A 72,089-nucleotide genomic window follows, 5' to 3' on the forward strand; every position below is an offset into this window, starting at 1 on the left:
ATGTCGAATTTGATATTCTAACCACAAGTATAGGTCCAAGATGTAGAAGCAGTAGGAATTAGTCATTGTGCCACTCTCTAGGAGAGTTAGTATGTGTGATCCACTGGAGTTGTAAGTTGGACTGTGTTATAGAGTTGTAAGTCTCTATTATTGTTCTCCTCGAAGCTGTGAAGCAAGAGTGAGTATTATTCTTGATCAAAGCTTTTAAGTAAGATTAAGTATTTGTTGATTAAGAGAGTCTTAATCGTGTTTTGCTTGTAATTGAAGATTGTGGTAAAGGGCCTTCAATATCAGTAACTAGGGTAGTTATTGTGAGACATTATTGCGGTGATTGGAAGTGAGAGGGGTTTCTCTTATCTAGGAAGTTCTTAGGTAAAATGTTGCACTTGGATTTCCTTCCTGGCTTGGTAAGTGAGAAGTTGTAAACCGGAGGTTGTTTAGCTTCGAATTGATACTGCTAATAGTGGATTTCCTTCCTGGCTTGGTAGCCCCTTGATCGGTCACCATTTCTACTTAATTTCGTCATAAATTTGGCATAAGATCGTCATACTTGGTAACACTTTGTGGTTGTTTTCATGAGTTTTTCGGTGATTCCTTTAATATTAGTTAATTGCTTGCATTATGTTTTTGTGCCCTTTATCATGTCTTTTTAGATGCTTTTGATCTCTCTACTTGGTGGTTGTAGGTTAATTCTGGATCAGATGGAAATTGCACAAGTGTTGGTGTAACAGAAGCTGAAAATCGTGACAGGCGTGTAGTATTTTGATCATAACTGGAGCTTCGTAACTCGGAATGACGCGGTTCCGGTGGCAAAATTTCGCTAACGAAAAGAGCTACAACTTTGATGTTGAAGTCAAAGCCAAAAGAGGCAGGGTCGGACACGGCCAGACCGTGTCAAGTGACACGGCCATGTCCGACCTGCCGAAGAATTTTCCCCAAAAGTGGCAGAAGCTGACACGGTCAGCCCGTGTCAAGTGACACGGCCGTGTCAGCCTGTGCGGACAGAATTGCTGATTTTCTATGTTTTTACAATTTTAAAGTTCTGGGGGCAATTTGGGTATTCCGGCTGAGATCTGAAAACCTAGAGGGATTAAAAGAGGATTGAGAGACAAGGAGAAAGGACTTTTTGATCGTACGAAAGAATTCCAGAAGAGAGCAAGATAGCGTATTCAAGGTTGTGGAAGACGAAGAGATTCAACGGTGGAAGCCATTGAAGATCAGAGTTCTCCTAATCTTTTGTAAATGTCTAAACTTTCTGATTTTGGTTTCTTGAATATTATGAGAGGCTAAACCCCCCAATGCCAGGGGGGTGTCCCTGATTTGAATTGTAATGACTTTTGAATTCCGTATTTCTTTAATCAAGTATTAGTTTTATGCAATTTGATTGTTTAATGTTTTTATGCCTTCTTTGTCGGAAAAACAAAGATTGATCTACGGTTAACAATTTGTAGGACTACGGTTGTTAAGGTTTTTAAACAATTTGATCTAGTAGTTATCACCTAGGACTAGGGATACCGAAAGGTTATTTGAACATTCTTGATTATTTACATCTTTGGTTTACAAACCTTTGTTTCTAAGGACTTAGGCAATAGGATTGCAAACCAAAAGGTTTTCCACTAAGGACTTAGGGAAACACCCTTAAGAACAAATAGTTGCATTCTATGAACTTGTTGAAGAGATCTTTTTACAGAGTCATTATAAGGAAGATCAAACACCTACCCTGGCATTACCTCAAATTACATCTAAAAAGTCAAACTTTAATTTCAGCTTATTTTTATTATTTCTTTTATTTAAATTTACTTATTGCTTTATAACAAAACACCTATTTGCTCTTTTGTTTAATTGACTTAAATAACTTGTGTTTCCTACGCAATCCTCGTGATCGATACTTGGGGTAAAACCCATTATAACTACACCGGTGAAAATAGTACACTTGCTATTTTTCCGATCAAGTTTTTGGCGCCGTTGCCGGGGATTGCCAAAATATAAGTTTTATTTTAGTCAATTAAAATTTTATTGCTCTGCAATTAAAATTCTTTTTGCTGAAATTTTTTTTGCCTATTTTAATTTTTTTTTTAACTTATCTACTAATCGATTGCTAATCTTGTATGCGAGGTAAGACCTCAGCTGAACTTCTTTTGACGCAGAACCAGAAAGGCTATTGCGAGCAAGACTCCGCGAAGTTAAACGGAAAAGACTGGCTTCAAAAGAAGAATCTCCTATAGTCTCAGAATCAGAAGACGAAGAAAGAATATCTCTTTCATCCGAGCAGTCAGAATCTGAGCCTGAAACTATGGCAGCTGATCCACCTCCCCCAGAGAGGCTTTTAGGAGACTATGGAAGGAATAATGCCCCGCTTGGAAGAATGACCATCGTAAACCAACCGGTCAATGTGGCACACTTCCAACTCCATCCTTCAACTATCCGACAGTTGGATAGCAAGCCGTTTGCGGGAAGAATCAATGAAGATGCAAATAAGCATCTACAAAGATTCCTCACCACAACAACATCATTGAAGATTGAAGGCCATTCTGAAGAAGCCAAGAGACTCGTGATGTTCCCATTCACTTTATCCGAAGACGCGGAAGAGTGGTTTTACTCACTTCCAGCTGGAAGCATCACAACATGGCAACAAATGGAAACCGCTTTTCTTAACGAATACTTCCCCGCATCAGTTTTCATCCAAAAAAGATATGATATTGTAAACTTCAAGCAGAAAGAAGGGGAATCGTTGGGGGATGCATACAAAAGGTTCAAGAGATGTTTGGTTGCATGTCCTACTCATAATATGGACCCAACCGAGCAAATGCAGACTTTTGTGAATGGTTTACAAGTCAAGACAAAACAACTCATAGACACTGCTGCCGGTGGCTCAACCAATTTCTCAACAGCCACTGGTATCAAAAGGATAATAGAAGCAATTGCCGCTAATGAGCATATTGAGTTGTATGATCGCACAATGAACCAACCAGAAGGAAAAATTGATTTAAAGCTTGCAGATCAGGTTGTTAAAATGGAAGATCAGATTGCGGCTGAGGTAGAAAGAAGACTAAAGAAGATGAATATTGGAGAACAGAAAGTAGCACAGGTTGAGCCAATCGCATCAGTTATGTGTGAAATATGTGGTGGACCGCATTTTTCTATGCATTGTGTGGCAACGCAGGAACAGGTTGAACAGATTCATATGTTGAGGCAGAATAATCCATACGCCAACACATATAATCCAGGATGGAAAAATCATCCTAATTTCGCATGGAAAGACCAACAAGGAAATATTCAAAAGCAGGGACCCAACCAATATCAATCTCAAGCTCAGCCTCATCAATACATACCTCCACAACAACCACCATACCAGCAACAATTCCAACACCATCCACAACAGTTCCAAACTCAAGGTCAACAACAATTTCAACAACAGGTACCGAAGAAAGAAGATTGGGAGATCGCTATTGAAAAAATGGCAGCTCAAAACTCTCAATTCCAGGAAGAAACTAGGAGCAATCTAAGGAACACCAGCGCTTCAATCAAGAATATGGAAATTCAAATGAGTCAGATAGCATATCATCTCACTCTACAGGCACAAGGTACCCTTCCAAGCTCAACTGTGAAAAATCCGAAAGACGAAGAGAAGATTAATGTTGTTACTACAAGGAGTAAGAAAGTGGCAGAATCAGAAAAAAAAAGAAGAGGAAATGGATGATCCCTTGATGATTGAGGTAGATTTGGAGATAAGAGAGAATGTGAAAGAGCCCGGAATTGTGATACCACCGGTTAAGCAACTTGAAGAGAAAAATAAGCAAAATGCTAAACCGACAATCAAGCTACCTTTTCCTTCTAGAGTGACAAAGAAGAATTCAACAGAAAAGGACTTTGAGAAGTTTGCAGCTTTGGTTAAAAAATTAGAAGTCAATCTCCCCTTCTTTGAAGCACTTGAGCACATGCCGTTGTATAAGAAATTTATGAAGGAGGTGATTGCTAAAAAGAGACCCGTGGGAGGAGAACCAGAAATTGCAACTGAAAAGTGTGGTATAGTCTCGCCAGCAAGGAAGATCCCCATCAAGAAGAAAGATCCTGGAGCAGTGGCGATACCATGCACAATCAAGAACAGAATGTTTAAAAAGGTACTCATTGATTCTGGTTCTAGTGTGAGTTTAATGCCACTATCTATCTTCAAAAAGCTTGAATTGGGAAAGATAAGCGAAAGTGAGACAAAATTAAAGTTCGCTGATCACACCATCAAGAAATCTCATGGGGTAGCTGAAGATGTACCGGTGGAGATTGATAAGTTTGTATTCCCTGTTGACTTCCACATCTTGGACATTCCTGAAGATGAAGAAACTCCTATCCTTCTTGGGAGACCCTTTTTGTTAACAAGTCGTTGCAACTTTGACATTGAGAAAGGGACACTAACGGTGAAATCATTTGATGAAGAAGTAACCTTGAAGATGTTAGAAGTCAAGAAACAAAGTGAAGGTGTACATGATCAAGCTTCTGTTGGTATGATCGAAAGTGAGGGAGAAGACAAAAGTCCTAAACATCTCCAAGAAAAAGTTTCAAGCATAGCTTCTCAGGTGGAACTAGCTCAAGCTTCTATCAAAAGTCCTAAGGTCGCTATAGAAGTTAAGAAGAAAAAGAAAGAAGAAAACCAAGGTGAGAAGATGAAGGTTGAAAGTGAGTTAAAGAAAAAAGTGGTCCATGCCTTTCATCTTCATGAGTTCTTGGTGGAGAAAGTAACAAGCAAAAAGGTTTGGAGAAGGAAATACCCTCCATAATAAAGGGTAATGGACCGTCGAGCCATGCGACGTTAAACGAAGCGCTTCGTGGGAGGCAACCCACGGTTTTAATAATTATTTTTTTTGGTTGTTTGTCTTATTTTCAGGAAATAAAAGAGAGCATCTCCAGTGGAATCTAGGAAGTGATCATTGGAATGCAATACCTTTGTAAGCAACCTCTCTGAGGCTGGTTCTAAAACATTGAGGACAATGTTTAGTTCAAGTGTGGGAGGGGTTCTTTGCATTTGTTTTTAGTTGTTTTCCATTTTTGTTTTTGTTTGTGTGTTGTTTTGACATTGTGTTAAAGATTGAGTGATGGATGCCAAATAAATGATGATTGGTAGTTAGTGGATGAAAGGTGCAACCTGAACTTAATCTCTCGAGGTACTTTGGAAGTGGACATAGCCGAAAGTGTCGGACGCAACTTGAAGAACTGGACTGAGAAGGTAAGTGGTGAAATCGAGCCGGAAAGGAAAGTCACATGACATAAAGGGTGTGTTGAAGCTGCAAACTTAGCCTACATGGTGAGGAACATAAAATGCCAAACATATGTAAAGATCATCATGAGAGTGAAATCAGGTATGACTTTATCTCTCTAATTTTGCGTTTATCCTACCGACACAGTACAATTATGAAATCACACACTGAGGCACTTGTTTGTTCTCCCCAAAGCCTTTCTGTCCTTCATTCATTTTTGTTTTATCCCTCGTTAAACCCGTTGAGCCATTCCCCCTTGTTTGTTAAACCCACACATGTCATCCTTATCCATAATTCTATCATTTTTGTTTGGCACTTGTGTAATTATTGTGTCTTTTGAACTTGTGTGAAATTGTAAGTTTGGGGTGGTGCTTAAGAAAATAAAGGGCAAGTGATATATAAAAAAAAAGAAAAAGAAAAGTGTGTAAAACACAAGAAAAAAAAAGAGAAGAAAATAGGTTGAAACACTTGCCTAAAAAGATTTGAAAGACTCGAACGATGTTGATTACCCGGTAATTAGGTAAAAAGGAGAGTCTAAGAAGAAACCCCCTCACACAAAACCGAACACAAAGACAAGAAAAATAACATAAGTGCTAGTTCATAAATCATTTGCATATCAATCTCTTGTTTACCCTTTCTTCCACCTCAGCCCCGTTACAACCTAAAAAGTCCTCAAAAGTGTGTGAACTCTTTTTGTGTAGTGAAAGTAGGATGTATGCAAAGTCAAGGGTTGATATTGCATATCGTGATGTTGAGCGAAAAACACTCTAACCCCGAGAGACAATGTGAGAAGTGTGAAAAGTTTGCAGGTGAAATACACTCTGTTGTGAAGTGTGATGGACAACAAGGTTCGATAAGTCCAAAAGCTTAATCAAGAAAGGGAAGTAAGTTGCGAAAGACATCGACTATGTTGTGGAAAAGAAAAGTTTAAGGTGACCTCGGTTTGATCTCTTGCATCACTTGAGGACAAGCAATGAGATAAGTTTGGGGTTGAGGGTTCTTTGCATTTGTTTTTAGTTGTTTTCCATTTTTGTTTTTGTTTGTGTGTTGTTTTGACATTGTGTTAAAGATTGAGTGATGGATGCCAAATAAATGATGATTGGTAGTTAGTGGATGAAAGGTGCAACCTGAACTTAATCTCTCGAGGTACTTTGGAAGTGGACATAGCCGAAAGTGTCGGACGCAACTTGAAGAACTGGACTGAGAAGGTAAGTGGTGAAATCGAGCCGGAAAGGAAAGTCACATGACATAAAGGGTGTGTTGAAGCTGCAAACTTAGCCTACATGGTGAGGAACATAAAATGCCAAACATATGTAAAGATCATCATGAGAGTGAAATCAGGTATGACTTTATCTCTCTAATTTTGCGTTTATCCTACCGACACAGTACAATTATGAAATCACACACTGAGGCACTTGTTTGTTCTCCCCAAAGCCTTTCTGTCCTTCATTCATTTTTGTTTTATCCCTCGTTAAACCCGTTGAGCCATTCCCCCTTGTTTGTTAAACCCACACATGTCATCCTTATCCATAATTCTATCATTTTTGTTTGGCACTTGTGTAATTATTGTGTCTTTTGAACTTGTGTGAAATTGTAAGTTTGGGGTGGTGCTTAAGAAAATAAAGGGCAAGTGATATATAAAAAAAAAGAAAAAGAAAAGTGTGTAAAACACAAGAAAAAAAAAGAGAAGAAAATAGGTTGAAACACTTGCCTAAAAAGATTTGAAAGACTCGAACGATGTTGATTACCCGGTAATTAGGTAAAAAGGAGAGTCTAAGAAGAAACCCCCTCACACAAAACCGAACACAAAGACAAGAAAAATAACATAAGTGCTAGTTCATAAATCATTTGCATATCAATCTCTTGTTTACCCTTTCTTCCACCTCAGCCCCGTTACAACCTAAAAAGTCCTCAAAAGTGTGTGAACTCTTTTTGTGTAGTGAAAGTAGGATGTATGCAAAGTCAAGGGTTGATATTGCATATCGTGATGTTGAGCGAAAAACACTCTAACCCCGAGAGACAATGTGAGAAGTGTGAAAAGTTTGCAGGTGAAATACACTCTGTTGTGAAGTGTGATGGACAACAAGGTTCGATAAGTCCAAAAGCTTAATCAAGAAAGGGAAGTAAGTTGCGAAAGACATCGACTATGTTGTGGAAAAGAAAAGTTTAAGGTGACCTCGGTTTGATCTCTTGCATCACTTGAGGACAAGCAATGAGATAAGTTTGGGGGTTGAGGGTTCTTTGCATTTGTTTTTAGTTGTTTTCCATTTTTGTTTTTGTTTGTGTGTTGTTTTGACATTGTGTTAAAGATTGAGTGATGGATGCCAAATAAATGATGATTGGTAGTTAGTGGATGAAAGGTGCAACCTGAACTTAATCTCTCGAGGTACTTTGGAAGTGGACATAGCCGAAAGTGTCGGACGCAACTTGAAGAACTGGACTGAGAAGGTAAGTGGTGAAATCGAGCCGGAAAGGAAAGTCACATGACATAAAGGGTGTGTTGAAGCTGCAAACTTAGCCTACATGGTGAGGAACATAAAATGCCAAACATATGTAAAGATCATCATGAGAGTGAAATCAGGTATGACTTTATCTCTCTAATTTTGCGTTTATCCTACCGACACAGTACAATTATGAAATCACACACTGAGGCACTTGTTTGTTCTCCCCAAAGCCTTTCTGTCCTTCATTCATTTTTGTTTTATCCCTCGTTAAACCCGTTGAGCCATTCCCCCTTGTTTGTTAAACCCACACATGTCATCCTTATCCATAATTCTATCATTTTTGTTTGGCACTTGTGTAATTATTGTGTCTTTTGAACTTGTGTGAAATTGTAAGTTTGGGGTGGTGCTTAAGAAAATAAAGGGCAAGTGATATATAAAAAAAAAGAAAAAGAAAAGTGTGTAAAACACAAGAAAAAAAAAGAGAAGAAAATAGGTTGAAACACTTGCCTAAAAAGATTTGAAAGACTCGAACGATGTTGATTACCCGGTAATTAGGTAAAAAGGAGAGTCTAAGAAGAAACCCCCTCACACAAAACCGAACACAAAGACAAGAAAAATAACATAAGTGCTAGTTCATAAATCATTTGCATATCAATCTCTTGTTTACCCTTTCTTCCACCTCATCCCCGTTACAACCTAAAAAGTCCTCAAAAGTGTGTGAACTCTTTTTGTGTAGTGAAAGTAGGATGTATGCAAAGTCAAGGGTTGATATTGCATATCGTGATGTTGAGCGAAAAACACTCTAACCCCGAGAGACAATGTGAGAAGTGTGAAAAGTTTGCAGGTGAAATACACTCTGTTGTGAAGTGTGATGGACAACAAGGTTCGATAAGTCCAAAAGCTTAATCAAGAAAGGGAAGTAAGTTGCGAAAGACATCGACTATGTTGTGGAAAAGAAAAGTTTAAGGTGACCTCGGTTTGATCTCTTGCATCACTTGAGGACAAGCAATGAGATAAGTTTGGGGTTGTGATCGGTCACCATTTCTACTTAATTTCGTCATAAATTTGGCATAAGATCGTCATACTTGGTAACACTTTGTGGTTGTTTTCATGAGTTTTTCGGTGATTCCTTTAATATTAGTTAATTGCTTGCATTATGTTTTTGTGCCCTTTATCATGTCTTTTTAGATGCTTTTGATCTCTCTACTTGGTGGTTGTAGGTTAATTCTGGATCAGATGGAAATTGCACAAGTGTTGGTGTAACAGAAGCTGAAAATCATGACAGACGTGTAGTATTTTGATCATAACTGGAGCTTCGTAACTCGGAATGACGCGGTTCCGGTGGCAAAATTTCGCTAACGAAAAGAGCTACAACTTTGATGTTGAAGTCAAAGCCAAAAGAGGCAGGGTCGGACACGGCCAGACCGTGTCAAGTGACACGGCCATGTCCGACCTGCCGAAGAATTTTCCCCAAAAGTGGCAGAAGCTGACACGGTCAGCCCGTGTCAAGTGACACGGCCGTGTCAGCCTGTGCGGACAGAATTGCTGATTTTCTATGTTTTTACAATTTTAAAGTTCTGGGGGCAATTTGGGTATTCCGGCTGAGATCTGAAAACCTAGAGGGATTAAAAGAGGATTGAGAGACAAGGAGAAAGGACTTTTTGATCGTACGAAAGAATTCCAGAAGAGAGCAAGATAGCGTATTCAAGGTTGTGGAAGACGAAGAGATTCAACGGTGGAAGCCATTGAAGATCAGAGTTCTCCTAATCTTTTGTAAATGTCTAAACTTTCTGATTTTGGTTTCTTGAATATTATGAGAGGCTAAACCCCCCAATGCCAGGGGGGTGTCCCTGATTTGAATTGTAATGACTTTTGAATTCCGTATTTCTTTAATCAAGTATTAGTTTTATGCAATTTGATTGTTTAATGTTTTTATGCCTTCTTTGTCGGAAAAACAAAGATTGATCTACGGTTAACAATTTGTAGGACTACGGTTGTTAAGGTTTTTAAACAATTTGATCTAGTAGTTATCACCTAGGACTAGGGATACCGAAAGGTTATTTGAACATTCTTGATTATTTACATCTTTGGTTTACAAACCTTTGTTTCTAAGGACTTAGGCAATAGGATTGCAAACCAAAAGGTTTTCCACTAAGGACTTAGGGAAACACCCTTAAGAACAAATAGTTGCATTCTATGAACTTGTTGAAGAGATCTTTTTACAGAGTCATTATAAGGAAGATCAAACACCTACCCTGGCATTACCTCAAATTACATCTAAAAAGTCAAACTTTAATTTCAGCTTATTTTTATTATTTCTTTTATTTAAATTTACTTATTGCTTTATAACAAAATACCTATTTGCTCTTTTGTTTAATTGACTTAAATAACTTGTGTTTCCTACGCAATCCTCGTGATCGATACTTGGGGTAAAACCCATTATAACTACACCGGTGAAAATAGTACACTTGCTATTTTTCCGATCACCCCTAGAGTAGGTGTTGTTGTACACTGAACTGGGTTAACAATTCTAGTATGTTATTTACTTTTCAGTACTGTTTGATTATGTTTATACCTTGCCATTATTGTGTGTTTAGAAAACATTGTCTCGACATCTTTTAGGAGATTTATAATCTGAATGCCAGAATTTCATGTAGGTGAGTGAGATGATTCCATCCTTAATCAATTTTCTCACAAATGAGTGTCAAAGCCCTATATTTTTAGACTTTCCATTATGCTTTGAAAGCATAATGAAAACTTCCAACAAAAGTGGCCTAGCTATCGCAATGAATCACCACCTTTGAAACGTTGTCTTTAGCCAATGGAACTTCCAACAAAAGTTTTCCCTCGACCATTCTGCTTCTTGACCAATGGAAGCAAGAGCCACAAACCCTAATTCCATGGTTGAAAGATTAATGCATCTTTGTTTCTTGCTCTTCCAAGAAATTGCTTCTCCAACTAGTGTAAATATTCACCCAGCTGTGGATTTGTGATCTCTAATATTAGATATCCAACTCGCATCGGTATATCCTTCTAGTATGCCAGAGAACCTACCATAATGAAGTTTAAGAACTTTTATTTTTAGTAGATAGCCGAATATCCTTGTGATTTTCGTCCAATGTTCATTATTTGGATTACTAGTAAATTTACTCATTTACTAACTACAAATGATATACCGAGTTTGGTACATTGCATTAAATACATAAGACACCCTATTGCACTTGCATATTTAAATTGAGCCAATGCCCTTCCATTGTTCTTTTGGACTTTGACGACATGATCAAATGGAGTGGTTACTTCTTTAAAGTTTAGGTGTTTGACTAAGTTCATAACCCCCACTATTTCACTTTACTTTGATCCTTAAAATTGTATCAACAAGTCCAAGATATTTCATCTTGAAAGTGAAAGTTAGAAACCTCTTTGTCTCTAAAATTCCATTCAAATTATTATTAATTATTAATATGTCATCAACACAAAGACAAAATAATATTACAATGTTTCTGCACACCTTTGTGTATAGACACTTATCACAGGAATTAGGAATAAATCCATTTGAAAGTATAACAAAGTCAAATTTTTGATGTCATTGTTTTGGTACTTGTTTTAAGCCATATAAAGATTTGACAAGCTTACACACCTTTTGTTCATTTCCAGGAATCCCGTAGCCTTCTGGTTGTTCCATGTAAATTTGCTCTTCGAGATATCCATTTAAAAATGTTGTTTGAACATCCATTTGATGAACTATAAGGTCATTAAAAGAGGCTAAGGCAAACAACAATCTAATTGTGGTTATCATTGTCACTAGTGCATATGTGTCGAAGTAATATATACATTCCTTTGGTCTAAATCCTTTTGCTATTAATCTGGCCTTATAAGTGTTTAAGGTACCATCACAATGATACTTCCTTTTAAACACCCACTTGTATCCAATGGGCCTTGATCCCTTTGGTAAATCAACAAGTTCTCAAGTGTGGTTTGACATAATCGAATCCATTTTAGGTTGGACAACGTATTTCCAAAAACAATATTTTCTTGAAGCTATTGATTCCTTGTATGTTTTAGGATCATCCTCTACTTGAAGAATAATAGGAATGCTTCAAACAAAATTCTTACAATTTTCTTCAACTAGATAAAAGGAAATAAGTTGAGGATTAATTTCGTTTTGTCCTAGGTTCTTCATTTTTTGACTATCTTTCTTATCCTAGGCTCGAGTTGTGCTTCAATGATCCGAGAAGAATCTTCTTCACAAGATTCTTTATTTGTGGCCGACTCACACCCCCACACTTTAAAGTAACTGATATTTGACATAATGCTTAGGACCATCACACTAGTCCATGTGGCACTTTATGCTCTTTTATCCTTTTGTTGAGCTAATATTCTTAACTCTTTATAAGGACTTTCATTGTGAGTAAAATTTTCTATGTGGAACTATTTCCCTTGCATTTGTTAGCATTTACTCCATTCCATTTTTTGGTCATTTTTGGAACACTCATATAGAAATTAATTATTTATAATTTTCAACAATACATTGATGTCAAGCTTCATTTCACAAGGGACATGATTGATTTAAATTTGATCATAATGATAAAGACACATACAGAAGAAAATTCTATAGATGTGCTCACAAAATCTCTTTCACAAGTTAAGTTCAAGCATTGCTTGAATTTAGTTGGATTCTGTAAAGAGTAAGGTGTTTTCTTGGGAGTTTGATCTATGGAAGGAGGTTTCTGATATTGAGTCAAGGTGGATAATTGTGAAGTATGCCTCAATCTCTTGGAGCAGGTAATTAGTTTGACAGTTTAGTTAGTTAGGATTCAATTGATGGCCACAACTGAATTCAGTTTCTATTTATTTTATGATAAGTTAGTTGGACTTGTAAACAACCTGTTAGTGCTATTACTATATACAATACTATAAGAGCTGACATTTGATTAGGTTTGAAACTGATTTTTAGAAAGTAGTTGTAAGGTGTGATTGAAGAGGTTTATGCAATCCTCAAGACTCATAGCAAATTAGAAAATATAGAGTATTGTTGTCTTCTCAATAATGTTAGATACAAGGGTAGAAACCATTCCAATTGTAAAGGTCTTAATCTAGTAAGTACATATCCACAATGAATTGTCTCTCTCCTCTAAGCATCTTACGGAAACAGATCCTCTCATGCCCTTTATGTCCAGCCATCCCTCATGATTCTAATCCAATGCTGAAAATCTTAAAAATAAATAAAATGAGTTTTGAATAGAGAGAAAAAATAGACATGAATGGTTGAGATTGAGGCAGAATGGAAGCATGAGGCAATGCACAGGAGAGGATCCAAATCCATTATTTGGTGTCTTTCACTTATCTTTAATTTCATTTGATTTTTAAGTGTTTTTATATGCAATGCTTCAGCAATCATTACAACAAATTTCTTTATAGTTTTTGTTTGTTGTATTCATTGTTAGTTTAATCTTGTATTCCTTATTTCCAAACGATTGAACACTAACAAAAAAAATAATAACTTCTAAATAAAATTAAATGTAAATTACAATGAATTTACTCTTTCTTACTTTCACCATAATCAATAACTAATTAAAATTGATTTTACATTTTCAAAAAATTATTCTAACAAAAATATCGAAAAATCATACCTTCAATTATTACTCCATCTAAAACGATTTATTATATGGAAATTAAAATTAAATCTAAAATAATCACCAAAAATATGAATTTTATGCATTAAAGTTGTAAAGTCTTTTAACAAATTTTAACGTCAAAACAGAGGATATTTTTGTAACTTCTTTTCTATTTATATATTATTTAAAACTATTTTAATAACTCCCCATTAATATCCACTAACACGCAGTAATTAATTAAAAAAATCAATTTAATTAATTGAACCTCTATAACAATTATTCATTAGTGGCAAGTTATAACTCATGCATTTTCTTTTCAAACATGTGTATTTTCTCATCTACATAACTTTATATGTCACCTTGTATATGGATGATTAAAACTCTTTCGATTCATTGACATAAGAACAAAATACTCTTTGATATGTTATCATTTATAGGATAATAAAATTAAAATAAATTGCTTCTCACAGAAGAACAAAATGTTCATGAACCGGTATTATCGCACATCCAACCTAAGATCACACATGAAGATAATTCTAAGCTATTGGGTCCTATTTTAAAAGATGAGTTGTATGCGGCATTGCAGCAATGCACCGAGATAAATCTCTAGGTACAGATGGTTTCAACGCGACTTTTTACCAACATTTTTGGGAAGTGTGTGGAGAGGATATCTTTAGTGTGACAACTCACTGGTTACACAGATGTTTCTTTCCTGCCACCCTTACTGAAACTAATATATGTCTTATTCCTAAATGTGAGAACCTAAAAACTATGAAGGACCCGTAATGTGGTGTGTAAAATGGTATCTAAACTCCTTGTAAATAGGCTAAAGTGTTGTCTCTCTAAGTGTGTGTCTGAAGAGCAACCGACGTTTGTGGAAGGGAGATCTATTCTTGATAATGCATTTATAGCTTTCGAGATTATTTATAATCTAAAATGCAAGACAAGAGGTAACATTGCGGAGTTAGCTTTTAAGATTGATATTAGTAAAGTGCACGACCAGGTTGGTGGAGTTTTTGAGAGGGATGTTAATTAGATTGGGGTTTGCAAAAAGGTGGGTTCATTGGATGATGATGTGTGTTACTTCCGTTCATTATTTTGTTTTGGTTAATTCGGATCGTGTCGGACCTATTCAGCCAGGAAGGGGATTGAGACAAGGAGATCAACTTTCTCCTTATCTCTTCATTCTCATAGTCGAAGGTCTTACATCCTTTATTAGAAGATCAGTTGACAGAGGAGACATTCATGGAATCAAAATCTCTAGGGGGCACCTTCGGTGTCCCACTTACTTTTTGCTGACGATTGTTTTATTTTTTCAGGGTAAATCTTACTGAAGTTAGACACCTTAGGGATATTTTGAAGGTGTATGCCGAAGCGTCGGGCCAAGATATTAACATGAATAAATCAGAGGTGTTTTTCAGCCGTAAGTATTGAAGCTCAAGAAGATCTTTCTCGTATTATGGGTGTTAGACATGTATTTGGCACGTGTACTTACCTGGGATTACCTTCTATGATTAGTAGGAGTAAGAAGGAAACATTTGCTTTCATCAAGGATCAAATTTGGAAAAGAATTAATTCTTGGAGAGGTCGACCGTTATCTAAAGCAGGTAAAGAGGTTATGATTTTATCTGTGCTCCAAGCTAATCCTACTTATGTCATGAGTATGTTTATTTTACCAGATATTATGGTTGGCGAGATAGAGAGGATGTTGAACTCTTTTTGGTGGGGAGGCAGTAATAACAACAAGGGGATTCGGTGGCTTGCTTGGGAGAGTTTGAATTACCCTAAAAATGAGGGAGTGTTCGGTTTCCGACTTTAGAGCATTCAACATTGCTATGGTGGTGAAACAAGAGTGGAATATCATGACTAATCCGAATGCATTGGTTTCCAAAATCTCTAGAGTGAAATACTTCCCTACATCTTCTTTTTTTTGCGGCTGAGCTAGGGAATAATCCGAGTTTTGTGTAGCATAGCTTGTGGAAAGCGAGGGAGGTTCTCTAACTAGGGTGTAGGTGGAGGATTGGATATGCAAGCAACATTAGTTTGATGAATGATTCTTGGTTAGGGAATGATTGTGGGGGGTGGGGTGGGCGCTCCTCAAGGGCGGCATGTTTTTAGTTTGATGGTTAATTCCCTCTTTCAACCTAATACTAAGCTGTGAGATGATGTTAAAATTAACCAGTTGTTTCCTCTTGAGATTGGTAATGCTATTTTATAGAATCCCTTATTGGAGAAGGTAACAGAGGACTTTTTCGTGTGGAAAGAGGAACAAAGTGGTAGGTATACGGTGAAAACAGGTTACAAGCTTTGGTTGCACAATCGCCGCAACCATATGGTCAGTAATATACGAGGGGATTGGCACCACATGTGAAAGATTAAAGCTCCACCAAGGACCAAACACTTAGTTTGAGACAACGGTATGTTCCTTGCCCCACTATTTGTCAACTTTGCGAAGGTGGTGTAGAGGATGAGTGGCATGTATTTTTTGGGTGTCCCCAAACGACACATTGTTGGACTATCGCAGGGCTAGGTGAAGTTATTGGCACTAGAATTGAGAACGGGAGTGATGTGAAGTCGGTACTTCATGACATTTGTTGGATAAAGGATAAGAGGGTTGCATGTAGAGTAGCGATTATGTTATGAGTGTTGTGGAATAATAGGAATAATTGGATATGGAATAATGAGAAGAAAGATGCAATTCAATTGAGTATGCAGGGGTACCATGTTTGGAAGGAATGTGCTAGGGCCCAAAATATCCAGGAGTCAAGCACTATGGAAGATCACCATCATATCACCTGGCAACCCCCCGTTCTGGAAGGGTCAAATACAATGTGAATGCAGGTTTCAATAATTAGTCAGGCACTACTAATAGAGGGTGGTGCTTCAGAAACTATTTTGGTCGTTTTATTTTGGCAGGTACTTCGTGGGACTTTAGCAACCATACGGTTGCAGAAGCGGAAGCTTTGACACTTAAGGAAGCAATTCAAGGAGCTATTCATATGCACATGAAGCGCATTACCTTTGAGAGTGATTCTCAAACGGTGGTACAGGCTGTTAACATTAATTGTTTTGGTCACTCTGAGTGTTGTGTTATTATTTCTAGTATCAACAAGGTATGAAGGAACAACATCAGACCAATTAAAAACATTGGGAAAAAACCCACTTTGCTTCTCAGTAACAGTTCCATAAACCTTAATATCATCATTCGTCAACTCATCCTTGAATCATCGAAAAACAAACAAAAAAAAAACAAAATTTCAATGATCAAATTCTGAGATAAATTTGAAACAACATATAAGTTGGGATTGAATTTGAAAGGGTTTTAGTTTACCCAGAGATATAGGTTTTTCTGGGGAGGAAATCGTTAGGGATTTGAGACCATATTCGGTGTGTAGATCTGAGAAAGTAACATAGATGATTAAAACGTGAATTGATTGTTAACCTGAAAAACGAAAAAGCAGAGCTGATTAAACTGTGATTAAAGAAGACATAAATCTTGAATGATTTTAACCAATTGAAACCGTGCACTTTTGAAATTTGAAGAATGGAATAATAATGGATTTTACGGACGTGAACGATGAAGATGAAAAGCTCTGTTAGAGTTTTGCATCCTTGAGGGTTTTATAGAGGAGACAAAAGTGAATCCTAAACGATCCACTTAATGAGAATCAACCCTGGAAAATTGTGTTGAGCAGTATACCCTGTAAATTGAGAACTACTCATGAACCTGCAGTAAATAAGAGGATATATGGTTGAACAATTGAAGTATGAAGTAGTGGAGCATTAAAGAATCAAACAAATAAATAAAATAAATAAAAAATGTGAAAAAATTATACTGATGACAATTCAACAACATTTAATGTCAAAATAATGTAGTGATAGCAGTGTAGAAAAAAGACTAAGATACCCTTAAAATTAGTTAAAATTGATTTTGGATTAGTGGGGTTAAACCTGGTTTTTCAAGATACTTTAATTTTTTTAGATGTATATTAGATATCAATAACATTCAAAGACAACCTCTCAAAATGTTAGTATATATCTTTCAAAATATATCTTTTCACATGAACAATTATATGTTGTTGTTTCACGCGTTACTTCATATATTGAATTGAAGATGCTTACATGCGATGATAATAAACATGGTTTCAGCAAAATTTATAATAAAATTTATTAGTATTTTAGAATTCGGGATATGTAATATTTTTTTATTTCAATATTTATTAGTATGCAATTTTATTATTTATTATATATTCTATTTCAGTTTTTAATTACTTTTATTATTTACTTATATACCTTATTTCAGTTTTTAGTTACTCATTGATACAATTAACTTTACTTGCTTCGCACCGGTTCAAAGTAAAATATTATGTTTGCTTAAGAAGAAAAAGAAAGAAAAAAACAAGTGAGAAAGACACGATGACCATGCATGACCAATGACCATGACGCCATGACGGTGACAATTATGCGTTATGATCGTAGTGGGTATTGAAAAAACAAAAATAGCAGTTACTCCTTCAATTCTTTATTTCATTTTTCAATAAGGTTCATCTGAGTTGTTAATGCAGATGAAGAAGACGTGCAAATGCGGTCAATGTAACGGTCTCGTGAAACCTCTTCTCGTTCTTCCACGTGTCAACTTCGCATATTTTCTCACGCTTTCTCTCCCTCTCTCTCTTTCTTTTTTTCCTGCGAAAACGAAAAGCGAAAAGAAAAGCAAAAGAAAAAGAAGAAGCTATTATTCCTTCCCCATCACCATCACATAACTCTTTCCAACAAATCTTTCATTCTTTTCATCATCATCACATCATCATCATCACATCATCACCATCAGCATAAAACCTATTTTCCTTCATAACCACTCCATTCATAGATTCAACAACCGCTTTCGTTCCTTCACCGTTCTTCTCCGATATGGCGAGTAACAATCACCACCGTTTAGACTCTTCCGGCAGTGACATTTCAGTTTACGTAGACGCAGACGCTACTCCTTCAGGTAATCGTTAGTTTCTCGAGATCGCATTTACTCATGCAATGCTGATGAATACATTACTAATTACGATTTATGATTACGATGATGTTGAAAATTTTGTAGATATAGTAAGAAATTTGAAATTGAAAATGGAATAATAGTTGTGTAGAACTTTGAGCTGTTGTTTTTGGTTGGATTGGCCTTATGCAGAGCGTGTTGACAGGGATTCATCAAGTGCGTCGCAAAATGTTGTGGCTGAACCGTCAAATCACAGTAGGAAAGGTGCTAAAGTTGGAAGGCACAGTGGATTACTGGCTAGGTTCTTTGATGAGAATGTTCCTTTCAAGAAAAGGGTTTGGATTAATCACTTGCACTCTTCAAATTTCATGTTATTGCTATTTTAGAAACTTACTTTTTTTACTTTGTTTTTAGTAAAAAGTTACTAGCAAAGTTTTAAATAACGGTCGCGCAAAAACTTTTTCCGATTTCGATCGGTATAGAAGGTTTCATACTGATTGCAGTGGGTATAGAAGTTTTAATCACAATTTCTTTTTCATTATATAAAAACGGTAAATAACATTATCGGTATCTACACCTTCCGATATCGTTTTATCGCGGTTGTTTTCGCGATAACGGAGCTTTTTTTAAAACCTTGGTCTATAGTGATATATAATAACTTGTTCCAATATCGTTTTTTCGCGGCTGTTTTCGCGATAACGGAGTGTTTTTTTTAAAACCTTGGTTACTGGGGAAAGTAACAACTATGGATCACTTTGTTTATTTTTTCTATTGCCTTGATATACTGATATATAATAACTTGTTCAGCATGCTGATATTCATTTTATATACCTTTCATTGCATCTCTTGATGTTCCTTTATGTCTCTTGAATTCAATATTTGCTTGTTTTCTTAAACGATTAAAAATTGTTTGCAAATATTGCAGCTGAGATGGCTAAAAAAAGCTTCTATGGTTAAGGATGACGGTACTGTAGAAATTGATGTTCCGGGTCATATTAAACATCAGTCTCCTGAAAATAGTTATGAACCTTGCAACGATACATTCATTGATGATATTCAACCTATTCAACCGCGACAAATTGCAATGCTTATAGTTGGTACACGGGGAGATGTTCAGCCATTTGTTGCCATTGGGAAGCGTCTGCAGGTGTTATTCGTTCTTGCTTTCTTCAGTAGTTTTTTTTTAACACCGATTATTTGAAAAATATGTGTTGTGCTGTACATCCTTAATTTTCTCCATGTTTGGGATAATTTACGACTTCCTTTGGAGGAAAGTCATCCAGGTCATGAAAATAATAGGGATTTGAAATTAAGTATTTGAGCTTACTCTGAACATGTTCAGGATAGTAGAAATGATGTGGTACTTTTCACAGAAGTTATAAATTCAATGTTATAAACTGTGGTTATGGTCAGGGTTGTGGCTGCCACCTTGCAAGCTGATGTAGTTTGCAATTGTGTAGGGCCCCAAAGTAATGTAGTCTACCACTCAGAACCTTGGCTATATTGATGAAGAGTTAGACCGTGGTTGTGGTCATGGTTGTGGCTGCCACCTTGCAAGCTGATTGCTTGCAAAATAATTTGACACTAACAAACGTTTTCTAGTGTGCTACTTTTAATTACAAGTTATGATCCTGCTTTGGCTTGGTTAGTTAAATTAGAAAAAAAAGGCTAAGAACGTAACTGGTCTTTTCTTAGTAACATGTGGTTCGGCCTTTCTTTAGCAGGTGGATAGAAAGCTTACATCAAACATTTGGTTTTTGGTTTTAACTATCTATTTCAGGTGGTCCTTCATGTGATGTCCTTACTCCTTACCTGTTAACATTCCAAATAACTTCAAACTCATGTGTTTTACCTCTTTCTCATAAGTTATCCTAGTCGTAACTACCGTTGGCTGTTGCAGTTAATTAATAATGAAAAAAGCATGTCTGTGCCTTTTAGGTTTAAGCGGCACTTGAATAGGTTGAGAGAAACTTTATGCCTGTACAACTTGTAGTTATATGTTGAAAGTAATCCTTTCGGTTGAATTTCCACCCATCCAGCCCATATGATTCATAATAGATGATCACTGAGCTACACTCATTTATTTTCTCTATGGTGTAAGCTTCTCATGTGTTTCACAGTGGATTTTAAATTCCATTTTTTAACTAGTATATACTATATAGTACTTTACAAATTTATGACACTTTCTAAAACCTTGAGGTTTTACTTTTCAATTTTTCATTATCTCCTTGAAATTCAACCTTAATTGTGGGAGAAGTTTCTTTGCAGGCAGACGGCCACAGGGTTAGGCTTGCGACTCATAAGAATTTTGAAGATTTTGTCTTGAATGCAGGCTTGGAATTTTACCCTTTAGGAGGAGATCCCAAAGTTCTTGCAGGGTGTAAGTATTTCTTCTACCATCCAATTCTCGATCTTGCTAAATTCCACTTGTTTTATTTCCCCCTGGAACTCTTTTCTATTAGTAGCTTGACACGACAACATAACTACAATTACAAATTGAAGGATTTCTCATGTAGTTCTATTTCTTATGATTCAAGGCAAACATAATATAGATGAATGTACTGATGGAAACCCTAGCCACCTTCATTGCGGCTACATTTAGTTGCCAGTTTAAAAGACAGTTTGCACATATACCAATTTTTTAGGAGACGGGATGCTTATAAATTATAATACTGTTTTCCAATATTATTATCTTACTCCCATATGCTTTCAAAAGATTTATATAATTATTTCTATACATAATTTTTTCCAGATATGGTCAAGAATAAAGGCTTCTTACCATCAGGACCTTCGGAAATACAATTACAAAGAAGTCAAATCAAGTCTATTATTCACTCTTTGCTTCCTGCATGCAACAGTCGGTACCCAGACTCAAATGAACTATTTGAAGCAGATGCTATAATTGCAAACCCTCCAGCATATGGTAAGATTTACTTAAATTCAGTTTTTCTTTCAATTTCATTAGGCTTTGTCTCACAATAATGTATTGACAAGTTAAGTCTTTTTTTTGCATTACTTAGAATGTAATCAAACATTTTATCAAATAATAAGATTTTGTATACTGACCAAAAGTGTTTTCAACTACAAACTTAAAGTCTCATAAAATGTAAGGCTTTGGATGCTCTATGAAGTGCTTAGTCCAATTTACATAAGTATGTAATGGTAATCTTATGTCTTTATCATTCTTGTACCATCAGCCATTATCAATTAAGCATTCTATAAGCAGCAGCTCACCATGAACTCAAGAATATCTCAATCTAAAATTTGAACTATATTCGGTAATCGTAATATGGTTAAACCCCAAGAAATAAAAATAAAAAACATTGTTGGGATTTTGTTCTTCTTTTTCCATGTATTTTGGCCTCTTGTGGTACTGATGGAGGCCTTACAAGAAAAACTATCTACAGTGCCAAGCTTTAGTTTCCCTAAATCAGGTTCGTGTGAGACCTTAAAGAGCAAGATTCCCTGAGTTCTATGTTAATTGAGTTTGGGAAAATTGACTTCAAAGAGTAGACCTGGTCCAAAGCATAGCATGCAAGTGTTTTAATGGCAGCAACAATTTTCAGGTTATATTGTATGGAAATTTGATGGAAAACAGCTAGAAGAACTATGGTTTTAAGGTCGCATCATTTCATTATGATAAGGAAAAGGGTTACTAATACTTAGTTAGGATTTGTGACAGGTGTGAGTCCTTGGTAATGGTTTTTTTAAGGAAGGGACTGAGGTGTATTTTATTTTCCTAGTCTTACCAGTAGATGAGTGAGATGTCACTCTATTTAGGGTTTTGATGTTGTATTTTCACTACCCTGCTATAGAAGAGGTGGTTTTATGGTAATCAATACAGTGTCTTGTTCTTACTCCTTGTATTTTGTGCTTCTGTTTATACTCCCTCCAGTCTCAATTATAAGCAAAAATAACTAACTACATGCATCTTAAGAATAGTGATTAACTTAATTTAAATTTTTTTGATGTAATCAGTAAAACAATTATATTTTCCAAAATACCTTTTCTTTTTAATTAATTTTGTAGGGGAACTTGTTTAGTTGAAGTTTCAAAGGAAGTTCGTTGCGGATAGAAATGATTGCAAGACTAACTGATAGTCAGAGATTTTTTTACAGCTATTATGTATAATAATAGAACTAAAAATATTGTTATATTAATGTTGTTATGAACTTATGCAGGGCATACTCATGTTGCTGAGTATCTAGATGTTCCGCTGCACATATTCTTCACAATGCCGTGGACGTAAGTCTTATTTGCTGAAATTGGTTAATCTTGCATTTAGTTATCTATATTTTTTTGTTGGGTTGCATTTTTGTTGAGAATCTCACATTGAGAATGATATGGATTGTTAACGTATTTAAAAGATGGAGGCCTCCCTCGCCTTATAAACTGGTAGTTTTGTAGCGTTGAATTAGGTTCAATCTAAAACCTAAGATGTCATCAAAGCATGTCCTAGATTGTTGGGTCTCCTTGGTCACACTTCACATTGGATATGATATAACTTGGAAATGTATTTATAAGCAAGAGACATCTCTCATCTTATAACCGGTTTTATGGGATTGAGTTAGGCTAAAACCAAGTTGTAAGAACTTCTAGCACAAGTTCTTTCATTTTTTGTGAATCATTCATTCACTTAAATTTAATATAGTTCCCATTTTTGCTCAATTGTTGGAGATATTTTTGTTTGCTTTTTTTTTAAAATTATATTTGACCATATTCCAGGCCTACTAATGAATTTCCTCACCCTCTTTCCCGTGTTAGGCAGCCAATTGGATACAGAGTGAGTCTAGTCTTCGTTCTGTTAATCTGAAATTAACTAATTTTTAGTTACCTTATGACATGTTTAAGTTATATTTTCTATATTGTGCTTTGAGCCTTTCAGCTGTCATATCAAATAGTTGATGCTTTAATCTGGCTTGGAATACGAGATTTAATAAATGAGTTTAGGAAGAAGAAGCTGAAGCTAAGAGCTGTTACTTATCTACGTGGATCTTACACTTCCCCTCCTGACATGCCCTATGGTTATATTTGGAGTCCCAGCTTGGTCCCTAAACCAAAAGGTTTGATATTTATTATTAGTGTAATCTCATATCATTATAGTATGCACTGTTTCCCTCTTGATGTGCCATCTGTAGTTCTGAGAAATTGTTATTCTAATATAGGGTTGATACTTTACCTACTGTCACATCATATTGTTTATTTCTTTCTTTCAAGTTTATGCACTTACTTTCTCTGGCCTAGTTTGTCACCCACTTAAGCTGCTTTATGAATAATGTTGAGATAGTCTGATTCTGTTTTACTTCTCAATCTGCAGATTGGGGACCTAACATTGACATTGTTGGATTTTGTTTCCTTGACCTTGCTTCAAATTATGAACCACCAAAACCGCTGGTAGATTGGCTCGAAGAAGGAGACAGCCCTATCTATATTGGATTTGGTAGCCTCGTGAGTTTCTATAACTACATGTTTAGGTCACCTGATCACACTGATAAATCTAGGGATACACTGTTTAAGTATAACTTTTCAATGTATAATTTTCCATAATCATTAATCAAGTGTGTGTGTGTGTGTGTGTGTGTGTGTGTGTGTGTGTGTGTGTGTGTGTGTGTGTGTGTGTGTGTGTGTATATATATATATATATATATATATAAATGAAAGTTGGAAGATCATTTTTTTTGAAGTGTTTGAGGAAATGTTCGTAACGTAAAGATCAGTTTTTCCAAAATCCACCGAGCATAAGAGACCCGTCTTTAATGAAATTTGCATCAGTATTGAAATGTATTTACATTTAGAAACAACAATAGTAAAGGGTAACTCTAGAAACAAAAAGAAGAACTTTACCAGTTCTGGAAAAGATCAATTCAATAGGCATTCACCAGACCAGCCATTTGAAACGGGGGCTACAAACCTATAATTCTGAGCTTAATCATCTTGTTTATATACACCTATGCTTTTATTACAAACTTGCATTCTAAATTTTGTTTTGAATTTCAAAACAGCCTCTACAGGAACCCGAAAAAATGACAAGAATTATTGTTCAAGCTCTGAAACGAACAGGGCAGAGAGGTATCATCAATAAAGGGTGGGGTGGTCTTGGGAATTGTGAGTCTTGATTTCTACTTCGAGCATGCCATCAGTTTACATTATTTTGCTGCTCTGATTGTGAAGCATGTAGTGATTTCTCTTTCTTAGTGGCAGAACTAAATACCTCCAAATCTGTGTACTTACTGGACAACTGTCCGCATGATTGGCTATTTCCACGATGCACTGCTGTGGTACGTACTAATTTTTTCTTGGTGGGAAGTATATTTATTTTGAATTATAAATGAATCTCGGTTGATAGTTGCGAATGTTTCAGGTACATCATGGGGGCGCTGGAACAACTGCTGCTGGTCTTAGAGCTGAAGTAATTAGTGCAGTCTGAAATATTCTAAATAGAGTATTATACTATACATGTATCTCTAACGAGTTATCTCTCCTCTCTTTTATTTGTAGTGCCCAACTACAATTGTACCATTCTTTGGGGACCAGCCATTTTGGGGAGAGCGGGTGCACGCCAGAGGAGTAGGTCCCGCTCCCATCCCGGTAAAGGAGTTTACATTGGAAAGGCTGGTTGATGCCATACGCTTTATGCTGAATCCAGAGGTAATGTTCAATGGATATCACATCAGTTAGTGTTGTGAATGTAGCATCATTACGACGTACAATGAATTTCCTTGTTTAAGATGCACAAGCATCTGACACCATAATGAACCAGGCAAAAGGGGACTATGCTTTACCTAAGCAGCAATAGAAAATAGCTTATGCTTATCTGACATAATTTATCCGCTGAAATATAAGGATTTATATATTATGCTATAGGAAAGTGACTCCTACATTTTGGAGACAATAAAAATAAACGACCATTATACAGTTTCCAACTTTTATAAAAGAATATTGAACAGATGGATGTAATGTTAACAAATATCAGTGATCATATTATAGATACTACCTATTAAGTATGCCAATCAGTGCTGTTTGTTCATTGACAAAGGGACTTTTCTTCTAGTCTTATTTTAATGTCTTTTGATCTATTGTTCTGTGTTTTTTATGCAGGTGAAAGTGCGGGCTGTTGAACTTGCCAATTCCATGAAAAACGAAGATGGGGTTGTGGGAGCAGTTAACGCCTTCTATAAACATTATCGACCCAAAAAACCTGATACTAAGGATGAGTCCAAGCCAGTAGCCTCAATAAATAAACATTTCTCCATACAAGGATGCTTTGGTTGCTACAAGTCTTCTAGATAAATAGGTCCTTACATAGATCTCGATGTAATCATGTTTATTCTTCAGTCGATTGTGAAATGTAAATTGTCCTGCTGATTTTGTTGGGCTTCTCCAGAAATAGTTCAGAACAGTCCAGTGTTATTATCCAATTTACCGTCAATAGTGTTATTAGGATAAATTGAAGGATTTTGTTGAGCTTCTACAATTTATATTTTCCCTTTTCAATTTAATGTTTATAGTTTTCATCTCCCTAAAACTCTGCAACTAGGGTTGTTCATGGTACAGTTTATTAAAAGAATAAACCGAATCGAACTAAATCATAGTAAAAGTTTAATTAAATTGAACTGAATCGAACTAAATCATATTAAAAGTTTATTTAAATTGAACCGAACCGTTTCAATTTATTCAGAACCAAATCGAACCAAAATTATTGGTTTGGTATACCGTTTTGAAATTTCGAACCGTACTGAACTGTTAGTAGACAATTTTTTTCCAAACCGAACCGTGAAACTATTTTCCTTTTTATAAAAAAAAATTAAAAACTTGTTTTTAGTATTTTAATATTTTCAATTTAAAACTCGTTTTTAGTATTTTAATATTTTCAATTTAAAACTCGTTTTTAGTATTTTAATATTTTCAATTTAAAACTCGTTTTTAGTATTTTAATATTTTCAATTTAGATTCAGTTCAGTTTACTATATGGTTCAGTTCTAGAACTGTTCTAGAACTGTTTGTACAATATAGTATGGTTCACTAACCAAACATAACGGTTCAATTAGTTTAACTTCAGTTCGATTCACAGTTTATTTGAACAATCCTACCTGCAACGCACGGGTTTTGGACATAGTTGTATAGAAAAACACATGAAATATAAGAGAACCTGATTACCTTATTTAACATCTTAAACTGCTTTCTTTGTTGATAATTCATTTTAACAATAAAAGTTAGTTCATGTAATTGCAAGCCTCGATCGATCCTTCATTTTGGGAACAAAAAGATAAACACAAAATAACAAAAAATGCATATATAGAATAAAACTTGTAACTTTGATCCACATTCATAGTATTGCTGACCCTACATAGATGATAATCTATATTGACTTAAATACTATATTTCTTTAGAAGCTTTTTCAATAAGAAATGACCTGTGACTTGTACTCTATTTACTATGAATTGTGAAGGATTTGAAGTTTTGCTCTCTTCCTTTTGAAAAAGGAACTAACAAATAATCAATTCATTTTATGTTATATGAATCCATTTCCAGAAATCAGGACTTTTGAGCCTGAAAAACTTGGCCTTTCTGACTTATTTCCTCTTGATCAGAAATGTTCTTGGACGGATCCACTTCCAATGTCGACATCTGTAACGAGGGCACAATAGGAGGTTTTATTCTGCGAGTTACAGTCATATTCAATCCTTGTGTTGTATGAATTGTGGCTCCAGTAGTCATCACAACCTATAAACAGACAATGAGTTGAGTCAATAGGGACCAAAACCGAGTATTACTAAAATATCGCAATAAAGTAACAAACAAACTTACCGGTGGAGCTCCAATCGCCATTTGAAAGTTGAACCGTCGAACAAGCATTGCAAGGGCTACTATAGTCTTTACGATAAGTATCATAAAAGCATACGAACAATTATTGTTACGTTAGTATGTGTACAATATTTGCCCTCAACAAGTCTTAAGTATAAGTGCGTACCTCGTATGAAGCAAACATATCCCCTATACATTTTCGCGGTCCTCCACCAAATGGAAGATATCTGATAGAAAGAATAACATATTAATTATTTGCTTGTTTATTATAAATCATGCAATGCAAGTTGATAAGATAGAGGTAATATACTTGAAGTTTTGATTCGTCTCGTTAGGGTTAGGTCCATCTAACGGCCATCTTTCCGGTTCAAATTTATCGGCACCATCCCACAGGGTTGGACTGCGATGCAGGTTCCAGACAGATATAAAGATATCTTCTCCTCTGCAAATAATTAACGTGAAATTTAAATTCACCGTATTTAAGAAAGAAAGACTCAGAATATTGCATGTTGAGGGAAAAAATGTATTATATCACATATTGTGTGGGAATAAAAGTTAATGCAGTTATACAAGACAAGAAACTTCGACGAAACTGTTCTTAACCAGCTAAACAAGATGATAGTTTTACCTTTTTATAGGATATTCTCCAAGTACGTCATTTTCAAGAGAGCGACGAATCAACACGGGTGGTTGTGGATAAAGCCTCAATGACTGAAAATTGAGTATATGAAGAAAAGTTCATCTCTTGCTTGCTATAAATAATCACTTTAACACATGATGGGAGATATGTCATCTTTGTACCTCGTTAATCACTCGAGTTGTATATTTGAGTTTCTTCATGTCTTCAATAGTTGGAAATCGATCACCAAGCACCGAGTCAACCTGTGAAAATGTATATATTATCCTATTCTTGCGATCAAGAAATCTAATAGGATACTTTGATAATAATGCGAAAGCTAAGGATCTCATTAAACCTCTTCTTGGAGCTTTGACACGACACTAGGCTCCTGCAGCCAATATAAAACAAGAAAAAAAATATTATTTTTCATATTTGACAACAAAGAAATAAGTGTGTGCATTTTTTGGTCTAGCTTTACGGCAGGCACACACAAGCACACATGTGTATAGATATAGATATAAATAAACACATTTATTTTAATTTAATCTTAGCCACAAATTTATTACCTTTGAAAGAAGATAAAAGGTCCAAGTTAAAACAGCGGCCGATGTTTCATGTCCAGCAATGAGCATTGTCATTAAGTCGTCGCGAAGTTGTTTACTTGAAAACTACAAGGAGTCGTTACTTTCATAGTTTGCACTTACATCAAGTTTCTCTATTAATTAAAATAATTTGAAAAGCAGCTAACATACATCATCTCCGGACGCCAACAAGAAGTGAAGAATACTTGGATCTTGTTCATTCATGTACTCTTCGTGAAACTGTAGCTCTTCTTCATCCACCATTCTCTGTAAACGATAATTGCACATTACATACGTATCTTACTTGAATCTATTTTGAGAACATAAGCTTGGCGTTTGTGTCGATGAAATGACAAAATTACCTTGCATATTGCGATGAGATTGTTAAGTGTATCATTGACAAGCTTGAGAGATGCAGCAACCTTCCTTTGACGTGGGGATATGTCTTTCCATATTGGGATATCCCAGACGGGAATAGGAGAAACGCTTCGATCTTCTGCTTCTCTCAGTACGGTATAAACAGCCTGACTAATTAGGTAAAGTGCAACAATTTGAAACTTGTACATGGTAACTTCACTCAGAATAAGCAAAATAAATTGTAAACCAGAGCAACAACCAAAAAAGGATAGAAAGGTAAGAAGCGGCGGATCCTTTAATTTCTATTAAGGTAAAAAATGGAGCCGAAAGAAGTTGGCTGCTGATGGGGGCAATTGCCTCCATATCAATATACTACTCTGGTCACTATTATAAGCGAATATTCTCTTTTCAGGTTAATTGAGTAATTAATCTGTCTGATCTATATCGAGACCGATAAATAAACTATTCACTGAACCTGAAAATGGAATCTTTGCTTATAATAGTGACTAAAGGGTGTATGCCTGGGTACGGGAATATTCCAAAATGTTTACCTCAATTATACCAGTATCATTTGATAAACTATCAAAATCATAATTGAACACTGCTTTGCCAATGACGTCCAGCGTCAATCGAGAGAAAAGTGACTCCATCTCAACATCTTCTCCATCTGATGCAGCAGTATCTAGCTTCTGGCAAAGCCTATCTGTAGCTTGTCCAAAAAGGCCAATCATAGCTGCTACAAACTAAAATCACAATCAAGAAACAAAAATCAAGAGCAAAATAGAGAAGTTTTAAAAGTGATTTCAGAAAAAAAAAAGTGAAGTAGTTGCAAGCATTTCCAAACACCATAAAATGAATAGATCCAAATGTCATAAACAGCTTTGTAATAATTTTTCCAACCTCAGAAAGGAACTCTTTGATTCATGACAATAGCAGCCAAGAAATATATATTGGATATGATTCAACAGTGACTATAAGTAAATCAGTCTAAGAAAGAGCATTAGAAAACCTTCAGATGCAATGCTGGAACTATAGCACGCCGTCTAACTCGCCATATTTCTCCATCAGCTGGGATAAGTCCTTTCCCCATTACAAAATCAAGAATCTCAGCCAAGATACCCTGCACGTGGAGAAGTAACAAACAATATAAGGAAGAAGTGCCAGAGCATAAAAGCAATTGTATAGTGTAAATCATTGTTTAATGTTGATTTGATTACCTTAGAATAAGCCTTTGCGTTGTCTTTCAATATGTGTTTTGCAATAGCCGGATCCGATACTATCAGAAAGGACTGCAAAATATCCAATAAAGAAAGTCAATTATCCCATTTAATGCAACTTTTACTATCGACATAATAAGGTGAGAGGAGTCTCTCCCCATCTCAGTGCCATGGCAAATAATCAAAATGATTACCTATGGTGCACCAACACATTCAACTACTTCTACTTTCATAGGTGATTACAAAGCACCTACTAATGAGGGACCCTTTGATCGTAACAAACCTAAGTTATTCAATTGTCATGGATAGAAGATCAAGCATGTGAGTCAAACCCTCATCAACTATCCGATATAAGGGGAACAGATCCTCTCCATTTTTTCTCTCATGTTTTCTCAAGTTTCGAATCTCAAAATCCTCATACAAGACATTATTTTCAACGAGAAAATGAACTAAAATTCAGCTGGAAAAAAGAGTTAACTAACCTTTGGACCAAAATTAAGCCTGAAAATCCCACCATATGTGATGAAAAGTTCATACAAGGGAATGAAGAAAGCCTCACTTCGAATGGCTTTAATCGACCCTTTCGCCTCCGGAATTTTGGGATACAAGCCAAATAAAAACTCCAGAATCTCATTGGGCACTCCCAAATTTGACAAGCTCTTCTTTAATACAGAAGGCAAACTATATCAACCCCACAACAAAAAAGCAAACAAAAATCACTTTGGAACTATCCCCAAATCAAATTTATACTTTAAATAATGATGATATTAACACCAACCCATCATAGAATTAAGACAAAGAATCAAGAATAGAATCAAAATTTGAAAACTTTAAGGTTTTTGATACATACCCAGATTCCTGTTTGACAGTGAACTCTCCTGATGCAATTCTAGCAGACAATTCAGCTCGTTGTTTCTCTTCAACAAGTTGCTCCACGCTCTTAACACCATCATCAACTGAATCATTTGGCCCTCTACCATTTAAAGAGGAACATGCAATCAGTGATGAACAAGATCCTCTTTGTGTTGTTAATGAAGAACGTTGAAGGAAAGAAGAAGAAGAAGGAGGAAAGTTGGTGGTGGGTTTGAGTGCTTTTATGGTAGTATATTTGGAATGAAGGTTTTTTGTGGGAACTGAAAAAGGAGGAGCATGAAGAAGAGTAAGATGAGAAGCCATAGAAAAATTAGATAACACACAAAATTGGTGTTACAAAAGTAACATCCAATTGGGGAAGAGATAAGTTAAGGGATTAATAAACAACACTTGTAGAACTGTGTTTGTGTCAGCTTCTAAGTTGGAATCTTTTGGATAGATATACCATTTCAAGTTTTGTTTATATGAGAATGAGATTGAGTCAATAAGTACGACAACTAAGCGTTGTAAAAGCTTCTTTTTGTTAAGGATACTAACACAAAAAATAATAGATTCGTACAAAATTATTGTTGCTCATATATAATATCATTAAATCAATATCATGAAATTGAGTATTTTATATAAAAAAAAAAGTATTTGTTTGTTTTATGTTGAAAAGAAAAATTAATATATACTAAACAAAACAATGATTACAACTAAATTAATAAAACTTGATCATAAAATAAAAAAAGGAAATAATTAAAGTTATCATTGGTCGGGTTCTAGTAGACTTGTTCCACATCGATGAGTTAACGATCACTTTTACGAGTTAATTGTTAGTTGTGTGTATTTTGGGGTGGTTGGGAATAACTCTTTACTTCATCTGTAGCATTTAGTATGTCATGGCTTTTTTATGTTGTTGATGAAGTTCTTATATATGTCTCTGTTAAAATTTACTTTGTTGTCTGTTGATGTGAATTGGTAGTGTGGTTGTGTTGTAACTTGTATGTTAAGTTAATGTTTCAATTGAAAGGTAGTAAAATTTTGGTTTTTGGGGTGAACTCTTGTGTTGAAAAAAAAGAAAATTGATGTTGGGGTGTTTGAAAGTTGTTGTTTGGTTAAAGTGTTGGTTGCGTGTGTGAATATGTGTTAGAGTGGTTGGTGTAATTTATTGTGAAAAATTAGGGTTAAATTAGTTAGTGCATGAGACACTTTTAGTGAGGAGAGAATGATATAAAGAATAAGGAAAATAAGGATTGATATTATTGAATTGTACAAAATGAATTACAAAGTATGTTTGTTTATATAAAATTAACTTGTACCGTATGTAGGCTAACAAATCCTAATTGGGTTTGGGCTTGAATTACTCAACTTGGATTATATCTAATATCTCAACATACCCCGTATAATCCAAGTTGTCGAACATAAGCTAATCATAGTCGATCTAAACTATTCCTAATTTCTTTCTCAAATTCAGGAATTTGTCGATCTTCAATCCTTTGGTGAAAATATCGGCCAATTGTGCTTCACTTGAACAATTTCTTACTTCAAGTTCACCTTGATTTATCTTTTTTCCTTAAGAAGTGAAATTTAGCTTCAATATGCTTACTCCTTCCATGCAGAACTGGATTCTTTGCAACATTAATATTTGACTTGTTGTCGATCTGCAGCACCATAAGTTTCTTCACTTAGACCTCGATCTCTTCAAGCACATATCTAATCTAAATTGTTTGGCACGCACCATAAGATCCTGCTATATATTCAGTCTCACACATTGACAATACCACCACAGGTTGCTTTCTCAAGCACCATGAGATTGGGGCACTAAAAACTTGAAAGAAATAGCTAGTTGTGCTTCTTCGATCTTCCTTATCTCCACACTAATCAGCGTCTGAATAACAAGTAACCACAACTTCTTTGCTTCCAGAATCTCGTCGAAATAAAATTCCATAGTTTATCAATCCTTTTAAGTATCTCAAGATTCTTCTTGCAGCCTTCATATGTGACACCATTGGTTCACACAAATATGTACTCATTAATCCAACCGCGAAACCTATATTAGGTAGACTGTTGCATACATACCTCAGAGATCCAACAATTTATTTAAACAAAGTTACATCGACTTTGTTTTCCTCTGCATACTTCTCCAATTTCAAATTTGGTTTGAAAGACGAAGATGCAAGATTCGAGTCTTCCATCCTAAATCTCTTGAGTATCTCTTTGACATACTTCCTTTAATGTAGCACCATATGTTGCTTTGACATTTGAAATTCCATGCCTAGAAAATACGAAAAGTTTCCCATATCTGACATTTCAAATTACCTCTTCACCAGCTCTTTGAACTTCGACAGGTTCTCAAAGCTATTTTCAGTTACTAGCAAGTCATCGACATATAAGCAGATGATTGTTATATCTTGTTCTACAACATGAACATAGACACCATACTTAGATTTGCATTTGACAAATCCCAATTTGACCAAGTATGAGTCGATCTTCTTATTTCATGCCCTAGGTGCCTGCTAGAGGCCATAAAGCGCTTTGTGTAACTTATACACCTTACGGCTTCTTCTTGAGTCACAAACCCTTGAGATTGTGTGACATAGACCTCTTCTTCTAAGGTTCCATTCAAAAATGTTGATTTCATATCTAAGTGAAATGTCTACCAACCTTGCTTGCATGTCAAGGTGACTAGGGGTGTTCAAAACCAAACCAGCCCAATATAAAACCAAAAAAGTGAACCGAACCAAACTAAAACTGCAAAAAACCGCATTAGTTTCGGATGTGTTTGGGCCATTTTGTAACAAAACTGCGCGGTTCAGTTAGGTTTGCGGTTTGCAATTTACAAACCAAATCAAACTGCATTACGTTTTAACCAACATTCACTTAACCCACAACCAACACAAACTCAAACCTATTATGTCTTAGCCTTACGATTACGAATGATTTTCCCTTCCTCACACAAAAGGTTCTAGTCTAAGTCTTCTCAAATCTCACCTAGAGATATCGTGCCTTTTTCTCATTTTCTTTTTCAAGTACATATCACCTTTTCTTCTCTAGTATCTCATCTCTTAAGTTCTTTCTTTTTCATCTTATTATTTTTATTCTAATGTTCTCTCTTCCAATTATATTTTTAATGCTCCTCTTATTCTCTAATCTCTCCTCTCTTTTGTTTTTTTATTTTCATCTTTTATAATCTTTCACTCCTCTTTTTTTCTATTTCAATATAATGTTTTTGATATTATTTTATGCTACTATTTTATGTTTTTTATTCCACTTTTATCTAATCTTATTTTTGTATATTAAATGAGAAGTTTTTGTCCAAATATGACGAGTTTTGTTGTTATTTGAAAATGCATAAATGATTAAATACAAAGCTATGTCGTCATCTATATGTGTATGTATGGCTCAATAATTTTTTTTAAAAACCGAACCAACCCAAACCGCATTGGTTTGGTTTGGTTTAATTCTAAAAGCCAACTGAACCGCACACTTTTTTCTCTTGCGGTTCAAATATTTTTTACGTAAAAACCGCCCAAACCGCACCGCAGACACCCTTAAAGGTGACAACCAATATGCCAGTCTCCAATCTTGTGACAGGTGCAAATACTTTAGAGTAGTCGAGTCATGCTCTCTGAAGAAATCTTCGAGCTACTAATCTTGCCTTATGTCTTGCTATTGATCCATCAGCATTGTGCTTCAACTTGAACACCCACTTCACTTTGATAGCTTTTGTGTGTTCTGGCAATTCGACTAACTCTCATGTGTTGTTTCTTTCAATTGTCTGTAACTCTTTGACCATAGCAGACTTCCATTGTTTATTCTCTAAAGTCGCGTTATAGTTGATTGGTTTAGCACCTGAAAGTAAAGCAAAATGAACTATATCTCCATTTGGTGTGACTTCGGCATCGCTAGTCACTTCATAGTCTTGAAGTCTTGTTGGACGAACTCTAATTCTTTGAGATTTTTGGCTTGTACCAGCCACACCCTATTCGACTTCGATTGTGTCGGGAATGTCAGCAACTGCTTCGACTGGAATATCAACAATTTCTTCTACTTCGACTTGATCAGTTTATTCGTCAAAGCCATAGCTCACCAATGGCTTGTTAATTGCATTACCAGAATTCCAATCCCGGACAAAATTTTCATCAATAACAATATCTCGACTCAGCATGATCTTCTCATTAATTGGACTGAATAACCTATATGCTCCAGTTTTATGATGCTTGTAACAAATAGAGACAAACACCTTCAGATGACTCACTGATGGTCGTTTTCCACTCCACACTTTTTCGGGAACCTTATTCTTCAATTTATTAGTAGGGCACCTATTCAGAATATAAACAGCAGTGGAAACAACTTCACCCCGTAAGGATTTTGAAAAAAAATTATGCGTCAACATGCATCTCGCCATATCCAATATGGTTATGTTTCTTCTTTTTGCAATTCCATTATGTTGTGGCGTATATGGAGCAGTTACCTCATGATCGACACCATGTTCTGCACAGAATTCTTCAAGCATCTTGGATGTGTATTCACTACCTCCATCTGTTTGCAGAACTTTGATCTTCTTCTCGCTCTGGTTTTCGACAAGTATCTTAAATCTCTTAAACATTTTGAATACTTTGTCATTTTTCTTGATCGCATAGATCCAGAGCTTTCGACTAAACTCATCAACAAATGAAACAAAATACATGCTTCCACCAATGGTTTGCTCTTTGAACGGTCCACATACATTTGCATGTACAACTCCGAGTATGAAGGATGATCGCATTGGCATAGTCAAAATGAAAAAGTTTCTGGATTGCTTTATGACTAAGCAACCTTCATAAAGTTTGTCGGACATCACAAGACTTGGTATGCCATTTACCACCTCTTGACTAATCAGCTGATTGAGTGACCTAAAGTTCAGATGGTGTCATACCCTGATTTTTTGACCTAAGATCCCACATCATATGCATCAAATCATTAAGTTATTTGAATTCATAGACACGCATAACATTTTATTCATCTGGTTATCACGCACAAGTTGACGTTCAAGTGGTTCATTGTCATGATCATAAAGGAGTTTGAATCACATATTTCTTGTGATTTGGGTTTTCCCATTTTTAAGAGATCATCATCTTCATCAAAATCTCATCATTAGGGTTTCATCATTGGTTCATTAGATGATTGAAGTCAGCTAGGGTTTTGGCATTCATAAAAAAACAGGAAATAGAGTTTGTGGGTTGAGCTCCAATGTGCATCATGAAGGTGCGAGAAACACAAGAAATGGGGGGTTGGAATTGGGTTGCATTGAATATAAACTTTTTGCAACTGAAACACACGGTTAACAAGTGAATAAATATAGATGAACACAACTATTTTTTGTAAGAATAAGATTGGTTCTGCATCTGGCCTTTGATTTTTAAGATAACTTTACATGTTATCTTAAAGAACAATAGTATACACTAACAATTTTATTTCTATTATGTGGTTGTTGCCTTACAGGTTCTGACTCTGATAATAAGGTGTGTGACATCATTAGGTTCTGAACTAAACACTCTGGAAGAATACTAGTGCTGTGTTATAATGGAAGTCAAGATTCTGGAAAGCTACTTGTGCAACAGTTTCAAGGAACGTTAGTACAAGAGCTTTTGATCGTGACTTTGTAAGGAAGCTTTGGAGGCCTTCTAAAGCTTTACTTTTGTGTCCCATGTTCTGAAGATGCTGAAGACGAGGTTCTGGTGAACAAGTTCTAAAGATCTGAAGACGTTGCTTCTGAAGACCAACTGTTGAAGACTCTAAAGACGAGGTTCTGCTGAACAAGCTCTGAAGACTCAAAGACTTAGGTACTGAAGATTCAAGTTCTGATCATCTACAATATGCTTTAATCAACATACAATCAAAAGCCTCTAAAGACTTAGAAGATAAATAACGACTTGCGTGTGATGGTGAGCATAAAAGTACTAACCTAAATTTTGACCTCTACTCTTATAAGATGGCGTAAGGACAGTCGAACATGTGCTTGTTATCTGCCATTTCCACCATGACCGTTGAGGACTTTACAGCTGTACTTTGTATTTCCTATTCTACCCTCTAGCGACTCTGTCCTACTCTATAAAGGAAGTCATTGGAAGAATTTGAAATCAACGAAATAGTTCTACAAAACTACACCAAAGTGCTGCAAAAACACTTTTAGAGAAAATCTTTGTATAGTTTTGTATTTTTAGCAAGGAGCTTTTTTCAATATCTTGCTTTCAACGCTTTTGTGTTGTTGTACTTATACATTGTGTAATCTTCTTATTAGAAGCATCTTTGTAATACACACTTATAATCAACTTGGTTGATTGTTTCCTTGGGGGACTAGGTGCTAGTTAGAAGCCATGAGAAGACTTTGGTTGCAGTCATAGTGCTTTTACGATAAGGATCAGCTGAACTTGTTGGGGTTGTCTGCAAGGTTGATCATAAGCTTATTGTGGTTGTTTCCTTGAGAGATTATGTGCTAGTAAGGAGTCTCAAGAAGGTATTGGCTATGGTCAGTGTGCTTGTCTGTAATCAATTTGGTTATAGTGAATTCAGTCCTTATTGAGAAGGCAAAATCACCTTGGCGGGTGGACCAGAGTAACTTCTTTAACAGTGAACCGAGATAAAAATTATTGTGTTCATATATTTTTATTCACTTGTTAACCTTGTGTTTTGAGTTGCGAAAATATTATATTTGATGCAACCCAATTCAAACCCCCATTTCTTGTGTTTCTCACACCTTCACTTTTATCCTGGTTCACTATTAACGAAGTTACTCCAGTCCATCCTGCCAAGGTGATTTTTCCTTCTCAATAAGGACTTAATCCATTATAACCAAACCGATTACAGACAACCATAATAACCACAACCAATATCTTCTTGAGAATTCTAACTAATACTAGTCCCCTAAGGAATTAACCATAATAAGTTTGATCTACCTTGTTGACAACCCCCAACAAGTTCAATTGATCATTATCCTGAAACCACAATGACCGCAGCCAAAGTCTTGAGAATTCTGACTATCACTTACTCCCTTAAGGTATCTATCAACTACCATTGATTACAAAGATGTGTATACCAAAATGCTTCGAATAAGCAGATTACACGATGTTTAAGTACAACAACCCAAAAGCATTGAAATCAATATACGAACAAAAGCTCCTAGCTATTAATATAAAATCATACAAAGATTTTCTCTAACAGAGTTTTTGCAGCACTTTGGTATAGTTTTGTAAAACTGATTTGTTGCATTCAAATTCTTCCAATGTCTTCCTTTATAGACAAGGATAGATTGGTTAGAGGGTAGAATAAGTAATATAAAGTACATCTATAAAGTATCCAATGGTCATGGTGGGAATGGTAGATAACAAGTACAACTAGAATTGTCCTTACATCACCCTATAATACTAGAGGTCACAGTTTACGTTAGTACGTTTATGCTCACCATCACACGCAAGTTGTTTTTGATCTTCTAAGTATTTAAAGAATTATGATTATATGTCGATTGAAGCATGTTGTAAAAGCATCATAACTTGTGTCTTCAGAGCCTAAGTATTTGAATCTTCAAAACTTGTTCAGCAGAACCTTGTCTTCAGAGTCTTCAGCATTTGGTCTTTATAAGAGATGTCTTCATATCTTCAGAAATTTTTTAGCAGAACCTTTATCTTCAGCATTTTCAGAATATGGGATAACAAAAACAAATCTTTAGAAGGACTCCAAAGCTTCCTTCCAAAATTCACGATTAAAAGCTCTTGTACTGACACTGCTTAGAACCGTTGCAGAAGTAGCATTCCAAAATGTTGACTTCCTTTATAACATAGGTAAGTATTCTTCTAGAGTGTTGAGTTCAGAATTTGATGATGTCACACGCTTTCATACCAGAGTCAGAACCTGTTTAGCAAAAGCTACACACTAGACAAAAACCATTAGAGTACACAATTGTTCTTTAAGATAACATGTAAAGTTATCATCAAAACTTAAAACCAGATGCATAATCAATCTTGTTCTTACACATCATTCAAGAGATCATCAATAATATCATTCTATGATCCTTAAGATATCTCAATATGATGAAGATTGTATCATGATCCTAATGTTTCATTGAATTTGGAAAATTTGAAATTCATTAGATGAAAAGTCAACTGCTCAACGTCAAAGTTTGACTTTTAAGATTTTTTTGTCAAATATGGACTTCTCATGACAAATATCATGAAAATATGGTTGATGAGTGAATTTGATCAAGAGAAATCATGAAAATATAGGTAACTTGCAAAAAGGGCCAGATTGAAGAGATTGAAATTTTTTCTAAGTACCAAATTACATATTCAAGTAGCCAACTTCTCAAGATTGTAACTTCTTCCTCAAGCAACCAAAATGAGCAAACAAGGGTTGCATCTCAAGGTCATATATCATACTACACCATAGTGAAAATTTTGAATTCAAAAGCACTCCTCATTTAATCACGGGATCATGACAAAGTGCTATGACAAAGTGCTATGTCAAAGTTGTGGAATTGTCAAAAACTTAAATTTTTTCTAAGTGTTTTTCAGCTTCAACATTGGATTTTGTTGGCCAGTTTTCTTTATGATCCAAGTTGATTCAAAATAAATTCTTAATATCAAATTTGTATTATGTGATCTCATCTTTCCAATGGTACCAATAACATGAATTTCTTTTGCTTGAGCACCAAGTTTCGATGAGGAGAAGTGGCCATGGTAGAGCTAAATTATAGGTCCAAAGCCATGTCCAATTTCATGTCCAAACCAAATCCAAACCTTGAGATCTTTGCTTGCAAGCCTATGTTGCTTCTAAATCTCATCAAATGGTGTGTTTTACTCAAACCTTTGGTGCATTACACAAGTGTTTAAGACATTGTTCAAGATTCATGCCATTCTGGCTATGAAGATTAGTAGCTAAGGCTCCTTTATGAAAAAAAACCTATGCCAATTGTACCGTATTGAAGGCAAATCTAAATATTTTTTTTTATAATAAATTATTAGTGATGAATTATTTTTTTGAAAAAGGCAAAATGAATTAGTGATGAATTGTTAGTATGTATATACATTCTTGCTAATATTTGATCACCCAATTTGATTTATTGAGGTGGTGGATCCTAAGCTGAGGATTTCTATTTTACAATTTGTGATTTGGATCCTAGATTAATCAGTTGTTATTCGAGAACTTCGATTATAAGACCTTCTTATTTTTATGAATTAGAGAAAAGTAATCACTTATTACAGCGAAAATGAGTGATGCACTGTCAACCAATAACAACAATGTATCCCATTAAATTTAACTGTAATTTTCAAATTATTAATATGACATGAACAATATATTTTTATTGGATTTTATTTAAAAAAAATTATAATAGAAAATATAAATTTAAATAATTTTCAATATAAAAAAGTGAAAGGAGAATTAAAATAGTTTAAATTTAAAAAATTAATTCTATAAATAAGTTAAAGTAGGAGATAAAACTTAATTAAATTTGAAAATTTGAGGGTGTGCTTGTTTCATGGATAGAAAATATATTTTCAAAAATATGATATGAAAAATTTAAAATTATTTGTAGGTACTTTTTATTTCTAAGAATTATTTTACACATGATTTTTCTCATATTTATTCTCATCTATAAAGAGTGGAAATTCAACATTCCCATAAATATAAAGTTAACTAACTAAAACTTACCACTAATATTCATTTTTTTTTGAATAACCAGTTATTGAAAAAAATGCAAATAACAATGTTTCAGAAGTATTTACGCAATTAACCAGGTTTCAGAAACGACCAGAACGCATAAGCCAACTCAAATGGCACATACATGCAAAAAATAGGAGCATGCGCCACTTCATCTGACGCATTGGTGTTATTTTTACACGTGACACCATCTCATTTGGCGCATACATGTTAAAAAGTAAAGCATGTGCGACTTCACTTGGCGCATACTTGTATTTTTTTATATTTAGTATAAATTGAGAATAATGATAATATTAATTTAAAGTTATGATTATATGGTTGAAAAAATAATACATTTTAGTTTTCATGTCTCCGTCCTCTCCTAGTACTCCGCCGTCTAGGCCCCTCCTATTGTGGTTGGGTCGAGGGCCCTGGCAAATCAATGCAATCTGGATCCATAAAATCCAAGAGGTCAGTATGCATCATAGAAGAATTCCCGCTTTCGAAAAGTCGATTACCCATGTTCTTAAAGTTTGGTCGGAATTGTGGGGGGGTCTGTTATGCATGGGTCGGTAGCATTGGTCGGTAGCATTGGTCGTTTGAATAATTTTGGTAAAATGGAAATTGGTCTTCTGGGGTATAGTAATCAGATGAGTGTTGGGTGTGTTGGGTGTGTTGAGTGTATTGAGTGAGTTGGGTGTGTTGAGTGGGTTGGGTGGTACGGCGAATGGATGGTTGCTGTAAGTTGGGTTGGTTGGAGAATATTGTTGATCTTCGCCTAGGTTGGGGCTTAGGTAAGAGGTGGATGGACCCACATGACGTTGTTGGTTGTATGGTATATATTATTGGTTTTGAGTTTGGGTATATGGAATTTGTTGGTCTTGGTGTTCCTTATAGTGGCGTGGTTGGTTGCTAGTAGATCGACGACGTGCATGGGTGGTGGAAGTGTGTTGGATTTGTTGTTGGGGGTGTAGGTTTCCTGGTAATGTTGTTGTGTATTCGATGACGACGGAGCTCGAACGTGTGGGTCAATCAACGACCAAATACGAAGGAAGTGCGTCGGTCAATCAACGAACATGTAATCATAACTTTAGATTAATATTATCATTTTTCTCCATTTATACTTAATATAGAAAAAAAAAATACAAGTATGCGCCAAGTGAAGTGGCGCATGCTTTACTTTTTAACATGCACGCGTCAAATGAGATGGCGCCACCTCACCCATGCGCCATATGAAGTGGCGACTACTCTATAATTTTGCATGGATGTGCCATCTCAGTTGGCGCATATGTTCTGGTCGTTTCTGAAACCTGGTTAGTTGCGTAAATACTTCTGAAACATGGTTATTTGCGTATTTTTTTAATAACTGGTTATTTAAAAAAAATCCTAATATTCACATTAATATTTATTTTTATTTTTTTAAGTTTTAAAATTAAATAAAATATATAAATGTTCCCAATTTTTTTTTATTTTTAACCAAATACATAAATAAAAATATTATTTCTAGAAATAAATAATCCTAAAAATATGATTCCAAAAAAATATAATATTTTATAATTTAAAACAAACACACCTAATAAATACACTAAACCTTTGCGTTGGAGATTGTACATTTGTAGTTTGTACTACCTTGCTAGTCGGCTTAGTTACCGCAAGCCTGGCTAGGGATTGTTTCTGTTCACAAAATTGAACGAAAACCCTAACTACAAACTAGGGTTTATTGTAAGCTATAATTTCTTTGCATCTTCTTCCAAACTTTCCCAATTTATTTCTGATTCTACGATTTCACAATTGTTTGTTGGCATTTTCCTCTTCAAAATGGCGAAGAAGAGTGTGCATCTTCCGTTGGAACTCATAACGGAAATCCTGTTGAGGTTGCCGGTGAAGACTGTATTATGCTGCAAGTGCGTCTGCAAGTCATGGCTATCCCTTATCTCTGATCCCGATTTCGGTACTTCACATTTTCAACTTGCTGCCTCACAGCCTACCCATAGACTTGTCTCCTTAAAAAATTATTGTTTCCCTCTTAAAACTCTATCTATAGATTTTGATGCATCACTTAACGATGATTCATCTTATTCTTCTTTGCTAAGCCTTCGATTTTTGCATCTCCGATCTTTTTGTGAAATTGTTGGCTCTTGTAGAGGCTTTTTGTTGTTGACATGTGACAAAGACTTCTACATATGGAATCCATCCACCGGTGTTATCAAACACATACCTGTCTCTGTCTCTCCTATAACTATGGCCTCCAATGATAATTTGTATGGCTTTGGATATGACCCATCAATAGATGATTACTTAATAGTTTTGGGGTCCTTTAAACACACCAATGATCCTGCAGATAGTTCTATTGACTTAGCCATTTTCTCACTTAGAGCTAATCAATGGAAGCAAATTCAGTCTGCTTCTCATTTTCCTTATTGGACTATTGCTAATGCCTGGTTGCTCTTGAATGAGGTTATTCATTGGTTTTGTTATAATTACGAGACTTCAAGGTATGCTATTATTGCCTTTGATTTTAAGGAAACCAGAATGTCAGAGATAGCTCTGCCGGATGAATTTATTTTCAGTGTTCGTAACTCTTTTTCTATAAATTTTGATTTGTCGGAACTTGGAGGACTTATTAGTGCATATAATGTGGAGAATTATAGAATTGAGATATGGGTCATGCAAGAATACAAAGTGCATTCATCTTGGACTAAGACTCTTAATTTTTCTTTTCATCCTGCTCTGGATTTTTCGCCATTATGCTTTACAAATTGTGGCGATATAGTTGGAACAGTTCGTGGTGGTGGATTAGTCAAGTTTAATGACAAAGGACAGTTACTAGAGCGTCACTCTTACAGTAACTTTTGCTTCAAAAGATCCCAAATGGTTGTCTATAGAGAGTCTCTGCTTTCACTCCCTAGTGGCACTGGGCAAGCTTTAGACGACTCTTGATAACAAACAAGAATATGACTATGAAGTATTTGCATTTATAATTTTATTGATGATATTCATATTGTGTGTATTATGAACTCTTGAAATCATGGAGCATGAGTATTGATATGCAAAATAGTTAAACTGCATGAAGACAAAACAAGATTGAGAGTAGAGTTAGTACATGAACTTCACCATCTTTATCTTATTCCATCATTATGTTCTCTTTTTGCAATATTTTACATTTTATTGCTGTCTTAATATTAGTAACATGCTTACCTCCATTGTTTCCCTTAATAATGTGTTACCTTCCATTCTTTTAAAGGTATTTTGTTTGAAGACTTGATACATAATTTGTTGATGATATGAAATCAATTTTAAGCTGGGATGATTAGTTAGGAATTGACACTAGTTATGCATTGTTGTTCCTAATTTGCAATTTGAGATTTGGATCATAGGTTGATGATTCATAATTTGAGAACTTCGATAGTAAGTTGTTCTCATGTAACTAGTTTCCATTAACTAGTGAATATTGGATAGTGAAGTAGGTTGTTGTTCAATAAGTCGCCGAACTATTTAATTTAAACACTGCAGGTTGGTTTATTTATATGCATCAGTTTTCTTTAGTAAGTAAGGGTGTACTATGTGAGAATGGGTATGTAAATATTTCTTTTTAATTGGAATATGGAAACAAAGAAAACTATAAATCTGGACAAACCAATGAATTTATGGGTTTGCTTTGTTTCATGTTTTAAAGTTTACATTACATAGAGAATAACCAGTTCCAAACCTGCACAACAATGTTTCTAATTTTATTCAAGTTGCTTTCTTTTATATATTTGCTACTTCACTTCATTTTTTTCAACCATTTTGTTGTGAAGATCTTCAATTGGGAAGTATAGAATCAAGGACTAACATATTTGATTATGCACCAAACATAGACTGTCGATTTGGCTTTAACAAAATTAATTAATGTAGGTACAATAGTAGTTTTGTATTGGGTTTCAGATTCCTAGTTGGCTCTCAAATGTGTCTATGTTAATTCGATAAACCGTCACTTCGGTATCTAAATGTGTGAGACAATGTCATTATGAATTCAGAGTGTGTAAAATTACAAATAGGACTTAATTAAAATATTTCTTTAGGTTGATTATGAAGAGGATTCATGAAATGTAGAAATGATGCACTCTCAGATCGAGAGGCTCATGATACCAATTTAAGAAGGAGAAAACTCCATGAAAGTTCCATGGATGAAGCTTGAAAATGCAAGAAAGAAGAAGTGAAAATGTATTGAATCACTTAATCAATTAAAATGAGTGTGAAGTTTCTTATATACAATGCATGGTAACTACACTCTAGCCAACAATGCACATGCATGTACATGATTATTCATAAAAAAATTCTGTTATGGTAGTTACTTTGAGTCTCAATTAACTAAATAACCATATGTAACTTATGCCGTAAGCTATTCATGTACATTGTCCAACCTACACTCCTCTTGCTTTGTGGAGGTTTCATCATCCAGTATATTATCATTCAACCATTGCTAGCAGGAATCAATTCTGGGGAACTTTAAGTCACATCCTATGCATTTACCAGGAAGTCAATGTACACCGGTGATAGATAACTCTCATGATTTATAGTAATATTAAACAATTCTGAATTTAAAACAAAAAATACGTCAACGTACATTAGTGATAAGTAGCTCTCACGATTTATAGTGATATTAAACGATTCAAAATTTAAAATAAAAAATACAAAATTTATAACCAAGAGTCTTGAACACAAGTACCTTAAAGTTAAATTGTAGTCACTATACAACTAAACCAATTATTATTAATATTTCGAATGATCATTACATAACTTAATAATTATAGATTAATGTTTATTTATTTACTTATTTCAAATAACTCACAATAAATATTTACTTATTTCAAAAATAACAAAATTTAAAAATAAAAATAACAAAATTTAAACCCTAAATATATTTAATAAAAATAGAAATAAATTAAATAACACAAAAATAAATATTTACTTATTTCAAATTAAATAATAATTAATTAATTTAATTTCAATTTAATTAATTATTAAAATATTTAATTAATTAAAATTAAATAATCAAGTAATTTTTAAAAATATTTAATTGATTCAAATAATATAATATTAAATCAATTAAATAATAATTCAATTAACTATTAATTAGTTAGTTTATATTTGATTAATTTTATTTACGATTTATATTTTGTTAATTTTATTATTAAAATAAATAAATAAATGTTTATTTTGAATTATTAAGTTAAGTATTGATCGTTAAAAATATAAACAATAAAAATTGATTGGTCTAGTTGCAAGTTTACTACCATTTAATCTAAAAAGACTTAAATTTAATTTATTTTTGTTTTAAATTCAGAATTATTTAATATTGTTAAAAATCATGAGAATTCTACTTTGGTTTGGAGCAATTTTTTATTTCTTTTATAATTTTAAATCTAAATTATTTAAAAATAAGATCAAAATTAATTATAAAAATTAATTTAATAATTAAAAAATAACAAAAAAAGATAAAATTTAAAGTGATAACAATTTAAAAGTAAAAAAAAAGTTAAAAGATTATTAGGCTGCGTTTGTTTCAGATTTTTTTTTCAAAAAAATCTATTTTTTTAGTATAAGAATCATTTTTAACTATTTTGGAAGTGTTTGTTTCAGATTTTTTTTAAATCATTTATATTAAAAAATAATTTTTTGAGTAAAAATGAAAAGCTGATCCAAGTAGCTTCACAATTATCATTCTGCGATAGATGAGAGAGAAATCAAAATTTAAAAACACGGAGAGTTACATTTAAGGCAAAGTTACCAAGTTATCCTCAACAATTTTTGAAATTCCGAAACTACCCTTCTAGGGTTTCGCTTCATTTTTTCAAAACTCAAATTCAATATGGTGAACAGTGTCGTCTTCTTCCTCTTTGTTTCAATGGCGTCACCGTGAATCTCTATCTTGAATAGCTCGTTTTTTCATTCCTTCCGTTTCGTTCTAAAGGTGGTGCCGGCGTGAATCTCTATTCTCTAGCATTCTTCTTTGCATCTGGTAACTATCATTTCTTTAATGTTGATTGTGATTTTCGATTTTTTTGCTTTATGTACCATTTTTTGTTAGAGGTAGTGATTCCTTTGTTAAATTTGTGATATAGGGTTTTCAACTGATTTTGAAATTGAATTCTGGAACTTGAAGCTACTGCAAATTCAGGTTAGACCTCTTTGTCATAGTAGAATTTTGTTGCTTTATGTATTGTTGCTAGTAAGAATTTGACTGCATAAATCAATGTATAATATGTAGAGCTGTCAAATAGGCCCAATATTTAAAAGCCCTTATTATTTGGCCCTATTAAAGCCCTAGTATATTAAACCCTCTACTAATGAAATTATTTTTAGGCCCCATAATTTTGAGCCCCTCAATAAATCTATTATTTTTGGGCCCTAATAAATGGCCTTTATTTTGTTCCAAATATTTAATATGTACTGTAGCAATTTCCAAACAAAATCCATTTTATATGAGATTATTATCCATCTCCTAAATATAATGGTTTTGTCATTACTTTTATATGAAGTATTACATATTAGTTTGTATTTTACTAATGTTAATACTGTTTCAGTTTTGACTTCATTCCTTTTTCTTTTACTCTTTATTGAATATATCACAAAAATATATGCCTCGATTAAACTTGCTTTATCTTTCTTTATTTATTGTTTGGCCTATTGATTCATTGAAGTTTAAAGTTTTTAATTTTGCTAATTTCCTGTGAGGTTTAGATGTCTTTTATTTATTGAGGTTTAGATTTACAAATATGCATTATTTACTTAAAAAATTTAATTAGATTTTGCTGGAAAACATTAACCGAAACAAACGAAAAAGTTTTGAGAAAAGAACTTTCAAACTCAAACTTCAATTTTTCATTTATATCTTATACTAACCAGTCACATAATTTTTCCATAAAAGTTGTTTTTACTTTTTGAATTTTTTTAACCGAATTTTTTAATTTTTTTGGTTGAAAAAACTTTTTTAGTTTTTTCTAAAAAGTTGTTTTTTAGTTTTAGAATTTATTTAACGTAGTTTTTTTGAATTTTTTTAAAAAAAGTTTTAATTTATTTATAATTTTTAACATTTTTTTTATTTAAAAGTTATTATTTTTTGAATTTTTTATTATTTTATTTTTTAAATTAAGTTTTTTATTTTATTTGATTTGGGGTCTGATGGCCCTCTTTTAAATTTTGGGGCCTTTTAATTTTGGACCCTATGTGTTTAAGGGCCTATTATTTTTGAATTTTCTTTAAGCCCCATTATTATGGGGCCGGGGGCTCAAATTAATTGGCCCCATAAATTGACACCTCTAATAATATGTATGGCAAGCAAATTTTACTAACTGCAACTCTAATCCTTGAATTTTCCCATTTGTGTTACCTATTTTCTGCGACACTCTTATCTTTTATTGCGGGATTATGTACGTTTATACTAGAATATATGAATAATAGTTTATGATAGTTATGATACATTATTTTCTTGCAAGTACTTCAGGTAGTAACTATATGAATGTGTTGCATTCTTAGATTCTCTAATAATCTTGTTTCTGTATACAAACTTACATGTGTTGGGTGGGTTCTTCTGGATCATGAGAAGTGGGGGACAATTGGGGTTGCTTATGACTAGGGACGTTTGTACTTTATTGTTGCTAATCGATGTGACACAAGTGATACATGTTCTGATCCGAAAGCACGATTCTCCTATCTTTAGTTTGATTCAAATTCGCCCACCTCTCAAGTCTGTCATCAACACAAGTGTCTTGGGTATCCCCTGATTTTGTTGATTTTAGTCTATATTGCCATCATTATTCTCATAACAAGAGTTTGTTTCACAACAATAGTCTGTTGAGTTTGTTCAATGAGATACTTGTGAGGTTGTCAAACATTGTATGTTAATTTTTCTCCTAAGTTTTCATAAAAGTGTTGAGCCATTTCTCTGATTCATATTGTGGTAAAATATAATCTATAGTTTTTTGTTGTTTTGCAAAGATCTTGCCTCTTGGTATTTTGTTGTTTTGCAAAGATCTTGCCTCTTGGTAAGTCCTGGCAGGGACTAATATAAGTGATTATCTTTTTTATGTAACTTCCAACTGATTTTTAATCCTTTTCTGGTTGACTTTCTATCTCTCTACACTAGGTTGATGTTTCACTGAACTATTAACTTGCTTATGAACTTTGTTGTGTTTCCTGTGTGCAGTGAAAACGATAAGGCTCATATCATATTAGCTGCTGCAACGACAATTCTTCGTCTTTCTAAGAAGTGGGATTTACATATCACCCCAGAAGTTTTTCGCTTCACTATTTTGATTGCAAAGGTTATTTGGAGATCAATTATCATAAGCGAGAGAATCTTTGATGATGTCATCTTTAGATCCTCAATCACCCGAGAAATGGATGACAATACTAGATATAAGTTATTTGATAGAAAATTAGTATAATGTCGTTATTGGAAGTTTAGATAATCCATGCATGACTGTCTTTCCTATACGACGAGTTCAAGCTCTCCAACCGTCTCTATTTATTGCATTTGTTTCGTAAACTAAAATCACTAGGTTCAAGTACTTAAATATTTATGTTTGTTAAATTTATTATTTACTTTGATGTAAATATTAATGTTAGCTTTTATTTTTTTAATCAAGTAAAAATGAAATAAGGATTTTCAATGTCAGAAGTCATATTGGATTGGAAGAAATTTTGTTTCCTGTAACAACATATTGGATGTTAGAATTTGCGAGACGACTGCAACTTTGGCAACAACTTATACCTACAGTACCTAACATTGTTAACTTATCTTAGTTCAATGTATGATTTATTAAGATGGATTTTAATGACATTATATTGTATATTGTATGTTATTAAATTAATACATTCATATTAAATTAATACATAAGTCTCAAATTAAAATATACTTACTTGCAAAACTTCTGGTTATAACTATGAGGATTAGAGAACTTGGATGTAATTTTTTCGAGCGACAATATGTGAATCAGATAACTTGGATGTACGTTTTCTGATGACTTTTTGTGGATCAAATATCTTGATACAAAGACTTCTGGTTCAATTTATGGATTAAATAACTTCTTTCAAAGACGTTTGGTACGAAATGAGTTTAATTTTTTTTTTAATTTTTAACATTTAAAATAATCATAACAAAATGATAAAGTACTTAGAATAATATTTTATAAAAAATTATTTAAATTAAATTTTTATTTTAAATCAGATTACTTTTAAAGTGAAGGCTCTTTAAATTTAACCTTTAAATTACATAAATCTATATAATATCTTTATTCATTACTGTATTGAATAAATCTCCCACTTTATATTAAAATTATCTCTCTCTCTCTCTCTCAACTAACAAACTTGACCCTCTTTCATCTATAAAAAATCATCAAGCGTAACACTATGAAAAACAACAAATTCTGACCTCAAAATATCCAATAAAGAAAGTGAATAGGATCATCCTTGAAGCAATGGATAATAAAGCCATGAAAGAAAGTAGCAATTTTTAATAGGATCATCGTAATTATTTCTTTCACAAACTAAGCAAATTAATTAATTTCTTATGTCACTAGTGCAGAAAAGACTTTTTAAATAAGGCGAATTAATTAATTTCTTATGTCACTAGTGCAAAAAAGACTTTTTAAATAAGGCGAAAAACATTTTACATCGGATCTGGGTCCGATGTAAAGTCAAGTAATGTAGTAAATCAAAGACATTTTATATCAATCAGTAGTCCGATGTGAAAAATACACATACCATATCCGTTTGATTCTTTTATCTGATGTGAAATAGGGGATAAATGCTATTTTTTTTTAAAATAACTACAATATTTAACATCGGCTGCCTTAATGGCCCGATGTAAAATATAAGTTTTAACATCGGTTGCCTTAATCGGCAGATGTAAAATATAGGTGTTCTGGACTGGGCCGGTGCCTAGCTCAATTGGACTAAGGCCCAAATCTTTCTTAGCCCATGGGATATTCCTCCTTGGAAATTACATGCCCGTCAGCCGATCAGGACCGCTAGCCCTCGGTCGGGCAGGACTGAGTCCGAGCAAGGCCACCCGCCTGACCCCAAGCAGGCTCTCCCTGCGAGCACCTCCGCCCACTCCTTCCGCCGGGGACCCTCCTCCTCGTAGGGTTCCTTTGCTTCCGACCCTCCGAATAAAGCGGAGTCCACGCACTCCCTAAAAGACCGTGTCTCCCCTTAAACTTCGGAGTGGTTGACCCAGGATGGAGACCACGTGTTGGTCTCCACTACACAAGTAGGATCCTGGCAGTCTCCGAATTGGGCCTGGGTTTCCAGTCCAATAGCGAGATCTTGGCCCAGCGCTGGGGCTATAAATACCCTCTTTCACTAGAGGGTCAGGCAACATCATTCATTCTCTCCTTACCTACTTGCACTCTGATTGCTCTCTCTTCTCACTTTGGCATCGAAGTACCTTGCAGGTACACCCCCCAATTCTCAGAAGATCCAGTCCATCGCAGGCCACGAAGATCCATCTGATCAGGTAAGATCAATAAGAGAGAATAATTTTTCCCAAATAAGATCCCAAATAATTTTCCCCCTTAAAATATCTTGTAAGATCCCAAGAAAATTCATGTCGCTGTAGGAGAGAATAAAGATAGTATATTGGAATATAAGAGGTATAGATATGATTGAGTGGTAGAATATGTACATATATATTTTAATTTTAATTTTCCAAAATCTAAGCTATCAATTAAATGTAATGGTATAGTTTTTAGATTTCACGGCGGAAATAGTTCATTCTAACAGAATTGAGTTTGATAATTGATTTTTACAAAATTTTAACATAATTGTTTTTTTGTGTGGATATATTCATGTAAAAGTAAGATGAACATTAAATTTCAGTGTAAAAATCACTCATAATCAATTCTAAAGACCGAAGCTACACATTCTAACTCAAAGTATAATCAATTCTGGAGGTAGAATCAATTCTACTTTTGATAAACAAAATACCTCAAAATCACTTAGCATCAATTATATACCTCTAAAATTAATTATGGTCTTCCAAAAACCAATCCAAATATGCTATTAATTTAACACTCACCTTAGGCTTTACCATGCAATGCCTATGAAAATCATTTTTATTTTTTTTTAAACAAGGAGACTCAATAATATAAAATGATAAGCAAACATAAACATAAGAAACCCTAAATATTAACTAGGGTTTACTAGATAAACAACCCGTTCTTCGCATAGGTATGTTATAAATAATTTTTTTAATAATAGTTGGTATTTATTTGTTATTTGCATAAAAAGTTATTTTGTAGACCATATAGATTATATTTTCAATTATATTATTATTTATTTAATGTGAAAGTCAATAAATTAGAAAATTTAATTTTATGATAATTTAGAATGTATAAATTTAAAGAAAGAAAAATTAAGTAACTAAAGAATATTATTAAATATTTCTTTGTAAACTACATTTGATGTTGTATCTATATCTTCATATTCATCATTAGTCACCAATATCTTCAATCCTTTTTTTGAAGTAACCCGTGATATGGCAACATATAGTTGTCCATAAAAGAAAATTGGTTGTGGTAGATATACTCCAACATGTTTGAGTGACTGCCCTTGACTTTTATTGATAGTCATTGCAAATGAATCAGCTAAAGGAAATTGGCGCTGTTGGAATTTGAAAGGGATTCTTTTATCAGAAGGAGTCAATGATAAACTTGGGATATAAACTTTTGACCAATATTGCTTCCCGAAATGACCTTTGCTTCAACGACGTATTTTCTCATTTTTGTAATTATTAACCGTGTTCCATTACACAAACTTAAAGACTGTACAATATTTCTCAATAACATTACTGGTACTCCAACTTTTAATCTTAACTTGTGATTTGGAAGTCCAGGAGAAATAATTGTGTTCGAAAATTCAAGAGTGTGTACATCATTTGGGATATACACATCTGAGTTTTTATAATACGAAGAATCAAAACTCAAATATATTATTTCTTTTCCAATTATTAAATCCACCATGTAATCATTGATTGAGTCAACAATGATATTGTTAGGAGCTAATATAGCCCTACCTTGAAAAAATGTCTGGTCAGTCATATTTTCAAAAAGATTTTGGATATGTGTTTTGAACAATAGCGGCAAGTGGATCACCAAAACTTGGAATTAGAAAATTGTTTGGTATATTGATTGTGATATCTTCATCATTAGTTTCTCCGATACTTCCATCACCAATTCCCAAAATTCATCGAGAAAATTCTGCTCTTTGTTCAATATCAAACATTGAACTTCCAGTTAGAATCCTCATGTTTGTAGTTAATGTAAGAACTTCACAAAATTCCAAAGATTGGAAGAATTTATAGTAGCATGAACAACGTCTTGTCTAGTTCCTTTAGGTATGACACGAAGGATTTGGAGAAAATCTCCACCTAAAACAACTACTTTTCCACCAAATAGGATATCTAAACTTTCTTTATTATAAGATCGAAGAATATCCCTTAAAATGCGATCAACAACTTCAAAATAATACTTATGCATCATTGGTGCTTCATCCCATATGATCATCTTTGCCTTGGCTATTAAATCGGCCAAACATCTTTTTGGAGTTATTTCACATGTTGAGCATTCATCAACATTTATAGGTGTGCAAAACCTTGAGTGTGCAGTTCTCCCTCTTGGAATAAGCAATGCAGCTATCCCACTTGAAGCTAGTGTTATAACAATCTCACCCTTTGATCTTAATGCTGCTGACATTCATTTCCAAATATAAGTCTTTCCATTTCCTCCACATCCATAAAGGAAAAAAATTCCTAGTTTATTTTCATTTAACCTTTTCATGATACGATCATATATTCCTTTTTGATCAACAGTCATTGTTGACATTAATCTATGATGCTCCTCAACCAAAGATTATCTGTCATAGTTCAATTCATCATAAATCAATCTATTATTTCTCTTGGGTATTAATGACACATCTGCTTGAGGCATTTCATTATAATCTTCCAAACTCTTGTTATTACTTTGCAAGAATGTCTCTATTTCAACTAAAGCGTAGCTTTTTAGTTGATCGGGAGTCAAGACCATATCTATAATTTTAATGGAATATGTAATTAATTGAAAGAAATTAATTATTAAGCACAATACATAATACATACAAAAATAAAAGAATACACATTAAATTAATTTGCAAATTACCTTCAATATGCAAAAGACGTCGTTGCTTATGTAAAATATCATCACACAAATACTCTCAAGTGTTATTCCAAACAAAATTTGGGCGAGATATTTGCTTTGACAATAACTAGTAATATACCCGTGCGTCCACACGGGTAAAAATAATTTAGTAGTGTAAAATTATACTACAAATTGAGAGTTATGTTTATGTATGTTTAGCTGCTTAGAATTTAATTGGTTGTGTCTCATGACACTTCATAAAGTATTTCATTCACATTTTTCAACATTAAAGACAAGTGTAAATGAGTGATAACTCAACACCTACTAAATAGCAAATTATCTTGAGAGTAAAAATGAATTGGTTCGTCAATCATATTACAATGAAAAGATTAGAATATATACCAATATTTAAAATATTTCATTATTGAAATGATCAATTTATGTATGCCTGTTTGTTTATATCTATCCGATTGTGCCTAGTGTCACTTTATCAAATGCAAATTAATATTTATACATATTTTGTTGCTTGGATCTAACTTGTTGTGTCCCATAATATTAAAGACAAGTGCAAAGTTATAATGAGCAACATGAAATATGATTTTTTTCTCCCATAAAAAAAAGATGTAATATGATTTTGAGATAGATATTGTAAAAATCATAACAAAGCTAAATAATAATTTTATGCTATAATGAATATATATTGAATTGTCATTCATTCATTTGTGTATTTATATAGAATTGTTACTTAAAATAAAATAGGTATCGTGTTGATAGTGCCCCGTGATAAAAATAGAAATTTTGACATTTAAAAATAAGAATTTTGTGTCTCAAATAAAGACAATGGTTAATTAAAATAAAATATGTATTTTGCCGATAATGCCCCGTGAAAAAAATAAAAAATTTGACATTTGAAAATAAGAATTTTGTGTCTCAAATAAAGACAATTGTTAATTAAAATAAAAAGGCTTAAATAGTGTTTTCGTCCGTGTAAGTTAGCGTGTTTTTGATTTTATGTTCGTTTCGTGTTTGTTTTGGTCCTTAACATCAAAGTTATGTTAAAAAAAACTATGACATGGCAAACGTTGCTGAATGCAAAATTCTAGATTTAAAACTATGACATGGCAAACGTTGCTGAATGCAAAAATCTACATTTTGGTCCTAACAAGGGTTGAACCCATGCCTCTTACCCTCACATGACCACTAAGCCACACTTTCCATTATGTCATTGTAATGCAACATCATATATATTACATAAAATATTTATTTAACATAAACATAAACATTTTTAAAAAGGAAAATATCTTTAATATGAACATATTATGAAATATTTTATTTTTAATACGAAAGTATTTCAAATGTAAAAATGATTTTTAATACGATCAACAATTAAATATACATGTTGATTATAAATTGATTTTTTCCAATGTAAAAATGATACAAAATATGATACAATGCATTTAAAAATAGCATAAAAAATACATTTAAAAATAGCATACATTAGTGTACCAAAAAAAGAGAGGATACATTGCATTTAAAAAGCAAACAACATTTAATGCATTTAAAAACCAAATATCATTTATAACCAAATAGCATGCATTGCAAATAAAAATCAAATAGCACAAGTGACTTAGTGGAAAGGAATGAAAGAAATGACTTAAAGTGAGTGGGTTTGAAACCCATTACCCACATTTTTGAAAATGTTATAATTTGACCCTACAGGGACCAAACATAAAAACATAAGCTTATGTGGAATTATTAAATATAAAAAAACATAAAAAATGGCCGCCACGTCACAGCGGTGTTAGCCACATCATCATTTTTTTAACGGAACTATTTAAGCCAAATAAAAAAGATATTTTGATGACAGTGGCTCGTCAATAAAGTAGAAATTTTGACATTTGATTTTTTTTAGTAATTATGAATAATTTTTTAATAATCATAAAATAGTTATGTTTTCGATTGAGTAAATTTTTACGTATTTCTCCTCGTTCCATTAAAAAAGATTCAATTTATTAATTTATTTATATTTATTTAAAAAATAAAAAGAGAAAAAGAAAATTGAGGGATAAAAAATTAAAATGAAAATTGTGAATTGTGTAGGGTGTTTAATAAAGAGAGTGAAAGATATAAATAGTTTAATTTGTAAAAGGAGGCAAAATATAATTTGAAATGAGAAAATGATTTTGTATTGCTAAGTGTCAACACTTTATTGATTAGAGAGTGTGATTATATTGATCTTTATGTAAGTACTAATATACCCTTTTTACTTTGTAAATTTTGAAAGAGCAAAGGACATTTTTGGTAGAGTGATGGCATCTTCTAATAATAGCTAGATATAAGTTGCAAACAATAGGCGCAAATATTCTCCTGTACCCCATTGGCTTGCCTCCACAATTGCATATATGTATTCCTTATCATCATCCAAAAATCCCAATGCATTGCAAGCCTCCTTAAAAGTCTTCTTTGTATCATGATTAACTATTTTTATTTCTTCGAAAGATGTAAAACCCTTCACATAATTTAACAAAGTCCTCAAATAAAATATCTCACCAAATTCAGGGGGAACAAAATAAAGTCTTCCAATTGCAAATCCTTGTTTTCATGGAGCCCATTTATGTTCTTCAGCTTTCCACACAAACTTTGTTGGAAATTGACTGTATCTTAGATTTTTTGCTTCATGATATATTTTGTTGGCATCCATCCATGCCAAAAAATTTGTACAATAAACATATTTTTAATTCACAACATCCTGAATGTCAGCATAATCATCATATATCAAATGTTGCTCATTCTTTAAATGAAAATTTAGTCGTTCCACTGATGGTTCTCTATAATTAATATCAAAAGAAAATATTCTCCAAACAGCTTCACATGCTGACAAATATCTACAGTCGTAGTACATCTTTATTTCATCTAAACAATCAGATTTATTTTGGTCATTTCCACTGCTATAAAAGGCAACAGTGATACGATAATGCCCTTTGTTAACATATTTAAAAAGATATTTTATTGACCGTGACTGATTGCACCACTTCACATTTATATGAGCATTATACTTCAATAACAAATGTTTATTATAAGGAACCACAAACCTGTTATCTACAAATGAGTCACCTTTTTGAATAAACACATCACTGTCTCTCCTTTTATATACTGGATATCCATCTACACCAATAATGGTAGAATCAACAATTTTTTTTTTTGGAAAATGTTTTGAACACTTTCCATTTTACATGCATGGAGACTTTTTATTTTGAGCGCCGCATGGACCATGAATCATCAGTGAAGATACCACTTTAAACAACTCAAGCTCTTTATCTTTATCTGGAATCTCGACAGATATTATTTTGTCAATATCATTAGGATAAACACACTTATAATTAGTTTGAAGGAAAACCAATATGTGAGCATGTGGAAGTCCACGCTTTTGAAACTCAATAGTATATATTACTGCAAGTTTGAAGTAAATAAGTTCAAGTAATATTTAAATGTTACATAAAAATACATTTGAGTAATAATTATAGATAAAAAAATTAGATGAGGAATGAAAGTACGTATAAGGTTATGTGATTTAACTTTTCAAAAAATAGTGCCTTTCTTGATGTCTTGTATTAACTGATCAAGTTTAATTTTGAAAAGTCGACTTACTAAATCGGGCCTATCCTCTAACTTGAGGTGATATGTTTTCAAAAAATAACCAATTCAGGCCATTTATGGTTACACGTGAAAGTGATAAATAAGTCAGGATATCCTGTCTAACCACAAATTGCCATGGCATCTTGATAATTTTGTATCATATATCTTGCTCCACCAACAAATGTAGACGGAAACACAATTCTTTTTCTTGATGAAGTTGGATTAGTCTCTCCTCTAAGAATGGCCTCGATTAACCCTTTGTACATTTCAGCTCTTAAGTCTTTTTTGTTAGTCTCTAATCTCTTCAAGCGTGAAGACTCTATTGCACTAAATGAATCCACCAAAAATTGTTGAAATAATCTTTTAGAAAACAATAATGTAGACTGATTTGTATCTCTTTGTTGAATTTTGTATGCAACCCATTCTTTTTGTGTGACAAACTTCCTTTTTGAATAGGACGTATTAGTATCTTCATTATATGGAATATTAGACTATGTAAATATATTTTTTTAAATGTTAAAAAAATATATCCTTTAAATAAATATTTTCATATAAAAATACCTGAATTAGAAGGTATATCCGACTCTTTTCCATTTGTGATGAATACCATGTTCTTTTACTCATTATGATTTTCAATAGAAGAATAAATGTCTGAAAGTTAAAAGGTGAATTAATTTTAATTACATTAAAAATTATGTATTTTAAATTTTTTAATATATTTTAGAATATTTAAATTTATCCATCTTTTGTAATGTGATTTTTTTAATACGTTTCAAATCAAGTTGTTGCTTCCTTTTGAGCCGATTGAGACGTTGAATTTCTGGTGATATTAACATGGAGATTACTCAATGTAATATTAACACGGAGATTACTCAGTGTGATGACAGTAAAATCCAGGACCAGATGATTAATTTCTCTTTTATTAAGAAGTTTTGGCACCTTTTCAAGACTGATAATGGGGTCATTTTTGGCAAGGACAAATCTTTTTGTGAATTTTTTTTAATTAATTTTTTTCTTGTAATTAATATAACTTGTTTCATTTTGTAAATACTATGGATTGAATGGATACAATGTCTTTGCCAAAGAAGGAATAGGGGGTTAAACCTTCCCCATCAATTGTACTAGAGACACAACTTGAAATTATGGCTACGCAAATTACGCAAGAAATATGTTATAACGAGCATCGATACCTAGAGCGAATAGGTTTGGAAATAATTTATGTCACGCCGGAAATATATGACCACCATTCAACAGGCTTTTAGTTAGAAGATGATAGTAGAAGGTTTGAATCTCAATGTTAGGGCCGACATGACAGAGTTTTGAGGAAGTCAATTATGGCTGAGCCGTAAAGTTTAAGAGATAAAGATGAAAGCTAGAGAACAAAAATCTAAGAAAAGTTGTCTTGAGTGCTACTACATCCACTCAGTAGAGCATGCCTTCCCTAGAGGTTCAAAAGTTAAAAATCCTTATAGAAAAATACTTCATAACAAAGTAGGAAGACTGGACCACAGTCTGATATGTCTCTCCCCATATTATTCTTGAAAGATATTGCACAATTAGGCGTGAACAATTCACCTTTCACTACAACAAATAATGCTTTTTATGACAAAACTTTCACCGAAAAAAAAAACTGAGGTATTATGCCAAGGCACAACATGTTTTATTTTTTTATAAAAATAAAAACAACGTATTCCTTAGGTTTTATTAAAAATCGAGGGGAAAAACTGTAACACTCCATATTTCCATAATTTAATTTTAAATTTTATTTAATTGAATTATGGAGAATTATTTGGAATTATTGAGAGCTATGGAGAAATTAAGCAAATGGGCTTAAGTAGTGATTAGTAAAGAGGGGGGGGTGTATTGGTAGGCCATATTACTAATTATAATAGTTTTATTTTAATTTCCACAAAATAGAGGAATTGTGGAAAAGAGGAATAGAACTAAGGAGAAGAAAAAAGCTTGAACGTGGAAAGAGAATAGAAGCAGAGAAGTGCGACAGAGGAAGAGCGAAGAATCAACCTTCAGGTAAGGGGGGACTCTTCCATTTATCTTCTATTATGGGGTTATAGGTAGTAGGATAGAATTGATCATGTTGTTTATGTCAATTGAGTTATGCTTAGGTTGTAGAAATGTTAGGTTTTGGGAGAATTGATTGATAATGTTGTATTGATCATGTACGGTGTTAATTGGATGGTTGAAATGTATTATAAATGTGTTATAATATGTGTTGTTTTACTGTACGTGAAATCTGGTTGAAATGGAATTGGTTTGGTAATGATTCGGTGAAAGAAGGACAAAATCGTAGGCTGTTTTCTGCGATTCGGATTCCTGAAAATCGCCAGTTTGCGCCGCGTCCAGAGGTTGGCGCCGCGAACTGCTTGGCAGAAAGCCAAGAAGTTCTGATGAACTCAGTACGCGCCGCAAACCTTTGTTTGCGCCGCGAAGGCGTGTTTTCTATTCGTTCCGCGCCGCGAACTGTGTATGGCGCCGCGTGCTGTAACGATAGATGTTTTCTTGGGAAAGATTAAAAGATGTGTAACTTTCAAACCGTAAACCGGATTTTGGTGCCGTTTCGAGCATAGTGAAGCTAATTAGATAATTTACATGATAAGACGGTGTTTTGCATCGTGACTCGAAATTATTTTAAAAACACTCGATTTTATTTATTTGTGGTGGTTTATGCTTATAGGCACACTAATGAATGTTTGACCTGTTATGATGTTGTGATTGTAACTGGTGGTTGATATACATATATTGTCGATGTAAAATATGTGTTTTGTTATGGTTGAGGATAGTATAAACTATATGTGGCTATCAATTGTTATGTTGGTTGATGATTATGATACCTGGTTGATTAATGTTGATGATGAGCATGTTATGGTTGATACATGCATTTCATAATCATTATATTGCTGGTCCTTGACGATGGTGGATCAGTGGTAGCTAATTCCCATTGTGTGGAATTAGTGAGTGGGTGTTGCCGTATCCTTGACGATGGTGGGTCGGTGAGACGGGTTATCCCGGATTTTGGTACCACATGCATGTAGTTGCATTGCATTAGGCTAATTGCGTTATTATAACATGAATGGAAGATTGTCCAATGTTATAATATGTGTTGATTGTGTGTTTGTTGTACTGATTGTGTGGTTGTGAATCTGATCGTAACTCTAATTGGGTGAATAGCATGTGATTGATATATTATTATCTATATCCTATAACATTGGTTAAATGTGAATGAGACTCACCCTTACTGTTGTTATTTTTCAGATTGAGGAGTAGCTCTTGTACTTGGTGAGGATTAGCTCGTCAAGTAATTCGTTAGAGTCGGTTTGGGTCCGTGTCATGCTCTGGTCGTGTAACACTGGGGACGTTGTTTAGAGTTACTTGTTAAACTCTTTTATTTGGGTGGATTGCTTATGTTGGCGTTTTAAGTATATGACTTGGTTGTTTTATTATTCAGATGTTAAAGATAATTCCGCTGTGTTAACATGATGATCTGAATAAGTTTGGTTTGACGTTCTCTTTTATGGCATGACATGAGTATTGTTTAATTATATGGAAGTTGTAATGCCCTTTTTCATGTTTACTCTGATTATTGTTTAATATTTATGTGTGGTATTAGAAGGGTGTTACAAAAACAAATCAGGACACACTTTGAATCCCATCTATTGCAGTTTAAGTTTTTATTTGTTTATAAGTGAATACTAAATGTATTTCACTTTTGAGGTTAAATGTGTTTTTTTATAGTAGTGTTTTGTTGGTCGAACTCTACAAGTAGTAAAAGGGTCACTCTTAGATTTATCTTTTCTGTTCCTTGTTGTTTAGAAATATTAAGCTTATGATCATTTGTTGTTGTATTTCTTCTACTCACCATGAGCCAAATTCTTTGTGTTGGTGTGAAGTTTAATGAAAAGTAACCTTTAAATGTGTTGAGAATTGACTTTAGTGGCTTATTTTGTGACATGCCAAATATGGATAAAAAACAAGTAGGAAGACTTAAAACGCCACTAGATAATAATTTATAAGTGTTGATGAATCCGCTTATAAATGGATATCATGACAAATATGGATAAAAAACAAGTAGGAAGACTTTGCCATTTAGTTACTTTAGGGATAAAGAACTAAAACTGTAAGGGAAAGAAAAACCCACTAGAGAAGATCATAAATGCTACTCTGAATTTTGCTCCATAATTATTTATTGTACCTATTTAGTCATTGTAAGCATACACCACTAGGTCACGTTCTGGCCTTATTTGTCACGAAAAATCATATCATGCTAACACATTAGGTAAAATTATTAGATGGATCATTGCCAACATGTTTCTAAACTCTGTTAACCATATGCACTACTTAGTTGTTATTTATTATTTTAAACCATTTGCAACAATTAATTATTATTTTTCTTTGCTCATGTTCTATTGTTGTAAGTATATTGGAGTACTTTTAGTTTATCGTTTCCACAGGGATTGGTGCGATATCACCGCCGTTCTATAATTTATATTGTTTTGAGTTAAAGTTACTTTGAGTGTGGTTTCGATTTTTGGTAACGGAACTGTTTGATCTCATACAAGAATTGATAAACTAGATATGTGGTTTTAAAAGATGGTAAAAGAATGTCAAAATTAGGGTTTAATAATTTACTTCATATGTATTTTCTTGATAAAGCATGTGAACTCATAAATGACAAATATAATCACATATCCTTTCAATATGTTTCATGTCTAAACCATATTGTGAGATTTGCCATTTTGATCCTTAAATGATTTCTCAACTTAACTATCAAAATGACAACATTCAAAGCTTAATATTGGTGAATATCAACTCACAAAGGTATTTCTAAACTTTATTTGTTGATAGTTGAAAAACCTAGTTCAAGACTTGAAAACTATTTCTCAATAAGAAAACAAATCACATATAAATATAAACACAAGGTTTTTCACCATATATTAATCATCACTTGTTCACATACAAAGGATCAAAAGAAATACATACTACAAGATAAATTATCTACCTCTAATCTTGACACCAAGAAGGATTTAGCCACCCATTTCCATGGTGACTTGAGCAACAAGTAAACAATCAAGCTTTATGAACATCAAACTTGAAGTCTCAAAGATTGATGATTAAAAGCTATGATTTTTGTGAACAATGGAAGGTTTTAGGGTTTTTTTACACAAGAACTTGATATCTAGGTCAAGAGAGAGAAACAAAAGATGGCATGATCAAAAATATCTACAATCTACTCTTAATAGCATGGGCTCTCTGCACAAATTTGCCCGGAGGCCCAAAAGCAGCGCCGGGCGGAACCCACTAACACTCCCACGTGACCACCAGCAGCGCAAAATTGGGGGAACAAAATATCTTCTTCCACCCGGCGAGCCAAATGCTCCGCCGGGCGCTCCAAAGCAGAAACATGGAAAAAAAAATCACCCCTTTCTCCTCCAGTTCGCCTATAGCTCGCTGGGCGGCTCTTCGCCTCCAAGCTACGCGCCGGGCGAGCTTTCACAAACACTGACACCTTCAGTGTCATCCAAAACTTCGATTCTTCGGGTTTTTTCCTGATTTTTCTGCACTTTTGCAATCACCAAACACTGAAACACTAGAAAACATATTAAAAATAACAAATATTCACATTTGACAAAATCACTTATTTACATAAGCTATTTTACTAAAAGCATAGAAAAAGGCGACACAATTCTACATGAAAAAATAACTACACTTGACACTTAACAAAATCTCCCCAACTTGCATCTTTGATTGTCCTCAATTAAAGGAAAATTTTCAAAATCAACACGACAAGTTTTAAAATACAAAACCAACCGGAAACTTGAATGGTTCAAACTCAACAATTGCTCGCACAAGATAACTTAATCACTTTGATCGAGTTACATCACTACAATGAATCAAACCTTAAACACAAACTTCAAAATATGCAAACTCTGACCATGACATGTTCATGTATGAATCACCTAAATTACTTAACAAAACAAAGATTATGCATAATCTTTACAATGGACAAAACACTCTCGCTAATAACTATGTTAACATCCGAAACAATTCATGCGTTCATCTTGACATTTCACAAAGAAAACCACGGGACAAAGATCACAAAGGACTTTTCTCGGTTGTAACTTGGCTTAGGTTAAAAAGAAAGGATATTATATATAAGGCCATTGAAACGAAAAATGGGTAAGAAACAAGAAAAACAATTCTCAATCGTAATAAATTCATTCTTGCTCAACCCACAACTTCTCAATATTCACTTCCTTTTTTTTCACAATGCATCCTTTCTTTATTCTATAATTTCCTTCTCTTTGAAATCACTCTTTTCTTTTTTTTCTTCATATATATACATACATTCTTATATATTTTTTTTCTTTTTGGGATTTCTTGAAAGATGCATTGTTCACCATTCATTCTTTCTTATACTGCTTCTCAAACAAGAACCACTCTCCCCAACTTTACACTTTTCTTTCTCAAGAGACAAGAATTGTTTTTCAAAATAGGATAAAGGTTCAAGGGAAAGTGTTTAAATAAGAAAAATATGAGAATGAATCAACATTGACTAAATTTTCTTTGATCAACAACACAACTACTAAGTGGTAATCTTAATAATTTGTTGGCTTGCAATGGATTCACTCACAAAAACTTCCGGCTCAATAGGGTTTATAAATGCACACACATTAACAAGGTAAATTGAAGCCCTTTTTGGAATAGTGGTTTTTCTCAATTACACAAACAATGCCTTGATCCCTTCTAAGTTCCACAATTTCAAATGAACACAAGATTTGACATGAATCAAACGAGCTAAACACAATTACTAGAAATCACATAATTTTGGTGAACAATGGAAGCTACTCACATCTATGGTTATGTCCTAATGATTCACACATGAACACATATTTATAAAATGATGCATAACATGAATTTTGCATAAAGCGTTAATTTCATTATCGTGCTATCATTCTACAAAGCGATTAAAGCAATACCTTCTTTGTACACTTTTGAGAATTATATAATCACCATCCAAACTTTTGAGTTGATACTAACTCTTATTTTTTTTTCAAAACACGCTCCTTGAGGAACAAAAAACCAAACCTATTAGAAATAGTCAAACCACGCTTATATGTACAAAACAAATCAACCATTAAAATAAAACCAACAAAATAATACTAAAATTTTTAAATTCAAACCACAAAGTACCAACAATAAAAGTTACTAAAACATCACAAAACATCACATAAGTTTAAACTAAAACTAAAGTACTTGCAATAATAAAAATAAAAACAGAAACAAAAGAAAATCAATCCAAAATGTCATCTGGTATCTCATCACCATCAACACCATCATCATCATCACCACCATCTGCCACCCCCTCAGAAAAGAAAGGCCTGCCCACAGGCCAATTGGCATAAGCCGCATAATCCTTATTTGAAGGAAAAGGAGGGGCATCGACCGATAGAGCAGAATGATGCAGATACATCTGCCTCATGGAATCCAGCAAGAACTCACTAGACCTCCTACCAGCCTCCAGTGAATCCCAAGTATAATTAAAAGAAGCCTCCAACCTCAAATCCCAATCCTCATAATCCAGACTCTCACTCTGCTCACCTGCAGCAGAAGACTCAGCAGCTTTCTTTTTCTTCCTTTTATCAGCCAACTTTTCCGCACAGTACCTACTAATGTAATAATCATCAACCACATCTCTCTCCCTTTTGTTCACCACACTTGGAAAACGTACACCCTGCTTTTGACACAAAGAAGTAATCATACAAGGAAAAATGATAGGAGCACTAGAGTGTACCCCATGAGTGTTCTCAATGAAAATCTTCATCTCATTAGTAATTATTTTAGCAACGTCGACCGTCTTATTTTCCAGAATGTGGTGAACAAGCTAAGCCACATCAAGAGGTGCAGAAGACTTATGAAACCTAGGCCTAATGTCAAACACAATCATAAACAACACCGCTTGAGCCAAATGAGTCATATCTATCCTGTTGTATCTTATCGGCTCCTGGATGTTGTTCAACTCCACCCGCTTTCCTAGTTTAAGGATAACACGAGAAACTACCTCTTGGTCTTCATGAGTTCTACGTGCTACAGAGAACTCATCAGTCATAGTATATGGATGAATGGTGTTCCAAGGATGGCCAAGTACCTCACTAATAGCATTACGCGAGAAATCAATTTCTTTACCTCACACAAAAGTCTTGTAAGAACACAACTCCCCTCCGGCTGAAGAGCATTAGCATAGAACTCTCGGACAATCTCATAGTTAATGCAATCAACCGGAGTGAGCAAACGACCCCACTTCTTAGCATTGAAGATGTTAGCAATTACTTTGTAGTCTCCCTCCGTGTCAATCACAAACTTCCTCTCCGCCAAAATCTTTTTCTTTTCCAGCATGGGCATACGGTCCTGGTGGCTGGCACTTCTAAACCGCAATTCATCAAAAGCTCTAGGTGGAGGATTCGAGCTACCGACCTCAGTTGCATTCTTTTGTTACTTAGATCGCTTCCTTTGCCTGCTAAACATCTGCACAAACAAGAACAAACCACAAATAGCAGGCCACCAACTTGTTAGCACTAAAATCACACCATAATCAAAATAATAATAAAAAAAATTCACAACTGGTGTCCTTCGCCCGGCGAGCAAAATGCTCTGTCGGGCGGTTCGAGCGAAAATCGGAACAAAAACTACAGAACCATGTCTGCACTCCACCATCAACAACACGACCAAACCCAAACATCCTACTTGTTCTCTAATCAAATCAAATTGCATATTAACCTAACATAAACCACCATACTAAACATCCAAGGCAAAACTAACCTAAAGGTTCTAGCTCTTCTTAAACCCTAAACAAGTTCTAAAAATCTACAAGAGAAAGAACAAAAGCACTTACCTTTGCTTTGGTAAAATGGAAGAGATGAGTAAAATGGTAACTTTGTGAACTTGGCCAATGGAGGAAACGACTAGGGCAAATGTGAAAAGTGGGAGACTGAAATGGGAAATTGTTTGCTATATTCAGAAAAGAGTGGGCCTCACTCTTTTGGCCCCACACTTTCAGCCCACACACGTGACAAATCTGTCACAGAAATATTATGGAGTTTTTATTTTAATTTTTTTAAATAAAAAAACCCATTGAAGGTCGGATAGCCCGAAACCCATCTAAAATCGCGTTCGGGTAGTAAATCTCGAGCCCATATTACACAGGGCCTTTTTGACCCAACCCTAAAAAATCCAGAGTCCGCCGGGACCGCCCGTTTAGGGCGTGGTAGTCCATATTGACAGCTCTACTTATATGTTAGCCTGACCCAAAGTAGTTTATATGAAACTTTTGCGTTGGAGATTGTACATTTGTACTACCTATTTGCTAGTCGGCTTAGTTACCGCAAACCTGGCTAGGGATTGTTTCTGTTCACAAAGTTGAATGAAACCCTAACTACAAACTAGGGTTTATCGTAAGCTATAATTTCTTTGCATCGTCTTCCAAATTTTCCCAATTTATTTCTGATTCTACGATTTCACAATTGTTTGTTGGCATTTTCCTCTTCAAAATGGCAAAGAAGAGTGTGCATCTTCCGTTGGAACTGATAACGGAAATCCTGTTGAGATTGCCGGTGAAGACTGTATTACGCTGCAAGCGCGTCTGTAAGTCATGGCTTTCCCTTATCTCTCATCCCGATTTCGGTACTTCACATTTTCAACTTACTGCCGCAGAGCCTACCAATAGACTTGTGTTCCTAGACAATTTTTTTGATGTTCCTGAAATCCTATCTATAGATTTTGATGCATCACTTAACGATGATTCATCATATTCTTCTTTGCTAAGCCTTCAATTTTTCCAGCTCCGATCTATTTGTGAAATTGTTGGCTCTTGTAGAGGCTTTTTGTTGTTGACTTGTGACAAAGACTTCTACATATGGAATCCATCCACCGGTGTTATCAAATACACACCTGTCTCTGTCTCTCCTATAACTATGGCCTCCAATGATCATATTCCCTGTCTTTTGTATGGCTTTGGATATGACCCATCAACAGATGATTACTTAGTAGTTTTGGGGTCCTTCAAACACACCAATGATCCTGCAGATAGTTCTATTGACTTAGCCATTTTCTCATTTAGAGCTAATCAATGGAAGCAAATTCAGTCTGCTTCTCATTTTCCTTATTGGATTATTGATACATGCGTATATCCTGGAGTCGGGTTGCTCTTGAATCATGTTATTCATTGGTTGGTTTATAATTATGAGACTTCAAGGTATGCCATTATTGCCTTTGATTTAAAGGAAATGACAATGTCAGAGATAGCTCTGCCGGATGAATTTATTTTCAGTGTTCGTAACACTTCTTCTATAGAACGGGATTTGTTGGAACTTGGAGGACTTATTAGTGCATATCATATGAAGAATTATACAATTGAGATATGGGTCATGCAAGAATACAAAGTGCATTCCTCTTGGACTAAGACTCTTCATTTTTCTTTTTATCCTGCTCCGGATTTTTCGCCATTATGCTTTACAAACTGTGGCGATATAGTTGGAACAGTTCGTGATGGTGGATTAGTCAAGTTTAATGACAAAGGAGAGCTTTTAGAGCGTCACTCTTACGGTAACTGTTGCTTCCAAAGATGTCAAATGGTTGTCTATACAGAGTCTCTGCTTTCACTCCCTAGTGGCACTGGGCAAGCTTTAGACGACTCTCGATAATAAACAAGAATATGACTATGAAGTTATTTGCATTTACCATTTCATTGATGATATTCATATCGTGTATTATGAACTCTTGAAATCATGAAGCGTATTGATACGCAAGATAGTTAAACTGCATGAAGACAGAACAAGATTGAGGAGTAGAGTTAGTACATGAACTTCATCATCTTTATCTTATTCCATCATTATGTTCTCTTTTTACAATATTTTACATTTTATTGCTGTCTTAATATTAGTAACATGCTTACTTCCATTGTTTCCCTTAATAATGTGTTACCTTCCATTCTTTTAAAGGTATTTTGTTTGAAGACATGATACAGAATTTGTTGATGATATGAAATCAATTTTAAGCTGGGATGATTAGTTAGCAATGAACACTAGTTATGCCAAATGGATGCATTGTTGATTAGTGGTGGTAAAAAATATGATGTGAAATCTATTTTGTTTATATTGTGCTAGATGTGTAAATAGATTTTGTGTTCTATTATGGTTTTGTTATGTAACTTCTGTTGCTTCCACGTTGAGGATATCCATACATGACTTAGACCTGAGATGAAAGGCAAGGCATATATAGGTTCCTTCTTATATGAAGTTTATTATTGTTAGATTAACAAAAAGTTGTTTCTGTTTTTGTTGGTAAGTGAAGGACTAGACTAGATCAATAAGTTGTTCTTTTATAACTGTAATTTTCATGGACTACTGAATATTTGACCGTGAACTTGATTAGAGGAAGTAGAGGGTTATTGACTGATATTGGATTGTTGTAATAGGTGCATAAGCTGATCATACTGTTCAAGAGTAATAGAAGAAGAATAGATTTCACATTAGTAACTTGTGAAGTAGCATCAATATCTTGATTATTTGTGGAAGAATGGTTTGCAAATTTCATCTGCATGTGGGGAGGAAAACCATGCTTGACATAATAGTTATCAACGGTGTGATTGATCTTACCACAGTGAGTATACACACGATTATTTCCTTTGCCAAAAGAATTTGAGATATGAGATATTTTCTTTTGAATCTTCGGGAATCAACAATATTTATAAGAGAGGTTGGATCTTCATAAACGTTGAAGTTTCCTTGTCTTTCATGTTGAAAAGCCATCAAAAAATATTTGTCACGGGTGGAAGATGATCCATTAACAAGATTTGAGATTTTACAACACCAAAATTATGATTCAAACCAGTTAAAAACCAGATAGCATACAAAGTAGTGTGATACCTATGAGTACTACACATGGCTTGACATGAAAACTTAATGCGGACAAGTGCACGTAGGGATGGCAATGTGAATATCTATTTCTTCCCATAGAATCTTCAAATCAAAATAGAAATCGGTAACTGACCTTGAATCTTGCTGCATGGCATAGATTTCTTGCATCAATTCAGAAATGTGCACCAAATTGCCTTAAGTGAAGCATTCCTTAAAATCGATCCAAAGATCATTGGCGTTTTCCATCATTGGCGTTTTCCATAAACACAGTTGATTCAACGATGGATTCAGATACAGAGTTCATAATCCAAGAATGTACAAGCATATTGCACCTGTTCCATGCATGTTACAATGTATCAAAAATATCGACAATTGAATTAGTGGTGCCATCGATGAACTCGAGTTTGAGGTTTCTACCAAGTACTCGACGCATAGAACGCGTCCACGAGTGATACTTCGCACCGTTGAGCTTTGGAGACACGCTAATCAATGAAGGTCCATCGCTAGGATGAACAAATAAGAGACTAGATTGATATAGTTTGAGGATCTATAGTTGATTACGAAGAGAAGCCATGAAATGTAGAAACGATGTACTCTCAGATCGAGAGACTCGCGATAACATATTAAGAAAGAGAAAACTCCATAAAAGTTTCATGGACGAAGCTTGAAAATGAAAGAAAGAAGAAGTGATAATGTATTGAATCACTTAATCAATTAAAATGATAATGTATTGAATCACTTAATCAATTAAAATGAGTGTGAAGTTTCTTATATACAATGCATGGTACTACACTCTAGCCAACAATGCACATACATGTACATGATTATTCATAACAAAATTTTGTTATGATAGTTACATTGGTTCTCAACTAACTAATTAACCATATGTAACTTATGCTACAAGCTATCCATGTTCATTGTCCAACCTACACTCCTCTTGCTTTGTGAAGCTTTCATCATCCGGTATATTATCATTTAACAATTGCAAGAAGGAATCAATTAATATGGAGAGGAATCAATTCTGGAGACCTTTAAGTCACATCCTATGTATTTACTATTAGGCCTAATGAACACCGGTAATAGATAACTCTCATAATTTATAGTAATATTAAACAATTCAGAATTCAAAAAAAAAAAAAAAACGCCAGTGTACATTGGTGATACATAACTTTCATGATTTAGCATAATATTAAATCATTCAGAATTTAAAACAAAAAATACAAAATTTGTAACCAAGAGTCTTGAACCCAAGTCTCTTAAGGTTAAATGTTAGTCAATTTACAACTAAATCAATTATTATTAATATTTCTAATGATCATTACTTAACTTAATAATTATGAATAAACATTTACTTATTTACTTATTTCAAATAACTCACAATAAATATTTACTTATTTCAAATAATACACAAATTTAAAAATAAAATTAACAAAATTTAAACCCTAAATATACTTAATCAAATAAAAATAAATTAAATAACTAAAAAATAAATATTTACTTATTTCAAATTTAATAATTAATTAATTTAATAACAATTCAATTAATTATTAAAATATTTAATTGATTCAAATTAAATAATCAATTAATTTTTAAAAATATTTAATTGATTCAAATAAGATAATAATAATTCAATTAAATAATAATTCAATTAAATATTAATTAATTAGTTTATATTTGATTACTTATATTTATGATTTACATTTTATTAATTTTATTTTTAAATTTACTGTGTTAACAATTTAAAAGTAAAAGAAATATATATTAAAAAAATATTAAGAGAAAAACTATTATGGTCCGATTAAATTTTATAAAAATCGAGATTTTTTTAAGAATTAATTTAAGTGATTGGATTTTCACCCTAAATAAATAAACAAACTTAAGAAATACGGAAACTTTGTACTCCTTATTTGCTAGTCAACTTGGCTAAGGTCCCTAGAGGTGTGCATGATTGGTTATTTTCAAAAACCAAACCATAACTATTTTAAAATCATTTAAATGGTTTGAATTTATAACTATAACCACATTTTAATCAAAACTGGTAATAAAGGCTCTTGTCAAGTTGACTAGCAAATAGGGAGTACAAAGTTTCCCTATTTAAACCATAGCCTAGGGATTATTTCCGACTCTGCCATTCCACTATTACTCGAATGCAATTTCCTCTTCAAGATGTTAAACAAGAGCGTTCATCTTCCTGAGGAACTGATAATTGAAATTCTGTTGAGATTAACAGTGAAGAATGTATTGCGTTGCAAGTGCGTATGTAAGTCATGGTTTTCTCTCATCTCTAATCCCAATTTTGCAACTTCACACTCTCAACTTGCCGCCTCGCCCACAGATAAACTTGTCTGTTTACGAAACAATTCTGAAACCCTCCTATCGATTGATTTTAATGCATCGCTTAACAATGACTCATCATATGCTTCGCTAAGCCACGAATTTCTGCCCCCGCGATCATATTCTGAAATTGGAGGTTCCTGCAGAGGGTTTATATTTTTGCTTAGTTACCCTGACTTCTTCTATCTATGGAATCCATCCACAGGTGTCCATAAAAACATACCTCCCTCTCCTAATAGTATAACTATTGTCTCCGGTTCCTATCTTGAAACTTTTCTGTATGGTCTTGCATACGACCATTCTACTGATGATTACTTGGTAGTTTTAGGTTCCTGTGATTGTCGTCATTTAGATTATAGGATACCTTGTTCCATTTCCTTTGAGATTTTCTCACTGAGAGATAATAACTGGAAATATATCGAGGTTGATTCTCATTTGATCATTCAATATGGATGTGATTCTAATGCCGGGTTACTCTTGAATGATTCTATTCATTGGATGGTTCGTAATTGGGAGGTCCCAACACACGTTTATTTTGACGTTATTATTGCCTTTGATTTAAAGGAAAGCAGAATGTTAGAGATAGCCCTGCCTTATGGTTTTGATTATAAAGATTATCCTAGCAACC

General features: G+C 33.9%; 5 protein-coding genes, 1 long non-coding RNA gene and 1 pseudogene across 8 annotated transcripts in view; 5 read left to right on the forward strand and 2 right to left on the reverse strand.

Moving 5' to 3' along the window:
• Positions 1–17,800: 17,800 nt before the first annotated feature.
• On the forward strand, positions 17,801–25,833 carry LOC131609670 (sterol 3-beta-glucosyltransferase UGT80A2-like). Of its 3 annotated transcripts, none has more exons than XM_058881447.1 (14): positions 17,801–18,301; positions 18,501–18,630; positions 19,221–19,442; positions 20,564–20,675; positions 21,048–21,218; positions 22,477–22,540; positions 23,021–23,078; positions 23,181–23,358; positions 23,613–23,743; positions 24,298–24,400; positions 24,491–24,573; positions 24,657–24,704; positions 24,794–24,943; positions 25,394–25,831. In XM_058881447.1, exons 3-14 carry the CDS (start codon positions 19,245–19,247, stop codon positions 25,583–25,585), a joined length of 1,488 nt encoding a protein of 495 aa, XP_058737430.1. In that variant the 5' UTR covers positions 17,801–18,301; positions 18,501–18,630; positions 19,221–19,244; the 3' UTR covers positions 25,586–25,831. The 3 variants fall into 3 exon arrangements, with proteins under 3 accessions (XP_058737430.1, XP_058737429.1, XP_058737431.1); XM_058881446.1 differs by having other exon boundaries at positions 17,804–18,301; positions 18,488–18,630; positions 25,394–25,829; XM_058881448.1 differs by lacking the exons at positions 17,801–18,301; positions 18,501–18,630 and having other exon boundaries at positions 19,302–19,442; positions 20,568–20,675; positions 25,394–25,833.
• Positions 25,834–26,564: 731 nt separating this feature from the next.
• LOC131609671 (protein LUTEIN DEFICIENT 5, chloroplastic-like) lies at positions 26,565–31,234 on the reverse strand. The gene is made up of 15 exons (XM_058881449.1): positions 30,725–31,234; positions 30,357–30,555; positions 29,875–29,946; positions 29,667–29,777; positions 29,209–29,400; positions 28,663–28,824; positions 28,472–28,567; positions 28,286–28,387; positions 28,075–28,107; positions 27,902–27,982; positions 27,729–27,811; positions 27,411–27,542; positions 27,267–27,327; positions 27,104–27,169; positions 26,565–27,019 (listed from the first exon to the last, which is right to left on the reverse strand). Exons 1-15 carry the CDS (start codon positions 31,048–31,050, stop codon positions 26,831–26,833), a joined length of 1,905 nt encoding a protein of 634 aa, XP_058737432.1. The 5' UTR covers positions 31,051–31,234; the 3' UTR covers positions 26,565–26,830.
• A 10,788-nt stretch (positions 31,235–42,022) lies between these two features.
• On the forward strand, positions 42,023–44,545 carry LOC131612158 (F-box/kelch-repeat protein At3g06240-like). The gene has a single exon (XM_058883970.1). It carries the CDS (start codon positions 42,223–42,225, stop codon positions 43,342–43,344), a length of 1,122 nt encoding a protein of 373 aa, XP_058739953.1. The 5' UTR covers positions 42,023–42,222; the 3' UTR covers positions 43,345–44,545.
• A 1,678-nt stretch (positions 44,546–46,223) lies between these two features.
• Positions 46,224–49,168, forward strand: LOC131612159 (uncharacterized). Its single transcript, XR_009287309.1, has 3 exons — positions 46,224–46,408; positions 46,512–46,567; positions 48,596–49,168. It is a non-coding gene; the product is annotated as an uncharacterized LOC131612159 (long non-coding RNA).
• A 2,645-nt stretch (positions 49,169–51,813) lies between these two features.
• LOC131614463 (uncharacterized) lies at positions 51,814–53,264 on the reverse strand (annotated as a pseudogene).
• A 13,288-nt stretch (positions 53,265–66,552) lies between these two features.
• On the forward strand, positions 66,553–68,198 carry LOC131612160 (F-box protein CPR1-like). The gene has a single exon (XM_058883972.1). The coding sequence runs from the start codon at positions 66,761–66,763 to the stop codon at positions 67,910–67,912; it is 1,152 nt and encodes a 383-aa protein (XP_058739955.1). The 5' UTR covers positions 66,553–66,760; the 3' UTR covers positions 67,913–68,198.
• Positions 68,199–71,270: 3,072 nt separating this feature from the next.
• LOC131612161 (F-box protein CPR1-like) overlaps positions 71,271–72,089 on the forward strand; it is a 2,183-nt gene continuing 1,364 nt past the window's right edge. Inside the window, exon 1 of the mRNA XM_058883973.1 lies at positions 71,271–72,089. This exon is cut by the window's right edge and continues 1,364 nt beyond it. Coding sequence (XP_058739956.1) covers positions 71,294–72,089 — 796 coding nt within the window. The 5' untranslated portion in view covers positions 71,271–71,293.

Source organism: Vicia villosa, linkage group LG6 (genome assembly GCF_029867415.1).
Source record: "Vicia villosa cultivar HV-30 ecotype Madison, WI linkage group LG6, Vvil1.0, whole genome shotgun sequence".
Lineage (NCBI taxonomy): Eukaryota > Viridiplantae > Streptophyta > Magnoliopsida > Fabales > Fabaceae > Vicia > Vicia villosa.

What these genes read in the sequence shown, in the direction of transcription:
- LOC131609670 (XM_058881446.1), top strand. Translation starts at nt 18,220, where the DNA reads ATGGCGAGTAACAATCACCACCGTTTAGACTCTTCCGGCAGTGACATT. An exon ending in TGCAAACCCTCCAGCATATG is followed by an intron (nt 21,219 to 22,476) that starts GTAAGATTTACT and finishes GAACTTATGCAG; the next exon opens with GGCATACTCATGTTGCTGAG. An exon ending in GCTTTATGCTGAATCCAGAG is followed by an intron (nt 24,944 to 25,393) that starts GTAATGTTCAAT and finishes TTTTTTATGCAG; the next exon opens with GTGAAAGTGCGGGCTGTTGA.
- LOC131609671 (XM_058881449.1), bottom strand. Translation starts at nt 31,050, where the DNA reads ATGGCTTCTCATCTTACTCTTCTTCATGCTCCTCCTTTTTCAGTTCCC. An exon ending in TGTCAAAGCTCCAAGAAGAG is followed by an intron (nt 27,983 to 28,074) that starts GTTTAATGAGAT and finishes ACATTTTCACAG; the next exon opens with GTTGACTCGGTGCTTGGTGA. An exon ending in ATATGTTTGCTTCATACGAG is followed by an intron (nt 27,170 to 27,266) that starts GTACGCACTTAT and finishes CTTATCGTAAAG; the next exon opens with ACTATAGTAGCCCTTGCAAT.
- LOC131612158 (XM_058883970.1), top strand. Translation starts at nt 42,223, where the DNA reads ATGGCGAAGAAGAGTGTGCATCTTCCGTTGGAACTCATAACGGAAATC.
- LOC131612160 (XM_058883972.1), top strand. Translation starts at nt 66,761, where the DNA reads ATGGCAAAGAAGAGTGTGCATCTTCCGTTGGAACTGATAACGGAAATC.